General features: G+C 36.0%; 4 protein-coding genes across 7 annotated transcripts; 3 read left to right on the top strand and 1 right to left on the bottom strand.

Moving 5' to 3' along the window:
* Window positions 1–11,764: 11,764 nt before the first annotated feature.
* On the top strand, window positions 11,765–14,667 carry LOC126964664 (lipase 1-like). The gene has a single exon (XM_050807921.1). The coding sequence runs from the start codon at window positions 11,769–11,771 to the stop codon at window positions 12,957–12,959; it is 1,191 nt and encodes a 396-aa protein (XP_050663878.1). The 5' UTR covers window positions 11,765–11,768; the 3' UTR covers window positions 12,960–14,667.
* A 5,267-nt stretch (window positions 14,668–19,934) lies between these two features.
* On the top strand, window positions 19,935–23,601 carry LOC126964680 (deoxynucleotidyltransferase terminal-interacting protein 2). The gene is made up of 4 exons (XM_050807945.1): window positions 19,935–20,155; window positions 20,248–20,609; window positions 22,309–22,473; window positions 23,314–23,601. The coding sequence occupies exons 1-4, from the start codon at window positions 20,071–20,073 to the stop codon at window positions 23,575–23,577; spliced, it is 876 nt and encodes a 291-aa protein (XP_050663902.1). The 5' UTR covers window positions 19,935–20,070; the 3' UTR covers window positions 23,578–23,601.
* A 3,733-nt stretch (window positions 23,602–27,334) lies between these two features.
* On the bottom strand, window positions 27,335–48,673 carry LOC126964686 (estradiol 17-beta-dehydrogenase 8). Of its 4 annotated transcripts, XM_050807956.1 has the most exons (8): window positions 39,709–40,065; window positions 39,478–39,615; window positions 37,207–37,400; window positions 36,424–36,529; window positions 35,951–36,035; window positions 34,066–34,181; window positions 29,146–29,232; window positions 27,335–27,754 (listed from the first exon to the last, which is right to left on the bottom strand). In XM_050807956.1, the coding sequence occupies exons 1-7, from the start codon at window positions 39,749–39,751 to the stop codon at window positions 29,147–29,149; spliced, it is 768 nt and encodes a 255-aa protein (XP_050663913.1). In that variant the 5' UTR covers window positions 39,752–40,065; the 3' UTR covers window positions 27,335–27,754; window position 29,146. The 4 variants fall into 4 exon arrangements, with proteins under 4 accessions (XP_050663913.1, XP_050663912.1, XP_050663911.1 ...); XM_050807955.1 differs by lacking the exons at window positions 27,335–27,754; window positions 39,478–39,615; window positions 39,709–40,065 and adding exons at window positions 47,826–47,963; window positions 48,529–48,673 and having other exon boundaries at window positions 27,859–29,232; XM_050807954.1 differs by lacking the exon at window positions 27,335–27,754 and having other exon boundaries at window positions 27,859–29,232; window positions 39,709–40,064.
* A 21,263-nt stretch (window positions 48,674–69,936) lies between these two features.
* LOC126964690 (uncharacterized) lies at window positions 69,937–71,691 on the top strand. Its single transcript, XM_050807968.1, has one exon. It carries the CDS (start codon window positions 70,308–70,310, stop codon window positions 70,923–70,925), a length of 618 nt encoding a protein of 205 aa, XP_050663925.1. The 5' UTR covers window positions 69,937–70,307; the 3' UTR covers window positions 70,926–71,691.
* The last annotated feature ends 398 nt before the right edge of the window (window positions 71,692–72,089 follow it).

Genomic DNA, 72,089 nt, shown 5'->3' with positions numbered 1-72,089 from the left:
AAACTTTCCGACTCATTATGTATGACTGAAATTTATCTTTGTAAGGTTTGATACAGTCACAATAATTGGCAAGGCCACTGACGGAGTGATATAATAATTCCTAATAAGTCACGCAATAAATTGAAATGGTGAAAGCCACATAATGTATGTCTACGCATACATTATTACAGAGATTTTCATAGTGGTAATAAATCAGAATTACAACTTAGTAAAATTAATTGGAATAAGCGTAAATTAAGGTTAAATTCAAAAGTTTTATTATTTTTTGTTAAAAGTTTTTAGTTACCTTGTTTACCTTTACCTTACCTTTTTACCTTTTTTATCGTTACAGGTTTGAAGTCGGTGTTTTTATGTATTTTGTATGAAATTGTGTCTATGTTTAATTTTAGAGTGCCTTGAAAAACCTTCTCGCAGAACAATTTTGGGGATCAATTCACCTGTGTCGCGATTATGCGAAATTATAAACGATTATAAATGCTTACACCCATTCAGAGATTCGTTGCCAAGGTTTCGCAAAAATGTAAATAAATAATTAATGTGTATTCTTGATTTGTTTATAATGATATAATGTTGCATACTCACACATGTGTGAGTATGTGAGTAACATAGTTTTCGTAAAATATTTTTCTTTTGTTATATAATATTTTTATAGACTTAAATAATTGTGATCCCTAGTTTTTGTTACTGTTTAATATTAATTGATATGGAAAATCGTGGCCTTCTCGCACATGTGTTCCTCACTTAATAGAAGGTCACATCCACTATTATGTCTGTACCATTTTTGTTACTGAAATAAATATTTTTCATTTTTCATATACTACAGCGTGTTAAAATAGTCAAACAGGCCTTTCAAAAATATTTCTGAAAATGCCTAAAACGCCTTTAAAATATAATTTATGTAAGCCACCATAAAGGGTCGAACAATAATCCCGGGTAGCCTTCAAAACTCCGTCATCAATCACCTGGGCGGGATTTTAATTAAATTATAACACAATAAAGGGTTACGCAAAGTTGATACTTTGTGTTTAATTTATATTAATTATGCAGCAATTTGATCAATAGGGAAATATTAGAATACATAGTTACTACCCTGACTTCACCTGGTATGATTTATAATGATGGAATTAATGAATATTCGTTATTGCACTAAACTAATAATATAATTTTATACAAAGTCATGGCAGTACAATTGGGCGACCTTATAACTAATCAGAGATCTAGCTATACTAAATCAAATCAACACAAAATCACTTTATTCATGTAGGTCACGGAAATGAAACTGATGAATGTCAAAAAAATATTTTTCTTATTGAATCTACCGCTACTTCGTAAAGGGTTGAGCTAATGAGAAGAAGTAGCAAGAAACTCATTGCCACTCTTTTATATCCAGATTTACATTTTCATCGATTTAAAAAATTCTATTACAATATAATATGTAAAATGATGCAACAAACATACTCAATAACTCATACAATATAATATAATATATACACACAAACACATATTATGTATATATACAACATGCATTTATTTTCTAAATATATCATATTCTAGATATAGAAGAGAGGGTTATCACTTTAAATGATAACAAATTGTTTAGATTTGAAAGAGCGACATCTCAAGTCAATTTCCTAATATGCAAATATTGGGGTTGAGCAGGTTATCAACTGTGAAGTAGATTGTGTAGATACAACCAAAATCTGAGAGTTGAACAAGACACAAGATTTTTCAACGATACGTCACTGGAACGGTTAGCTCAGTGGATGAAGCGCTTGAATGGAACACGAGAGATCGCGGATGCGAGTACCGCATCCTTCATATATTTTGTTTCAAATTCAATTTGCGTATTTATATTGTTAGATATACGTACCTACGCACAATAGAAGAGGAATTGTATTTATAAACAACAAATATATTAAGATGAATAATTATATGTAAGTTATAAATACTATTCCTATATACCTATATATTACACGGTCTAACATTAATAACACAGGATCATGCGAAAAGGAGATAAGGAGACGTATAGGAATGGCCAAAAATCCAATGCTATGTTGCTATGGGGAGACCGTAACTAACTAACCGTCACGCGAAAACTAAAACCAAATTGGTGACTTCACTAGTTTTCTCCATATTCAGTTATGGAGCGGAGACATGGACACTGAAAAAAGACCGACAGAGACCGAATAGACGGCTCTGAAATGTGGTGCTGGAGAAAAATGCTACAGTTTCCATGAACCGCCTTTCACACCAACGTGTCTATTCTAAGAGAGCTTAATGTCAAAACTAGACTTTCCACTGTATGCCTTCGTAGCGTGCTGGAATTCTTCGGACATATTGCTCGTGAAGAGGGTCACAATCTTGAACAGCTGATGGTGACAGACAAGGTAGATGGCAAGCGTACCAGAGGACGCAGTTCCACGAGATGATCGGACCAAATACAATCTTCTGTGAACATCAACTTTCCCAATGTTCTTCATGTAAGGATCGCAGCAGATAGCGGGAAATCGTACGGGAGAAACTTATGCAGCGAGGAAGTCACGACCCTCAGTAATGAGAAAACGAAGTGAGAAGGGTGGGGTAACGGTAGAACTACTTTTATACTACCTCCTAGAATACATTGACAGTCTGAGCTTTTCTTTAATAAATCAGTAGTGCATTCCGCAGTGTAACAGGCTGGACCACATACAAATTTGAAAAAACAACGCTAGTGTGATGAGGACTATGAAATGTAAGAAATACAAAATAAATGAAAGTAAATCTTGAGAACGTCATATAATAACTGAAGCCTTTGTAAATCGTTGGATAAACACACAAAATACTTTTTATTCATGACACGGTGACATTAAATGAACGCAGATAAAAAATATTGCGTACGAACAAAGTACACATGTCAGAAGTGAAACCTGCATTGTGTATGAACCTCTAAACTGCATATGATTTCCTGGTACATGTTGGTAGGATGACACATGATTTCAACCGCTATGAAAGACATTACTATCACCGCTACCATATTTATGTTTTCGTGTCTATGTAGTAATACGCCGTGCGCAATGTCAAAATATATTAAAGAATACTGGCACCATACATAAGACAATCTCTTCTTCAACTATGATCGCCTGGTACCTAAACACTGTTTTAATGCATATCTCATTTTCTCAAAAACTAAATCTTATTATCGATTTATGTATCTGTCTCTTTTTACTGTCGCCCTTTTTCGTTTCATCGACTTTCAAATCACAGAGATGCTTAACAAGTTTTCACTTCAAAAATTTAATACATAATTCACCTAAATAAGTAAATTTTGCATAATAACATCATCCATATATCCATTTCGTAACATCATTTAAGTAATCTTGTAGCCGCGCGCTAGCTTAGGCACTGACGCCTACTTATCCCACGCTGCGACGTAGCCGTTCATAACTCGTAGTTGAATAGCCTGACGTAGCGCCCACGTTGGTGATAAAATTATGATTATTAATTATATAATTTAATTGTTTGAAAATTTCAAATATTTATATTATTTTTTTTATAGACACGCTGTATAATATATTAAAATATTTTTTCTAAATAAAAATTAATCTATGGAACATTTAAGACATACATAATCTTTTATTAGTCCGTGCACTTGCAACAATCAAATTTAAATGTTTTTTTTTTAAATAAGATATGAAATCACTTAACAATGTCAAAACTACCACTCAGTCAAAAAGACCTGAGAAGAAAGGGCGCAAGAAAGTCAGTAACAATGTCAGTATTACAATGAAATATCATTCAATAAAATTTATTACATTGTACTATTTACGATGTTTGCTATTTCTGGTTGAGATTGTAAGCTATTGCTAGGTTAGATTGTTAGCTATTGCTGGATGACATTGTTAGCCATTGCTGGTTGAGATTGTAACCTATTGCTGGGTGAGATTGTTAGCTATTGCTGGTTGACATTGTAAGCTATTGCTAGATTAGATGTGACCTATTTCTGGTTGACATTGTTAGCTATTGCTGGTTGAGATTGTTAGCTATTGCTGGTTGAGATTGTTAGCTTTATCAGATTGAGATTTTTAGCTATTGCTGGTTGAGATTGTTAGCTATTGCTGGTTGAGATTGTTAGCTATTGCTGGTTGATATTGTAAGCTATTGCTGGATGACATTGTTAGCTATTGCTGGATGACATTGTTAGCTATTACTGGTTGAGATTGTTAGCTATTGCATGTTCACATTGTTGGCTATTGCTGGTTGAGATTGTTAGCTATTGCATGTTCACATTGTTGGCTATTGCTGGTTGAGATTGTTAGCAATTGCATGCTCACATTGTTGGCTATTGCTGGTTGAGATTGTTAGCTATTGCATGCTCACATTGTTGGCTATTGCTGGTTGAGATTGTTAGCTATTGCATGTTCATATTGTTAGCTATTGCATGTTAACATTGTTAGCTATTGCTGGATGACATTGTTAGCTACTGCTGGTTGAGATTGTTAGCTATTGCTGGTTGAGATTGTTAGCTATTGCTGGTTGACATTGTAAGCTATTGCTCGATGACATTGTTAGCTATTGCTGGATGACATTGTTAGCTATTACTGGTTGAGGCTGTTAGCTATTGCTGGTTGAGATTGTTAGCTATTGCATGCTCACATTGTTGGCTATTGCTGGTTGAGATTGTTAGCTATTGCATGTTCACATTGTTGGCTATTGCTGGTTGAGATTGTTAGCTATTGCATGTTCACATTGTTGGCTATTGCTGGTTGAGATTGTTAGCTATTGCTGGATGACATTGTTAGCTATTCCTGGTTGAGATTGTTAGCTTTTGCTGGTTGAGATTGTTAGCTATTGCTGGATAATATTGTTAGCTATTGCTGGTTTAGACGTTAGCTATTTCTGTAAAAATCTAGCGTTCGCTTGATTCCTAATATGTGTTATTATTAAGAAGGGCATTTATGTTATAGTTTTTACCTTGACCTAACAAACGCATCTTAAAAGGCATAAACAGCTTTTATTTTCTCATAATTTATTTCTTAAGGATTCTTTTTAATGTCATTTCTAATATACTAGATACTACTACTGCTTCGGAAACAAATTGCGCTCTCCCAGCACTCCTTTTTTTACGATATTGTACTGTCGTTGCTATTTCTATAAAGTAATCATAACCTATAATCTAGTCCCAGGCTGTCCGATCACTTAGATATTCACCTGTCGAGTAGTAGGATTTACGACAGAGCCAGTTTTTAATAAGACATTTAAATTTATTTTTAGATAATGCCTGAACACTGGCTGGCACTTTATTATAAAAGTGTATACATTTACCCGTAAAGCTATTATGTATCTTATGAAGCCTACTAGAATAAGTTACCAGCAATCCCTTATTTCTAGTATTATAATAACGTAAACAATAATTCTACTAAATATTATAAACAAAATCTACGTATGTGAACTTCTTGCTGCCGGCAGATCGTATAATAATATATTTTACAACTTTACAAGCATGAATAATAAAGTGAGCGAGAATACAATTCTGAGTAAAGCTTTCTCATAAAAATATGTTGTCTCCGAGGACAGTTTTATTTCACAATTTTGTTTTATAAAATGTTTTCAATGTCTGGATTATTTTTATGGTATCTTTACGACACTTATGTAAATACGATGAGTGCTCGTGTGAAATAAAAATTAAATTGTTTCTTAAAAGGTAGAAACTGCAGGAAAACTGTTTTGATCAACTTTAAAAGAGGATACGACTATGTCAGTTTTTGTTTGTATTTTTTATGAGAAAAGTGATGGGATGAACGAGTGAAGATCACACCACCAGCGCAGAGCAGCGCCCTCGAAGCAGGATCCTCCTTCATGACGACAATGCTTCAGCGCAAATCCGCAAAATGGACTGTTGAATACTTGACTATGGCAGGTATCGAGATAATGAGTCAACCGTCACACAGTCCTGACCTGGCTCCCTGCGACTTTTATTTATTCCCAAGAACTAAAGATAAAATTCGAGGTATTCGCTTTACGAGCCCTGAAGATGCGGTGAAAGCGTACGAAAATGCCATAGAAGAGACCTCTAAGGAAGAATGGGCCCACTGCTTTTCTCAGTGGTTCCATCGAATACGACGATGTGTAGAGAGGAACGGAGATTACTTAGAAAAACAATAATAGTGTTGGCACTTTCTTCATTAAGCTGTTTTTCATTTTCTAAACATTTTCAGTGTTACCTAGGTATCAATTCTTACGATTGTGAACAATTTTTCTTTTGTTAATTAACAGAGTTACTGTTGGTGTAGGCTAATTTAGCAATTGTACAAAACCTCAGTGGTTTTTATTGCTTTGAAACCTCCATGTAAAATTGTTTTTTATGATTTTATAAAAATAAAGTAAAAACTATAATTTAGCTTAGTATGAAATGTGCAGTGATTTGACATAAGTTTGAAATAGTAGTAATTACAGTATGGCGATTGGCGACGAAGTATAATCCGTAATAAGTTGAAAGCGAACAGTTGCTCAAAACGTAGTGGATTTCGCTTTTCCGGCTACCTCTGTTTTTTACAAGATTGTAGCCGTCATCTGTCAATCTATCAATGACTGCACGTTTCATACAATCGGGTGAATCGCTTTTTTCTTAGAGTGTTTCGCTAGGCTCCTGCTCCGACAAATTATCGTAATATAGAAAATTATTTTAGTTAGGTGACTTTTTTAAATATTTATTTAAAAAGAATTTTATTGTTAAATAATTCTACCCTTGTATTCATTTAATGCCGCCATTGTAGCACCACGCTATACATCTTTTTTTTTATGAAAAAGGAGGACAAACGAGCGTACGGGTCACCTGGTGATAAGTGATCAGCGTTGCCCATATTCTCTTGCAACACCAGAGGGGTCATAGGAGCGTTGCCGGCCACGACTAGACTCCCAAACGTCTATTAGAAGGTCGTGAAAAATGTCCGAGCAGCGTCGTATATACGTTTACATTGAGCAACAATAAAACATTCATTCAAATTAACACCTTAACTCTTCGCAGTAATTTACAAAGTATATAGTTTACGATCATTAGAAGCTCAGACGCGAACACGAGGCAAGAATATTTTGTTTTAACAATTGAAATGTAATTATTAAGCAAAATGATTAAAAACTTCAAGTTACTTACACAATTTTGTTGGTTAAATGTGGCACTTATCTGTGGACTTACGACACCCTATCCCTTTTAGATTTGGATATGCTGTTATTTGGACAGTTTTTCACTGAACACTTTGTCAATGCGTGGCGTTGTTTCAAAGCGCGGTCGAAACACAACTGAACGAAAACTCTGCCTAATAGACGCGTATGCAGAGTTTTGCTTCAGACAATTTTTGAGTGTAATTGTGAGTCTAGTTGTAGAATTGCAGAATTCAAACCATAACTTTAGAGTTTATAGATAATTTCTCAACAGTGTTTTTGAGGGAACACCATAATTTCCGCAATTCAATATTAAATTTAATCATTCGAACACCGTTAAAAATTTGTATTTGCTATTGAAATATTTTGAAACTGTAGATCTTCCAAAAAATCATCAAGCAATTACAGTGAAATCAAAATCATAGCTTAAGAACTCATTTGTACGAACTATGGGCGATTTTCAGAGACGCCGCTTATTAAAGTTTCATAAAATTAATTTTAAAAAAAACGCTAAAAATCTTAATTTAACATTTTTTACATTGTCACTTTATTGTACGTAACCAAACACTCATTCACTAGTAGGAGGCTTCTTTGCTGGGTATTATGGGTAGGTACTACTGCGCCTATTTCTGCCAGGAAGTAGTAATGTATAAGCATTATGGTGTTTCGGTCTGAAAGGCGCCGTAGCTAGTGAAATTACTGGGCAAATGAAATTATTATGTCTCAAGGCAACGAGCGCAATTGTAGTGCCGCTCAGAACTTTTGGGTTTTTCAAGGATCCTGAGCGGCACTGCACTGTAATGGGCAGGGCGTATCACCATTAACCATCAGCTGAACGTCCTCCTCATCTGATCCGTTTTTTCATAAAAAAAAAGAGAAAAAAAGCACTATTGAAGCGATAATAATATATTCGCTCGGAACAACTACTACGTCAAAGTATAAAGAGGTACGTTAACAGTTTAATAAATATTAATATATAAGTTGATTCTTTTAAGTATTTACACAAACATGAACATCAATTGGAATTTAATTATAAACATTTATTTTATCGTAATCACCCTTTCTATATTTCCTTAGTGGCACTTTTCCTAACCTTAACCCTGTTTCGCGTCGCTTTGCACTATTATGCCATTAGGAAACACACTCCGGAAATGGGTCAAAGCCGTGGCCTTGCAATCGATACTAAAAACAGCTACGTGTCTAATAAGTATATCTAGATACAATTCACTTATTTTCAAATTCAAATTCAATAAAATCTTTATTCACTGTAAATCCTTATAAGTTATTTAGTGCAAGTTAGGATGAAATACAAAAGTTATTGTAGCATTCATATGAGTATGAGAGAACAATATTCATTAACAATAGATTTAGGAACATTAATTCCAACTATATTTATCATTCAAGTAATCTTTCACATTATAATAGGCCTTAGATGTTAATTTATTTTTACGATACATTTAAATTTTTTAATGTGTAATATTTTAATATCATTTGGACTTTAATTATAAAATATAACACAGTCCACTTTGAAAGATTTACCAATTTTACGGAGCCTAGTAGATAGAAAGGCGAGTTTATGTTTGTTTCTTTTTAAATTGGCTAATATGTTTATAAGCATACAGGAGATTCTCTTAAATGTACTGGCAGTGTAGGTACTGTCATAATATTAGTCCGACTAAACTTTTCTCCCAATTCATTGGGAAAAAACCCTTGAACGCATATTATAGACTGCTCGAATTGCCCTTTTCTCCGGCACAAATATGTTGTCAATATCTGCGGCGCTACCCCACAATATAATAACACTATTTCTGATTCTAATATGACACAAGTATTTTTTACTTTACATTATACAGTTATGGCACGGGTTATGGCCCGAAGATTAGGGCAGAAGCATCAAGTAGTAAAACTTCTTTATGAAATTTTGCCTCACATTTTTTATATATTTATACGTCACTTGATGGTTTGTGCATCGCGTGACCATTATCAAGAGATAATGGTCACACCAGTGTGACTACGAGTAATTTTTATTCCTCGTGGTCACACCAAGGGTTTTACTACACCCTGGTGGCAATTGATATAAGTGATGTGTCAATTTCAATTCTCATGATATCGACATTCTCGATAGTTTAGATAACGAATGATTAAGGATAGAAATTGTTTTTTCCTCGTCTTCACACCACCGTTTTAACTACACTATTTTATTAAGATATAAAATTAGTTAAAACGTTAGTGGTGTAATAAGTACCATGTGTCGAAATAGGCAAAGATGTTTAACTTTTGTACATAGGTATATAATTAACGAAGTATTTCCATAAAATGGCCTAAAGAAATATTATTATTAATGAGTTTTGTTTGGGTGTTAATGATCAAATTATCTTTCTCAATTTGTCTCTTTTTCCTTGGGCTTTTTTCAATGACTATTTCCATATCCTCTTTTAAGACAATTAGTAACGTAGTAGTTGGTATAAATGGAAAGTTACACAGACGAATTGTTGGTTTATGCACATGTATTGATATGATTATATAAAAAATGAAGCCAAAGATTTGGGTGCCTCAGTTGTCAAAGTAAAAGACTTTTTAGAGTACATGAAGAAATACTGGCTCAAACATGAAAGTTTCATTGGAGAATGGAACGTTTACGGTCACACGAAACGACACAGAACAAATAATGTTTGCCAAAGTTGGCACTCTTCACTTAACAAAATAATTAACAAAAATTATGAGACAGTTAATAAATTATTAACTGTCTTAAAAGAGGATATGGAAATAGTCATTCAAAAAAGCCCAAGGAAAAAGAGACAAATTGAGAAAGATAATTTGATCATTAACACCCAAACAAAACTCATTAATAATAATATTTCTTTAGGCCATTTTATGGAAATACTTCGTTAATTATATACCTATGTACAAAAGTTAAATATCTTTGCCTATTTCGACTAATGGTACTTATTACACCACTAACGTTTTAACTAATTTTATATCTTAATAAAATAGTGTAGTTAAAACCATGGTGTGAAGACGAGGAAAAAACAATTTCTATCCTTAATCATTCGTTATCTAAACTATCGAGAATGTCGATATCATGAGAATTGAAATTGACACATCACTTATATCAATTACCAACAGGGTGTAGTAAAACCCTTGGTGTGACCACGAGGAATAAAAATTACTGGTAGTCACACCCTTGGTGTGACCACGAGGAATAAAAATTACTGGTAATCACACTGGTGTGACCACAAGTCGTGAATGCATATTTTATTCGTCAGAAAATATGTGACGTCTGGTGACCCTAGGATCTTGAACTATTATGTTGTGTTGGAATTGGGGATCCTAATTTCAATTCTAAAATTTCTGAGTGGGTGTCCCTTTCATGAACTCCTATTTTTAATTTGTTAATTTAACTATGTATATATGTTTTGTGTTGTCATGAATAAATGCATACTTAACTATATGTATAATTATGTTATTGGAGTAATAATTATTGTATTAGTGTAGTGTATTATAGTAATTATTTAAAATATAGTATCAGCTATAATGATTGTCCTTATAACATGAAATAAGAATATAATCAAATATCAATCACAGGATAGGATAATCACTATACAGGTTGTTCCAAAAAATAGTGTGAAGAGGTTATTATGGTTTGTTCAACTTCGAATGATTCCAGTGCTTGACTATTGTATAAAATCCACTTTTAATTATACAATATTGTGACGCGAATCGACTTTTACCGTTGCAGTCAATTCATCATTATTTACTTTAGTGGCTTCCCGGGATTTATTCTTAAAGTCCCCTCTACAGAAACTGATTCTGATGCGTTAGTTCCACGCTGTAACTTGAATTCAACTTTTTTTAAATTATCTATTAATACGGCATTACTCATGCTTTTGACGGTGTTGGTACCAACTAGTTTCGGATCATTCGGACTCAACTTTTTTTATCATAATACGGGACGTGACGAGCAGGACGTTCAACTGATGATTGATATGCCCTGCCCATTTCAATGCAGAGCCGCGCAGAATTCTTGAAAAACCCAAAAATTCTGAGCGACACTACAATTATTGCGCTTGTCACCTTGAGACATAGGATGTTAACTCTTATTTACCCAGTAATTTCACTAGCTATGGCGCCCTTCAGACCGAACACAATATTGCTTACACATTACTGTTTCAGTAGAAAAGGCGCCGTTGTAGTACCTATAATCTAACCGGCATCTTGTGCAAAAAGAAGCCTCCCACCATGTTTAAATTATCTTTGCCTCTCACTGGTAATGTATGTTGCCTGTCATGTAAAAGAATGTTTCTCTCAGATATTTGACACCAAGTAGGTATTTTTCTAATCCAAATAAGCCAGTATGCCAAAGCGGCAAAATCATTACAACAAAACTTACTTTAAAGATATAATAAAGAAAGAACTGGCACCATAATATAATCTGTGACAGCACATAGCGAAAAGGAAGAAACAGCAATTTACATGTTAATTCAGATCATTTGCTAAGACGTATAATAATAAATTTTAGCATTGAGACTAACCAAAGTATTTCCTGTAGTATTAAACTTATTATCAGTTGAATAAATATCCTATTCTAGTCAACCATTGTTTCATTCTTATTTCAGTGTAAGAACAACAAAATGTTGACAGGACTGTATTTTATTAGAACTAGATTAATTTTCGGAATAATATTAATAACGTTTGCTTTCGTTGATGAAAGGCAGTGTCTTTTTATAAATAATTCATCAAATTTCTTTAGTCTGGCCCAAAAATATGGTTACAAGCCTGTGAAGTATGAAGTTACAACGGACGACGGTTATATGCTTAGCCTTTTTCGTATCCCTGGAAACGGAACACCGATCCTTTTTTTACATGGATTAGAAGACAGCTCCGATTCTTGGATTCTCAGAGGAAAAGGCTCGTTGGGCATTAAATTGACCAGCAAAGGCTACGATTGCTGGTTTGCCAATTTTCGAGGCAACAGATATTCACGTAAACATGTCACCATAAATCCAGACCAGGAGCGTTTTTGGGACTTCAGTTTCGAAGAGTTTGGTATCTACGACATACCAGCCTTGATTGACACAATACTGAACTCCACTCATGCATCCAAAGTAAATGTGATTGCACATTCCCAGGGTACCACATCAATGTTTGTCCTATTGTCGTCCAGAGAAGAATATAATGATAAAGTCAATCTCGTCATTAACTTAGCCCCAATGTGCTTTATGGAAAATATACCACCACCTGTTTTATCTATGGCTCAGTATACAAACGAGATCAACGACATCTTCAAAAATTTTAGTGTAAACGAGGTTTTAGGTTTTTACAGTGCAGAATCAAAAGCTCTTCGTTCGTTGTGTGCATTGCCCTTGTTTGGTTACAGATTGTGCCTTATTGGGATTTTATCTACAATTGGTGGTAATGATGCAGCTGAAATAGAATCAGATTTCTTTCGCTATCACATTAATAATCATTTTCCAGCGGGCACTTCTACAAAATCATTTGCCCATTATGGACAGATATTGCAACATAAGTCGTTCCAACGATATGATTATGGTGATTTAGAAAACATGAATAAATACGCATCCTCAAAGCCACCGGAATATGATCTTGGCAAAATAAGGACAAAAACCGCTTTGTTAGTTGCACAAAACGATAATTTCTCGAGAATTTCTGATGTGGAGCGTTTAAAAAAACAGTTAGTTAATATGGTCAACTATACGATACTGCCCCGGAAGCAAATGAATCACTACGATTTTTTATGGGGAGCAAATACAAAAGACTATTTAGATCCAACTGTTTTTGAAGTGCTACGACAATTTGGTTAAATACACTTAATACTCAAGAGGTTCCATTGCTTTGTTGCTGAAATGCAACGTAGGCGACAGTTTTCATATTTATTTATATTTCGTGTACCTACGATAAAAAAGAAGTTCATTAATCTAACATTTCACAGTTGTATGTACAGTGCTGCGACCACGCCTGATTCTGCCACAGCATAGCGGTGAACTTGTAGTGTTGTGTTGGTTTACAAGGTGTGGATTTCTGACACATCAGACATCTAAGTAACAGGTTGACACGTGCAATGAGATATTGTTCATAAGGTTCATGTCATCAATGCCGTACGCTATGTTACAGTTTTTTGTAACTGATGCCATTACAACATGGCAGCATCATTGACATACTCATAGATAATAACACTTTAAACCAGAGAAGTTCCATTGATGTTTTATTTTGTAAAATCAGTGTACCCAGGCTAAGAGATGGCGCTGCGTTACTTTTACGCCCGTAGCGTACCGTCGCTAGATGTCGCCCATTATGTTAATATCTACTATTATTGTAGCTCAAGAAAGTTAGCCCCCAGATTTTTTTTTTTTTTAATACATCGTTAGTTCGCCATTTGTTCTTGATTGTTCTCTATAAACATTTGTTTGTTCTCGATTTTTTTTTAATTTGCAATTCAATAAAATTGGTTAGGTAGGTTATGTTAGACCAGTTAAAACAACGCACGAGCCGAGCGTAGCGTGCCGCGGCAGCGGCCGGCGAGTGCCAGAACCAAATAGTAGGCGTTTCCCCCCATTTTTAATTAATTGTTTTTAAATAAACAACAAAAGAACAAACAATTATTTACAGCGAACAATTAAGAACAAACTACGAACTAACGATATGCGATATTGAAAATTCAAAAATAGAAAAAAATTTTTTTTTGGGGTGCTAAGTTTGATGAGCCTATTATTGTAAACCTTATTGATTGCATATTGATTATTATTGTAGTTTGTTATTTATTTGTGGATGGATATTCTTATTCGTGTGTAATGTTCGAAGGTTACCTTTAAAGTAAGACTAGGCGTGCTATGGTTACAACACGATAGCAAAGAATTTGTAATAGTACAAGAAACGATAGTCAAATATTGTTTTAGTAACTTAAGTATTTTCCTTTTACTACTAGCTTCACCTATCCAGCATGTATGTAAAATGATCGCCATTGTAATGAAGTTGCAGCGTACCAAATAAAATAGATGGCAGCACTTTCAATGCAATTTTTTTTTTATGTGCCAATATAAGGTAGCTGCAGCCTCCTGGACACACTGGTGTGTCTACAGGTGTAGGCCAGCCTAGCGGAACTCTAAGAAAAAAGCGATTGTATAAGACGTGCAGTTGGTAATTACGTTGATAGATTGACAGATGACAGCTATAATCTTGTAAAAAACGGAGATAGCCGAAATCTGCTACGTTTTAGGAGACTGTTCACTTTCAAACTTAGCCGGATTATACTTCGTCAACATAATATTGTACCTACTATTTCAAACTTATCAAATCACTGTACGTTTCATACTAAACTATATTTCAATTTTTACTTAGGAAGTCCCTCCCGCCTTTTATTATGTAGTATTTACAACCTCTTTGCTGTAAGCGGTATATTTTGAAACATCCGATGACATCGATTTGAAGTTGTCAGGCATCCATTCACCACATAATACAATGTCATTCTAACACTATATAAATGTCGTTGACTTAATATATAAATACAATAAATACTGTATGTTTTGAATTCTAGTCTTCTCTGTTTAACGTGATGTTGCTTGTGAGACTTAGTACAAGAAAAAATTGAAAGCGAAAACGAATGAACTTCTTTAGACGGCTCAATTATTAAAATCGATTTAAAGTTCGTAGCAACGATTTTTAATATGTGCAAATTTATAAAAATGTAGTCCAAATATTATAACAATAATAATCAAATCAGTTTAATTTGGAACTAAAAAGTTTCCTTGTAGAACCACCTCTAAAAATTTTTTCAAGTTTTTATCTAAGAAATGTCTGTGTAACATGAAATGAACTACAATACAAATAATTTATACATAGTCTTATAACTTGTTACAATATCTTTTAGATACTTTAACTCAAATTACCCTAATTATAACATTTTCTTGCTACATGTAAAATAGTACGCATAGACTACACGACAGAGGCGGCTGATTCGCAGCGGTGAATATCTGGGTTGGATGATATAACTCCAACATTTTTTTAAAGCCACTGTTACTTCCATTTACAAACCACTGCTTATTTTATTCAGTATGTGTCTTAAACAAGGTATAGTTCCAGAAGAATGGAAAATAGCTCGCATAGTATCTGTACATCAAGGTGGATCCAAAACAACATAGAAAATTACCGACCGATCTCTATCTTGCCTGTCCTTTCCAAGCTCTTAAAGCAGCTTGTACACGATTCCATTTATCCACTGCTACATAGGATTATAATTCCACAACAACATAGGTTCGTGCAAAAACGCTCAACAGTAACTAATCTATTGTTTTTGCTTCACAGTTATCTGAAGATTTAGATAACAATCAAACAAACACACTACATTTATACAGACTTCCAAAAAGCTTTAGATAGGGTTGATCGTACATAGACGCTTATTAGAAAATTTATAACTAAAATAACAACCGACGTCTTAAATACTTTTCCAAAACAATAGATATAATATGCACTAAAAACTATAAAAATTATTGCGTATTTTATACAATCTAATTAGTTAATCTAATTCTAGTTACGATTATTGTTATTTTTGGAATCGGTGTCCTTCCGCCGCGACCCGCTCTCGCCTCTCGCCTCTCGCCTCTTCGCGACTCAAGCACATCTCACCTATAATTATGTATGTAGTTACAAACCTACCTTGGCTGACACCGACTCCAAAAATTACAACTAACTGGTAACTAGAATTAGATTAATTAATTAGATTGTATAAGAATACGCAATTATTTTTATACTTTTTAGTGCATATTATATCTATTGTTTTGGAATAGTGTTTTTGAAGTCGGTTGTTATTTTGGAGTGATTAAGGAGTTCCATTGATTATTACATTCAACTATGACAATTACTTGATCATGAATACCTTACGGTAGGTGATTTAAATATCCTAATAGCATATAAAGATTCGGCCGAGTATCGTTAATTTGCTCCTAAGAATTGAAGATTTCCGTTACTTTGTCATAGATTCCATAATCAGAACCAAACTTCCACCAAACAATTTGGATTGCAATTCAACATGAAAAATAAAAGATAATAAAATGCTGTTCGTTGTAAAAGGTAAAATATTTTTTTTTACTGGACATATTATGATGAGTTACTACAGTATTTGCAAATAAATTTTACATGCTCCATGCAAATAGGCTTGGCACAAGCATTGCAGGCATGCTTGATTTTTGTGTATTTACAATCCTGTCCTCTGATATTTTGTCCTGGTACATTCTCATGTGCAAGTGATGGTTCAACTAGCTGTTTCTTAATTTGCTGGCAGAGGTGTGTGGGTTTTTTTTTAATTTCTTGATTGGAAGTGTTCGTTAATCAGTGTAAGCCCAAATTATTATTTTCTCTTCTTTCTTCTCTTCTTTATTCTGAATTCTGTTCTCTTGGTCGTAATGTTTTATTTGCTCGATAAGTAACGCAAGCAATTATAGCTGCCGTGTTCAAGAGACCATAGAAAAGAGTCACAGGCCATTGTTTACTGCTGCAACTTTGTAATTGGCATTCAACTCATTAACCACATCAACGCCAGCTTTGGTACAATCATAATTCGCTTCGTGCTCGCTGGGTTTCATCTTCTGAACTGGACTCATCAGAATAATCACTTAATTCCTCCTCTAACAAGGCACGAATTCACTCTTGTTGTCTTTCAATATACATTTTGATCAAAAACTGTAAATAATAATAAAAACTCAACGGAAGACAACCAATATAGCAAATCATAAAAAACTACAATGGTTTATTAACATAAAAAACTAATAAAAGTTAAGTTCTTGGCCAATACAGAAGAAATTCATACATTCTTATGAAATAGGTACCATGAAAACCTCAAGGGTTTATCTGGGTACCTAGGGCCATTCAATTTATTTTTAATTTTCAAATTTCAATCTTTTTTTTTTCAAATCCTATTCTTTTTTCAGGAAGTATCTTTTAAGGCGAGTTTTGATTTTCGTGGTATTTATGTACATTTCTTGCAGCTCTTTGGGCAGTTCGTTAATGTAATCTGGTATTACGTAATTGAGCGTTCTCTTCCCATATTTATTTTTGGTAAAATGTATTTGTGATTTATATCAAGTTGTCGTAAACCTAAGGGTCTATTTTTTTCCATAAACAGGGTAGGATTATTAATTTCGGTTAAAATAGAAAATTTTGCTTTATGATACACATTCATGACACAACAATGACCAAAGAGCTGATCATAATTTCCCTTATTTTTATTTAGTACATGTTTTGGTACAATTGTTTTGAGTAATCTTAACTGCAGGCTATAAATATCTTTCAGATTTGTTTTGCAGGATCTATTATAACTACTAATACCATAACCAGTGACAGTGTCAGCTAGGGCCATGTACAGAAGTCGTAATGTCTCATATTATGGTAATTTGAATTTGAGTATGCTTAGTTTGCTCAAGATTGATCGTAATTTTGTGCAAACATGCGTTATATGTGGACCCCAAGTAAATCTGTCATCGATTATTAGGCCTATGTACATTTGAGATTGCACTTGTTCAATTTTATTAACCGACTTCAAAAAGGAGGAGGTTATCAATTCGACCGGTATTTTTTTTATGTATGTACACCGATTACTCTGAGATTTATGATACGATTTACGTAATTGTTCGATGTGAAATAGTTGCTATTTGGTCCCATAAAAATTTTACATAGTTTACCCTAGTAGTTTTCATTTTATGAGTATTTTTATGAAAATTTTTGTCTATCTGGATGACATATTTGTTTTCTGTGTACGGCTTTTTTTGGAGTTTTCATTCAGGTTGATTATATATTATTATTAACTAACACTAAAACTTAAAAAATAAAAAATATACTACGTTTAAAAAACCGATTTCAAAAACTGAAAAGTATCAATTAACTAAAAATTTAATTTAGTACACCTTTAATATTAATAAAATACTATTATTTGTATGTGCTACATATTGATAGCTTTGAAGTCGGTGCCAAGCCAAATGTAATAAAGGTGCCTACACTCGCCACGCGTGACTTTGAGCGGGATAGCTTCGTCTAGAACAAAACAACCCAAGCGGACAGACACGCATGTATGTATAATTTGAACTGCAGGAGGAGTGTAAGCAAGAATGGTTGTGGGCGACGATAGTTGGTGTGATGTCTGGCTTTTGTGGGACGAGTGGATGTGTATATACTTGGTTTTTGAGTATTTATTGTCAGACTTACATCGTGTGCCCATTTACAAAGTTGATTAAAATCATATGTCAAAATGTACTGGGCTTGCTTAATAGATTTTTGAGCTACTAGTAGACAAGTATCATCTGCAAATTGATACGCAGTGCCCTCGTTTATTATGTTAAGCACATCATTTACATATAACAGGTACTGAGTCGGGCCAATGATAGAGCCCTGCGCTGTGCCCTGTGTAGTTGATATTAGGTCACTTCTTTGTTTGGCTAGACTTACAGTGGTTTTTCTATTAAGATGATAATTTTTTATCAGCTCTAATAAAGGACCCTGTATAACTGAGACAGTTTGTTAAATAGGGTATCATAATTTAATACATCAAAGGCCTTACTGAAATCATTTAGTAGAACAAGCACGTGAAGTTTATTGTCTAGTTTGTTCTCTTTCAAATATTACTGTATTAGATTAGGCCTTTAGAATAAATAGAGTAAAGATGGTAATAATAATAAATAATATATTTTTTTATAACTACACTAATATTAATATACATGTAACTTTTGTAATTAAGGAATAATAAATAATATTATGTGGTTGACGTAGTCGGTAACATGTATAGTATTACTGTATTAAATTATTACTGTTTTTTTCTAAGCACTGCGTGCTACTGTTTGTTGATCCGAATAAATAAATAATAGTGATGGTACTAGGTTTTCATAGAAGGACTTAGAAAATGAAGAATCGAGTGTAAAGCATTGGTCGACACTAATAATTAACCTCGTCACAACTCACAATGTACCTGTATTCTTAACTGATGAAGCACATTTTCACATCTCAAAGAGTTTTACTAAGCATATTGTGTTATCGGAGTGACACCAGCCAAAGAGACCACCTAAACTTTCACTCAGACCAAGTAAAAATTTCTCATAGTAAAAAATAATATCAAGAATGTTGTGTTTGATCCTTTTTTCAGTGTCTGAAGAGTGGTGAAATTGATAAATAAATTTTTCCTCCGGCTCTTGAAAATATTATGGATCGATAGAGTTTTTATTTATAATAAAAAGGTGCAAAATCTAACAGCGGTAATTTATTTGGCTGTACGCGAAACATTTTCCGGGTGTTAAAGTAGTTTACAATGTGATCTTTATTTATTTACTTATTTTTTTATGGGAGAGGAGAATCAACGAGCGTACGGGTTACCTGATCTTACGTGAACACCGCCGCCCATATTATCTTGCAACACCAGAGGAATCACAGGAGCGTTGCAGGCCGTTAATTGGACAGCGCTCTCCAGATTTGGAATTCTTGTAGGGGTTTCAAAGTTGACATATTCTTTTGGCGCCATGCGCTTTCTGGCATAGGCCGCCCAACGGACGGTGTATGGATTATCCGAGGAAAACAAAAACGACATGCGATAGGAAATGTACCGTATACCCAAAGAGAATTTAAACACTTATACCTACCAATAAAAACTCGAAAATACAATATAGAATTATTATTTTGTACCTACTTAGTTATTGCCAAATTCGTAGGTACCTGGGTTATAAAGTTTTGGAGCTGTCATTGAAGCTGAACCTGATTGTCAAAGTCAATGTCATATCTTACTTTGTTTTGTAATTTACGCATACCATACAGCTGCACACATGTTATTTTCATTTCAGATTCAGAGATTATTTATAGTTATTTATTATTAATAATTAATGCTCGTAATATGTACGCAATATATATAGTGATTTAAAGTCTGTTCTATAAAGTAAATGTAAAATGGACTTCATAATAGATACTGCTGGTGATTCAGAGTTGCATTCTAAAGAAGAATTACTCTTCGAGAACGAAAAACTTTTTGTAGGTTAGTACATAATATTGTGATTTGAAATTTAATAATAATAATCTATGTAGCTTCCTATATCAAGGTACTCTTATTTCTTGCTTGCTTTCCAGATAAAAATGAGAAAATTCATAAAATTCTAGAGTTGTTTGATAAAAAGAAACGTGAATTAGATGAACAGGTATCTTCGGAGGAAGCTATACAAGAAAAGTTAAAAAATTTGAAAATAGATAAACTGTATGATGACTTCTTCAGCGATATGCAGTGGACAAACTCTTTACTCAGTGTTAAGAAAAAGCCTATATTATTTCAATTTGATCAGCTAGATAAAGAAACAGGAAAGTTAAAGTCTAACATTGGTAGTGTTAATATTGAAAAAGAAATGGAGAAATCAGTACTGAAACCAGGCATTGAAAAGGAACATGCATTGCCGAAGTACAATGTTAGTGAAAAGAAGTTACGAAAATTAAGAAAGGTTGGTTTTTGTTGTTTAAGGTTTCCTAGTGCTTATTTCGTATCCATCAAATTCAAATATTTTTAATCGATGTGACATCACTTATTCAAAACTTCCACCCATTCCACAACAAATGCCTCAGACCTGAGAAGAATGGGCGCAACAAAAGGATTTTTTTATCAAAAAAAATGTTTACAAAGTAATATTGTACAATTAAACTTATTATTTAATAGCCTGAGGGTGGTTGCTCCATTCCCAATTTGTGGTATCATTAAGAAAGTCATTTACTTTATAGTAACCATCATTTAAAGTAGTTGAATTCTTTGCTATATTACTGTTTAATTTCCTGTTGTTTTATTACTTTAATGATTATTGATAAATAATAAAAATAATCTTTATTACAATAAGAAATCAACCATGTTACAGTTAATTAATGCAATATAACTAACAAATGTCCTTCATTAAACTGATTCACCTTATCCTTTTGTAGTAGTAAATACTGTATCACAAAAGATAGTATTTGTCATTTGAATGAATTTGAAGACTAGTGATACTGCATACAGATGAAGTTAGCAAAACTTATACAAAAACTGTAGGTATTAAATAGTGCTCAAATTCAATGAAGTGTATCATATTTAAGTTATGAATGATATTGTGTATTGGTATATTGAGTGTGTGAGAATGAATGGGTGTGTTTTATTTATGTACCAGAGGGGAAGTATTGTGTTAGTGTCCACCGGTCACATAAGATTTTAGCCCAATGATTTTAGATATTTTTCAATTGCTATTCTGCTTGATCTTAGATAATTTTTGGGTTTCAATGTATGTAGTTAGTAGAACAGTGATATAATATATGATAAACAGTCTACATTCAAACCCTTTTTTATGAAACTTCAAAAAAACCAATATTTGCACAGAAATTCAAAGGTTGTTAAAGTTGACAAACTGGCACTGGTCTCAAAGAGGCTTTTGAAGCTTGGCCAGGCGATCTTTCTCCCTATCATGTAATTCTGTACTGACAAAGTTAAGGATAAATAAAAAAAATAAAAAGTTTTAAATTTGGAGTAACTTTGCTCCATGTTTATTCTATATAACACAGTATATGTTTTCTCCTAAAGTATAGTACATGTGCAGTTGCAGAAAATTGCACTATACAAGTATAAGCTATGTCACCCATTCTCGAATCTGAGTATTACTGAGCTATTTTGAAAAAATCCATGTCATCAGCCTGGTAACAAAGTTTGATTTAGTATAAAGCTAAAAGCAACTTTATATTATACACCAAATTTTTTTTTGGATAGCATATTGGAATCCAGCCACTCTATTAATGTACCACCTAATTTTTCCTAGGTAATCTTTGATCACATTTGTAATTAATAAGATGGTCATGGGATGCCTGGGAAATGTTTGAAATATCTGTGTTTTTGGTTGCTTTGTGTTGAAATAAATATTGGTAAGGTACATGTTATCTGTAGTTGATTTTTTGTAGGTATTAGTATGTAATTATTGTACTTGTAGCCAATTGTTACTTTCTATAGATATTAATAATTGTATGTAGGTATAGAATTTAATGTTAAGATTATATTTATTTTGTAAATAACTAAAATATGGCATAAACTAAGATAATGCATTGAGGTCACACCTCTGTGGTTTTTACAATGTATCTTATTTGTTCATATTTTGTAAAATATGTATTTCAATAAAAAAAAATTGATTTCAGGCTGAAAGGAAGAAGGACAAAGGTCCAAATTGGTTTAACATGAAAGCACCTCAAATGACTCCCGAGTTAAGAAATGACCTTAAATTATTAAAAATGAGATCTGCACTTGACCCCAAGCATTTCTACAAAAAGAATGACATGGAAGTGTTACCAAAATACTTTCAGGTAAGTTCAGGAATCAATTAATATAGAAAGTGTATGTCGGGGCCTTTCTGCCCTTGCTGCCTCAGATAACTCTTCAACTATATTGGCGAAGAAGTCACTAAAATACCTTTTTTTAATGAAAATAAGGGACAAGACGAGCAGGACGTTCAGCTCAGATGGTAATTGATACACCCTACCCATAACAATGCAATGCCACTCATGATTCTTGAAAATCCCAAATATTCTGAGTGGCACTACAATTGCGCTCGTCACCTTGAGACATAAAATGTTAAGTCTCATTTGCACAGTAATTTCGCTAGCTACAGTACCCTTCGACCGAAACACAGTAATGTTTACACATTACTGCTTCATGGCAGAAATAGGCGCCGTTGTGGTACCCATAATCTAGCCGGCTTCCTGTGCAAAGGAGCCTCCCACTCTCAAACCTCCTTAGTTTTACTAAATACAATTCAAATTTTAATAGCTAATATTGTATATGAATGCTTCAAATGGTACAGACCTACTGGTCTCTCGACCTCTGGTACCATTTGAAGCATTCAAGTGCTATTCGATTGTGAAATTATGAGAATAAACAAGATGAGTTTCCTTCGAATAATCGAGTATCAAATTTTTTTACAAGTGTGACTTTTTTTTTACAGCAAGAGAATTGTATTCCTGGTATTACATAAAATTACAAATATAATAACCAAAACTTAGTAACAAAATGTGGCTTATTCAGATAATAAAAATTTAATAGTGCATATCAACTTCTCATAATTATTTTTAACTGCAAAAAAGAAACTCTACAATATCTCTCTTCACCATGATTAAGTCGCTGATCTATTATTTTATTCATTCCAGGTGGGTCGTATTATGGATTCTGCTCTTGATCATACAAACGAAAGACTAACCAGGAAGCAAAGGAAACGAACAATGGTTGATGAACTTTTAGCTGATGCGGAACTTCAGAAGTATAACAAGAAAAAATACAAAGAAATAATAGATGAAAATAGGAAAACACAGTACAAAACATTCATGAAGGATAAGCGCAAGGCAAACAAAGCTGCTTTGAAGATGAATAGAGCAACAGAACAGAAACAAAAGAAAACTAAAAAACAAAAATAAAAATAAAAGTTTTCCTTTATTTAATATGTTTTTTTCTTTATTTTAGCTATCTTGTTTTTTCTTATAATTTTAATAGAGTTATTGCCAAAAGATGATGTTCCTTACTAACAACTTTTTTTTAATTTCTGGTTCTGGCAGACGAATATTTTCCTCCATTACATTTGAAGCTTAAGGCATAGGCTTAGATATGTCATTTGATTCAGAAGTCACTCTTAAAAACTAAACAACAAAGGCGAAATTTTACCTGACTATAAGAATAACCGTCTATCGATAGGATAGTTACAAAAAAAAACTTCATAGATAAATTGACTTGTTAGATAAAATTGTATTGCAAAAGGAACCGAGGAAATAGATAAAATAATTATTTCATTTTCACATTATATGCTGTCACAACTATGAAATCATATCCATTTTAGGTTACATCAAGGAAAGCTATCTGTCAATATGACTGACAGCGATGAGCGAATGATCAATGAGTATCTATCCCGGTTACCTATGCCTAATACTAATAATACATATCAATTATTTGTTAGTTGTTTGAGCTTTCTTTATATTAATAAGTAGTTTCTATTTTACCTGGCTTGGTTTTGGACTTGAATAATATCTTTCTCTCGTTTTAAACTCTGAACCTCATTTTGAACTACTTCTGCTCTCCATTACCGGACCATGATATGCCCACGATTTGGTCTAACGTACGCTGTTTATATAACAATAAACAAAATAAAATATTTTGCTTGTTCAATGTACTGCTACCTACTTCTACAAAATAGGAACTTGGATTGAGAAAAAGACAATAGGAAACTAGGTACTTATTTTACCAGTTTTTTAAGATTATAAAAATGGAAGTACTTAGTTTAAAAGTCGACCCGAGCCTTAAACTCGGGCGTAGGTTAGGTACACTTTAGAAGTACCTACCTACGACTATGGATTGCGCATTTGACTTCCCTCTTATAAAATTACTTATAAAGCTATGTACAACCAACTCTGGTTTGTTGAAAATAAACTGTTTTTACCATTGCATCAAGTAACAAGTTTCCATTTTATCATAATATAATACTCAGAGTTGTTGACCGTAGACAGTTTAGTAATTAGGTATTAATTAACTATTTGCCTATGGTTACTAGTTCCTATCCCTAAAGATTTTTGGAATTCGTGTCATTCAGTGTTATTGTTGTTGGAACATGTTAGTTAGAATATAATAGATAAGTATACTATAGTTAGAACGCTAAAGTAATAAACAGAAAACCTTACCTAAAAATTCAAACAAAATAATCATTTATTTCTCCATTATCCCGGTTCTAAATTAAAAATGAATTATGTCAGTAGATGCAGAAAATTATAGAGAATTAAGTAGTACACGTCAGTTCTTGAGACGCTACCATTCAATTTCAAATATTTTGTAGTATGAAACTTCGCCATTGTTCTTTGTTACCAAGATTTATGAAAAATGCGGGACATGAAACGTGCAGCTATTTGACATAAGTTTGAAATAGTTACAGTATGGCGATTGGCGACGAAGTATAAAGAAGAGTTTGAAAGCGAACAGTTTTTTTTTTAAAGCTAAACTCCAGCAGCATTAGCGGTTTTATGGAATAGGAGGACAAACGAGCGTACAGGTCACCTAGTGTTAAGTGATCACCGCCGCCCACTTTCTCTTGCAACACCAGAGGAATCACAAGAGCGTTGCCGGCCTTTAAGGAAGGTGTACGCGCTTTTTTAAAGGTCGTCGTATCGTCCCGCATACACCGCACAAGGAAGCTCATTCCACAGCTTTGTAGCACGTGGGAGAAAGCTCCTTGAAAACCGCACTGTGGAGGACCGCCACACATCCAGATGGTGGGGATATCCTAACTTGTGGCGTGTCGTGCGAAGGTGGAATTCGGCGGCAGGAATCAGGTTAAACAGCTCTTCGGAACACTCCCCTGATAAATGTGGTAGAAGACACACAATGAAGCGACATCTCTACGCAACACCAAGTGATCCAGCCGTTCACAGCAGCTGAGGGTCCACTTGCTCAGTTGCATAAAGCGTAGTGGATTTTGGCTATTTCCGTCATCTGTCAATCTATCAATGATTTCGCTTTTTTCTTAGAGCAAACAGAATTTAAACTCTTAAGTAGAGTTTCGGTTCTGCGTAGGTGCTTGATCCAAAGAATATTGCCTGCATATTTTTTGTGGCAAACATATCTGGAGGTTTTTGGAGATGTGTTAGGAGACGTTCAATACGTAGAAATTGAATTGTAGTCCACGGATGCCTCAGGTGTTTGTTAACGATAATTCGGGTTGTAATGTAAGAGACATGTTTAGATTCGGAAGAATGCGAGACTTGTAAGTATTGATAGCTCCATGATACTTACGGCGAATGTCTGAGGTAAATTACAGCCAAATAGTGTTTAGTTTTAGCCCAAATAGTAACTTATATAATGACAGATCTTCATTCGGAAGCAGGTCCTCAACATTAGCTCTGGTATGCACAGTGCTAGTAGGTACCTACAGTCTGGTGAATAAATTCAATTTATCATTTATAAACAAGTTTACATACATCCAGCCTGAATCAGACCTGCCTATGCACGAATATTTCGGCACGCTATTAGTTATTATAAAAATAATATATAATTTAATATAATATTGACACATTTACACAAATTATCTTGCCCCCAACTAGGCATAGGTTTTTCCGCAGGTAACTCATATGGGGCCATCTATAAGTCTCGTCAGGGGGAGGAAGGGCGGTCAACTAAATGTGACATTGTGTCATAAGGGGGCGAGGAGGGGTCCCAAATATTATGACATCACATTTTTTCAAAATATATCTAATATATTACCTACTTAATTTAAACTACAGTGGGAGGCTCCTTTGCACAGGATGCCGGCTAGATTATCGGTACCACAACGGCGCCTATTTCTGCCGCCATAGCTAGTGAAACTACTGGGCATATGAGACTTCTTATGTCTCAAGGTGACGAGCGCAATTGTAGTGCCGCTCAGAATTTTTGCGCTTTTCAAGAATCCTGAGCGGCACTGCATTGTAATGGGCAGGGCGTATAAATTACCATCAGCTGAACGTCCTGCTCGTCTCGTCCCGTATTTTCATAAAAAAAAGTGTGTGTGTCAGCTCCGACGCACGACTGGAGTTTACTCCTCCAGAACGATTGTCTTTGAACAGGTACTAAACAAAATCAAGTCCAATGGAGTCGGTTACATACAGCAGAAGCTAATAAGAGCCTATTAATTGTATTATAGATATTAATAGATTTTGAAATTAAAAATAACTTCAAAGTTAATAGTGATTTTTCTTAGGGTCATGTACCTAATTACTAAAATCTGTGATCAGCGCCATCTATCGAAAACCGTTATGTTTTCGTATTACTCGATAGATTCAGTGTTCGATTTGGAAATACGAAATAGTTTATGAAGGTGACACTAGATGACGTTTAATCTAGTATTATTTGTTTTTAATTTGAACTTAGATATGGAGTGTCTGTGGATCAACGCCATCTAATAAAGTTTAGGAAACTAACGTACATTAGACACAACACTTCTAATTGCAAAATAATTTTCAGAAGTAACGCTAGGTGGCCGACAGGAAAATACAATGCTAATTGTTGCTTTTTGTGTAAACTAAGTCTGTTTTAAAATAAATGAGAAAAACGTTACTATCCCATTTGATGATTTGGTTGCACTCTCCATATTTTTCTCATACCGGGCGCCTTATATGAAAATCGATTGAAGTAAACTCCAAAAAAACATACATACTAAACTTGCAAAGATTTTTATTTTTTGTCAATTTTAACTCCTTTTTTTGGTTTAAAGTTATGTTATTCAAATAAAATTTAAATGTGTATTTACAATAATTTCGGAACACTGCTGCTTGATTAATTTCATACATTTCTCAATGTAAAATTACGAAATATGTGACATCACACTAGGGCCCTCGCCGTCAAATATGACAATATGCTGTGACACGGAGGGGTCATTAAGTCGTGAAATTGGTGTGACGTAATTTATGGATGGCCCTTATGTTTAAATTCTATTTGCCTTTTGGTATACAATCATTGGTAGAGCTAAACTCCAGCAGCATTAGGTACTAGTCACCAACACAATTAAATTTTCCTTCTCATCTCATGATTCTGTAGAGATATAGATCTTTTGAACAGTATGACTCTTCCAGATTTTGGCTGTAAATAGAATACGCTTTCATCAGTATTTAAAAATATTTCAGACTACTATAACTACTTTCATTTTCATAGTGAACTGTGGAGAGGACAATAAAACCCAAGAACAAAGATAACAGTATATTTATAAAACCATTTTAGCACCATGTCTGTAAAAATAATTTTTAATATAATACACATGACAACAAGGATATAAACAATTTTTACAAAAACAGTATAAAACTATAATCAACTTTAGTGTTAATCCCTAATTATTCACAACCTAACTGCATTGAGTTAATCTTTGATTTAAATCTGATTTACTCTTAACTACACTGAAAAGAACCTTGTATTAATCCTTATTATGCTTTGACATTCTTGACTTAGATACTAATTACCTTCCACAGTTGATTGACAAATTTAGTTTTAACATTGTTGCTACAAAGTAAAGCTTAACAATAAACATTGATATAGGAAAAAAATACTATCTTTTCTTACCAACACCATATTAATTGATCATATATTATATACAGTAACAGTTGTTATTTCTGAAGTTCAAATAAAGTTATCCCAGTTAAGTTTTTAGGTGTAATGATTCTGCAATCCCACCAGGGATACAATTAAATAAGGCAATAATATGTAATAGAGAAACAAAATACATATAAGGAATCTACACTATGTAATATCTACAATAAAAGCACCCTTATCCTTTTGCTTAAAAATATTAATTCAATAAATATCTAGGATTAAAAACTGGTCCCTTTTAAAGTTTTTTATAATATTAATATATTGATACAGTACACAAACCTTGTGCTATGGATTGAAGGCAAAAATATAGTTAATACGATATACCTACTTCATACTTACACATATATAATATATATACAAACAAACATCCATGGCTCGGGAAGAAACATTCATCATAAAAAATATTGTGTTTGAAATGGGGTTTGAATCCGGGACCTCTAGCTTAGAAGGTAGGGTCCCTAACCACTGGGATATATGTGTCGTTATATTTATGATATATCTGTAAGTACCGACATATTTTTATTAATATGATATAATATTACGTTAATATTAGTAAGTGAACAAAACAGTTATCACTTGCCACTTTTGAGTATAGTAAGGCCAACGAAACAAGATAAAGAATGTAAACAAAGTTTCAGGGCTTCAAAACGTTTTTATTTGAATAAATTATATACAAATTATGGATTCTCTATTCTAATGAGACAAAGATTTTTCGTCAAGAGTCCGTATCATCAGTATTTATGACATAATATCTCAGTATAATATAACTCAGTCAACGGTCTATTTGTACCTATACATTTTTTATCTTGTCTTGTTGGCCTTAGTATAGGTTGTATGTTAGTTTGCTTATTTAGTTCGTAATAATATGCAGTAATGTAAAGATTTACTCTAGAAGCCTCCAGTAACGTCAATTGCAGCACCAGTAATAAAAGAGCTTTTGTCTGAACTTAGGAACATTATGACTTCAGCGACCTCTGAAAAAAAAATTCAATACCGTTATTAATGCCACCAGATAGTCATCAAGCACATAGACCCTTAGATCATTTACACGTCTAGGTAGACTATGACAGCTTTGAAAACGTCGAAAAAAATTGAGGATGGCAATTAACCTCTATCTTGAGCAATGCACACACACTAACACAAAGTGACATACAAATCACGAGTGCAAGACGTAGCTTGTCACGCAAACTACAGTAATAAACCTGACGCATTTACATCGGTTGTCTAACAGCAAGAGGCTCTATGTAAACGTATAAATTATTTAAGCATAGACTCCATAGAGCTATCAATAAAAAAGCAAGAGAAATAACACATTGAAAAGAGATAATAAAATAGGCCTATTTTGCTAGGAACAGATGTTTTTGTGCAATAGAATGACAACCAAGGGTTCGGGTCACCTGATGTTAAGTGATAACTGCTCACATTTTAGTGCAATGCCGTAGAAATCACAGAAGCGTTGCGTTTTTTGAAGGTGTAAATGTCATATCGTCTTAGAAACACCGCACAAGGAATCTTATTTCATATTTTGCTTAATTGCCAAGACTATCATAATTAATCACCAGTGGGTGGCTCCTTTGCACAGGCTGAAGAGCGCCGGAGCTAGTGTAATTACTGGGCAAATGAGACTTAACATCTTATGTCACGAGCGTTATTGTGTTGCCGCTCAGAATTTTTGTTGTTTTCAAGAATCCTGAGTGGCACAGCATTGTAATGGGCAGGGCGTAACAAATACCATCAACTGAACGTCCTGCTCGTCTCGTTCCATACTTTCATAACAAAATAATCAATTGATAGAATTCATTTACATTTTAAATAATGTACCGAGAGTTTTTTTAACACCCCACATAAAAGTAGTTTTAAGTAGACATTCACATCTAGCACTATTCGCACTAGAAAATTATAGGCAAAGTACTTCGAACCCGTGGCCCCTTGTAAGTAGAACGTATTCTCTACAGCTAGGGTTTTGTTGTGGTTGTTTAGAGGGAGACGCGTGAATAGTGTCTACATTGAAAGGAAACAAATCTTCCATCGATATTTTTTTGTAGTAGATTTCAATCAGTTTTCTCCGTTTGAAATCCGAGGTGGTTCTTATAAATCTAATAGAAATTGTTTTTTTTTTAATTTATGGTTATTGCATCAAATACTGAGGATATTAAAAGCCCTTCTACTTCTGAGCACAGGTTTATTGCGATTCCGAAAATTATTGAGTCCAGCAAAAGTCAACAGTAGGTTGGGAAAATAATGATAAAGGTTAACACAGATTCGATTGGGTCAGCTTGTGAACTGTAAAGGTGCAATAGAATGTTTTTAAGGGTGACAGCACAGTTGTCTATGGATATAGTCTATTATTAAAGTAGAACTAAATATAGTTGTCTATTTAATGTGTGTTATGCGATGCCTTGAACGGAGTAATTAAAAACAAACTTCCAAACTATGACTTTTGAATTCTATTTTAAAGTCGTGACGGAGAGTGAAAGACAACCCATGAACATACGGAGCCAAACCAGCGTTCAAAACATGCATTGTCAGCATTAGAAGTAAGAGGAGAGAGTTTCCTAATTCTAAAAATCCCTTGTATAGTTTGGGAATACAGTAAGCAACCTGCAGATGTTGCGACAAAGTGACTGCAAGGCAAATCAGACATCTATGTAGAAGGGAATTTCCTCATTTTGTCACTTGATATCCTGATACTTCACTGCCGGAAATGACGAGGACAATTCATGGGGCGTGCTTTAATCTTGTCTGGATAGCTGCATACGAGTTTACTCACACAAAAATTTTATATATTAATTTTGGTCAAATAAATGACACAAAAAATTAATTATATCCGTTTTATTATTTATCACCACGAAAATGTTGAGCTTTACTGACATGTGCTAAGAACTCTATGTCACGAATTTAAATTAAAATCCAAAACTTAAACATGAACTTACTAAATTAATCACAAAAACGTAAAATAAATAAAATAAAAAGAGTTATTGCTACCAAAACTGGCACAATAATTGGTAAATCTAAACTGAAACAATTTTGGTATGCTATATACACTGGCCTTCAAAAGTAAGTATCACACTTTTAAAATTGGGATAACGTTTTAAGTTCACAAGATGTACTTTCGAAATAAAAAGAACTCCAAAGAGAATTTAATTTTGTACATAAAAACTTTATAGTCGGAAACCTTCTTTTAAGAATTGGCTGAAAAAAACCATTTATTTATCATGCCTCTTTCAGTTGAAGAATGTGCTAGGATCATGGCTTTTCTGGAACTGGGCATCAGTATGCGTCCCACTGCAAGAATGGTGGGTACGAACGGTCCAGAAGGTAAAGCGAAGGTACGAAGAGACTGGACACCATCTGAGGAGACCTTGTAATGGCAGTACCAGTGCCCGAGAAGATGAAAATGAAATGAAAATGAATTTATTTCGGAAGAAAAACTGACAAATTCACACAAAAAAGTTAAAGAGAACAAAATATATGCTTAATCTAATACTTAACTTAATACAAAAGAAACAAAAGCAAAACTTTATGTGGCGGTGGTCTTCCAAAACTGGAGTCCACTCAGTTATAGTTGTGTCCATACACTATGAGCACAACACTGATTTTCAGTGACCCCATTGTGTGAAGTTTGGAGTTGAACTGACATATTTTTAAAAGTAAAATATAATTAATTGTGGCACTTAAATAATTATTATGAGAAAAAAAATCGTTATATTATTTCCACTGTGTTAAGAAATCGCCACCAAAATGCAGTTGAAGTCCAGCAACAGCTACTTCAGACCCGGAGGGACTACATTATTGACAGTACAGTGAGAAGAAGACTTGCTGAAGCAAATTTGAAACCCCGAAGACAAGCGAGTGGCCCAAAACTCGAGAGACAGCATCGAGTAGCGAGACTGCGATACGCCCGTGAACACATGCAGTGGGATGAAGAAGAATGGTCAAGAATTTTGTTTGCAGATGAGTCTCGATTCTCCCTTTACACTTCTGATGAAAGGCGAAGTGTTTACAGGCGACCTGGTGAGCGATACCTTCAAGCCTGCATCTCAGAAAGAGTCCAATACGGTGGAGGCATTGTACATGTATGGGCTGGCATATCTTCAGAAGGTCGCACAGAGCTACTAGCCATAGAAAATGGCACCCTCACTGGGCAAAGATATGCTCAAGAGATTCTCAATGAGTATGCAGGGCCGTATTTAGCAAATATGGGTGATGGATCGATGCTGATGCATGATAATGCCCGGCCACACACGGCTCATATCGTACAAGAGTATATTCAGGAGGTCGGTATCAGCGTGATGGCTTGGCCATCAAGAAGTCCTGATCTCAACCCGATTGAACACGCCTGGGATGAGCTTGGGAGGCTAGTCAGAAATCGCAGACCACCACCTACTACCCTTAGGGCACTAAAGCAGGCCCTGGTAGAAGAATGGGAGAATATTCCCCAACATCGGCTCTGAAACCTAGTGTTCAGTATGCCAAACCGGCTCGAAGCTGTAATCACAGCTCGAGTAGGCAATACCAGTTATTAAAAATTAAATAACATGTAATACATTTTAGTTGAATTTTTTTACACTAAACTAAAAATGTCTATTTTCATTGTTTTATCTTTTTTAAGTTAAAAATGTTACTAATGTATAATTTTAGTTTCTAAGAATTAAAGCCTATCAAATTTGCAACAAAACGTTTTTAATCTTAAATCTCTACCTTCTATAGTTAAGAAAAAAATTTAATTTGAAAAGTGTGATACTTTTGCAGGCCAGTGTATATTATAATGCATAGTACATAATATACAGCATATCAAACTGTTTTCAGTGGGATCATAGCTCCCAAACTAATGGAACACTTGTAAAACAATTTTTTTATTTTTTTGAACATTGATTGATGTACCTACTGGAGATAGACTTTAGCTATCAGAAATAATTAACTAATAAGAACTAACATTCTAGTATATTAATTGTTAGAATTTAATTTCAAATAACTTAATTATGATTGCTTGCATTGAAAACTTGTGTTTCATTATTACTCGATGGTTTTGTGTATATTTTTAGAATAAACGCCACCTATCGGAGCTTTCATGTTTCGTGTGCGTCGAATAAATTATATCGCAATCTGTGTGTTTATATGTTCAACTGCAGGCATTGCTTCCACCGCCAGTTTATTTCCATTACTTAGCGGCCGGTGGTGGGGCTAACACTTGGGAAAGGTAGGCCTTTAAGTCGAGACTCACTTTGGCTCCGAATTTTGAAAATTGTCAGTAGAAGCTTTTTTTTAATTATGACAATTAGGAACGAGACGAGCAGGCCGTTCAGCTGATGGTAATTGACACGCCCTGCCCATTACAATGCAGTGTCACACAGTGGTACTACAAGTGCGCTTGTCACCTGGAGACATAAGATGTTAAGTTTCAATTGCCCAGTAATTTCACAGCGGCGCCCTTCAGACCGAAACACAATGATGTTTACACATTACTGCTTCACGGCAGAAAAAGGTACTGTTGTGGCGTGTTTTCTAAAAACTGCAATTAATTTCTTTAAGTAGCTTCAATTCAGTATCTCAAAATTATAGTGTGATTATCTTGTTAAGCTTGCTGCTCAATACTAAATATACTAAAATAATAATTTGTATGTCTGGTTAGCTTTCTTTTTCTTAGTATTAATTTAAGCTCACTTATTCAATATCTATCCTAGATTATTATGCTTTAATTACATTAGCCGAGTAAAAGTAAGTAGGTACCGCCATTGTAAAGTAAGTTAGTAACTGCTGTTGTGTTAATTTTATTATTTCTTATTTTAGACAATATATGCACTCACCAGTGGGTGAACCAAGACGTCCTAGGGGCACCATTTTGAGCATTGATTCCTTCACCTTGTCTGGCACAGTCTTGATCATTTGGGTGTCAATCACCCCAGGCAGTATTGCGTTTACTCTGAAAAAGTAAAAACAGATTTAACATGGTTTAAAATTTCCATAATAAATAAAGAAGAATTCGTAAATTGGTATATTTCGATAAATATAATTAATTTTATTATTTGGTTAGCCAAGATATCATGCTTGGTGTGCTTTAGAATATACTATGCACAACCCTATAATGTGTGATCAATTATCATTTGTCAATGTGGGTGTTAGCAAATGGTTAGCTAGTTTAAAATTCAAAATACTAAATCTAATAATCAGCCAAACAAAACTCTTTAAGTAAAAAGTGATTCACGCAATTGTATGCAACATACAGATTGCTGTATATAGGTAATTGTACCTACACTACGTTCTAAGCATCTGATCGCTTCCAAACTTAGCCGCATTCGTCGCCAATCGCCATACCTACTGTAATTACTACAATGCAGGGGTGGGACAGACGCATTAAAGTGACGCCTTCAGAAGACTGTAGTGCCATCTGTTAGTTGGCCCGAAAATTAAAGCTTTGTCAGCTGTCGCTCGCTTCGAAACCTTTCAACTTTTCTATAGATTGTGTCACTGCCCACTGGTAATAAAATGGCGGCTAATTCTAGCGTTTGCGCATGTATGTAGCTCTCGTGTTATATTTTTCATATTTGCACTACTAAATCTATCCTTTATGTTCTATGTTGTGACAAAATTAAATAACTAACTCTACACGCAATTTCAACATGGTAAAAAATTGCAATATCTACATTAAAAAGTGGAGTTAGTTATTTCATTGCGTCACAACATTTAAAATGAATTTTATAATTTGGAGCTTATAATAGTTATTTTCGGGGCCAATCTCCAGATGGCGCTAGTTTTCAAATAGACAGCTCATAATGCGTCGAGAGGGCTCTCTTTTCGCTATATATTATAATACTCTTTGCTACTTTGTCAAACTTATGTCAAATCACTGCATGTTTTATATTTAACTAAATTTCAATATTTATTTTGGCATCTCTTATTATGTAGTATTTACATCCTCTTTGTACTAAATAGTTAATTCCAACAATAGCTGACTGTTTACAAATTTAAAAGTTTAAAAACAGATTTAACATGGTTAAAAAAATTCACAACTTTATGCCTGCCTTTAAAGTGATATCACTTACTTCTGGGATTAAATAAACAAATTAATTTGTAACCAAAATTTATGAACGATGCGATCGAACCCGCGAGCCCGAGCCCTCTTACCAACTTTTTTTTTTATGGAATAGGAGGACAAACGAGCTTACTGGTCACCTGGTGTTAAGTGATCACTGCCGCCCACATTCTCTTGCAGCACCAGAGGAATCACAAGAGCGTTGTCGGCCTTTAAGGAAGGTGTACGCGCTTTTTTTGAAGGTACCCATGTCGTATCGTCCCGGAAACACCGCACAAGGAAGTGAGCCAGCCGTACGAGTCACTCGACTTGGCGACATGGATCGCAAATCTTGTTATATTTTGTTCATCTCTCAGGTTGTGGCTCCATCTACCGGATCTACTTTACAGTTGATAACCTATTCAACCGCAGTAATTACATATTAGGAAATTGACTTGAGATGTCGCTCCTTAAAATTTTAACCAATTGTTATTTTAAAGTAATATCCCTCACTTCTGGGATTAATAAAACAATTAAATTTGTAATTTTGATTCATTTTTTGTTCATAAATTTTGATTACTTTAATTTGTTTAAAACAACGAATTTTTATTTAATTTACAGTGTTCATAACACTGTTTAAAAGGATTTCAGGGAAACTCATAAAATTTAAGAAATATTACCTTATATTAAATTTGCCCAATTCTTTGGCTGCAGATTTGGTCATTGCCACAACACCAGCTTTACTTGCTGCATAGTTTGCTTGTCCTAGAAATATAAAAACAAAGTTAGCTATTTATTTATTATAATATATTTCTTGGAATGTTAAAAGGTAGATTTGAAGCTATTGATCATATTCTTATTTTATAATTTGTATAAAATAAGTGTTCAACTTTATCAATTTTTCTTTATCTTGGACAGTTAATTAGAATGAAAAAATTTATCAATGGTAAAAAATACATGTAAACAAAATCAATATTCCAAGTTGATGCTTGTGTTAAAAGTTTACCAATGTATCAGATCAGTAATGAGAAACAGAGATATGACATATGTTGATATGATGTCAAGGAAGAAAGCTGGATTTCTTGATTTGAGAGTTTCTCAATTCATATATATATATATATGATTTGAGTAACTCTTTCTATATATGTATTACCTATGTTTCCATATTTTCCTATAATGCTAGAAATATTGATAATGGATCCGGAAACAGCAGCTTCAGACATCATCCTTGCAAATGACTGCATCACTAAGAATGATCCCTGAAAAAGATCTCATGATAAATACAATAAAGACAGAAATTTCAAAATTTCAGCATCATCATCACATCATAATGAAACCTATGTCTGAAAATTTATTAATTTAGTGAGGAAAAATTATAATACTTTGAAAGAATTTTTGGTTAACAAGAGTAATATTCTGAGAATCTGGAGCCTCTACAGCACAAAAATAACTTTTTTTTCTGACAATAAAGGACGAGACAAGCTGGACGTTCAGCTAATGGTAATCGATTCATGCTGCACACAATGCAATGCCGCTCTGGGTTTTTAAAAAACTCAAAAATCCTGAGCAGCACCACAATTGTGCTCGTGACCTTGAGACATACGATGTTAAGTCTCATTTTCCCAGTTATTTCACTAGCTATGGAGCCCTTCAGACCGAAACAGAGTAATGTTTACATATTACTGCTTGACAGCAGAAATAGGCGCGGTTGTGGTATCATTATTCTCTAGCAGGCATTCTGTGCAAAGGAGCTCTTGGTCTTATTATTTTAATGGAATAATAGTTATTTTTGTAACCGACAGAATTAATAATTAATTATATATCCTCTGAACAGAAATACCTTACTGCCTGGTGATGCTAAGCATAGGGCCCATGAAAGTGAATACCACACACCCTCGACATGTAATAAAAATATTTAGTTTATAATTGACACTACCTTCAGATTTACATTAAGTACATGGTCATAGTCTTCTTCAGACATCTTCAACATCCAGTTATCTCTTGTAACACCAGCAGAGTTGACTATAATTCGGGGCGGTTCTTTATATTGTTCCTGTATTTTTTGTAAAAGTGATTTAATTGATTTAGAGTCTGATACATCTAATTCTACAGCACAGTGGTCACCTTTGTCTGAAATTAATGTTTTAGACTTATATTTAACATTATATGAATATAAATATTTAATTACTTTAAGGACAGTCCTTAAGAGTCAAAACAAAAATTTACTAAATCTTACAGCATGTTGGACAACTTAATATTTCCAAGATAAAGATTTTCAACCACTTTATGGTAGAGAAGTCAAAGTCAAATAAACTTTATTCAATTTGGCTTAAACTAAGCACTTTTACTCGTAACTACAAATATTTCTTTTAAATTACTGAATTTACCATATGTTTGTAAACACTTGAGCTTGTGAGAAGAACATATAAGAAAGTCACCCGCCACTCTTTTTCAATCAAATAGAGTATTTTACAATGGCTGTAAATATGGCATATATTGGTCATGTTTAAATAATATAAACTATTTCATAAGAAGTAATAATGAATTAACTGTATAATTATAAAAATTACGATACATTAGATGATCACCTTAAGAGCTTCAACCCATTGTTTGTGTAAGGATACTTCGTTAACATGATGGTCATGATTACTGTCATAAATAGTAATTGCATCCAATAAATACAATGATTTACTAACTATAACAGCCCGACCTGCCACCACAAGCAGCACCGGTTCGTGAGTTGACACATGGACCAGCCATCGTTCCCCTCACACATATTTGAGGAAAGGAGACGACCCGGCACTCGGCGCCGTCGCAAGCAATGCCATTCGGTGAACATGATAAACCATATTATAGTCTACCTATGTTACCTAAATTATATAATATATTAGTTAATAAAAATAAAACAAAAGAAATTCGTAAATTGGTTTATTTAGATGAAAAAAAAATTTTTACTATTTGTTTAGCCAAGATGTCATGATTGGTGTACTTTATTACTAAATCAGCCTAGCAAAACTCTCTAAGAAAAAAGTAATTCACTTGATTATATGAAATATAGTCACTGATAGATTGACAGATGACAGTTATAATCTAGCTAAATAAAAAACGGAGATAGCGGAAATCCACTATGTTTTACGCAACTGTTTGCTTTCAAACTTAGCCGGATTATACTTCGTCGTCTATAGCCATACTGATATTACTACTATTTCAAACCTATGTCAAATCACTGCATTCCAGTCCATTCAGTCCTGCCTCTTATTACATAGTATTTACATCCTCTTCATACTAAATAGCTAATTCCAACAAATTGTCAATAAAATCCAGTTACAGCTTCAATAGATTTGCTTTACTTTTCTATCTCTGTTTAGTAATATTCTTATCTCTTGCACATTTTGTCCGTCTATACACTAGTAAAATATAGGTTATTAATGTATATCCAACATTGCTTATAACACACCTAACATGTCTCACACCATACATACATATAATCACAACTCTTTCCCATAGAGGTAGGCAGAGACCACTTCTTTCCACTTGCTACAATCCTTACATACATGTTTCGCTTCATCCACTTTCATTATTGCCTGCATACATGTTTTTCGGATTAGTGTACTCTTGGATTTGGTCTCGAAACATCCGCCATGGCCTACCTCTTCCAAAACTTTCATTCATACTCGCCTTGTACACTTTTTTCATCAAACATTCTTCATTCATTCTCTCAACATGGCCAAAGCATCTCAGCATGCCTTTCTCAATGTTTGTTACAACATCTTCTTTCAGAATACAACATTTCCTTATCACTATTTCTTATTGTGTCATTCATTTTAACTCCTATCATACTTTTTAACACTCTCATCTCAACTGGATTTATTCTGCTTTCATGTTTCTTCTGCCGGGTAACTTTCATTTCCGAAACACACCCCCTCATGCACAGCCAAATGAGCCTTGTTAGACACCTTCCGACCAACTGTAAAAAGCTCCATTCACCATGTTTCCACTCTCACACTTTCCTTCTCTTGTAAACTATGAACCCAGATACACAAACTCATCTCAAACCATACCACTGTGATATTAATTTTTCAGGGTTAACATGGATTTTGAGGATGAAATGCAACTGTGGGTCTCTTACCAAATGATCCAGGGCAGTGTCCTATGAAACAACTGAGGATAATATAACTCATCGAAATTAAAAACCTATTTTACCAACCGTTGGAGCCACAAGCTAACGCAGTGTGAGTTTTGATAGTTTCAAGTGCCGCATCATAATTTCTATCAGCAGCTATAACAGTTGCCCCTTCTCTTGACAAAACTTGACATGCGGCGCGGCCAATACCAGCACCCGCCCCTTTAAAACCATAGTTATAAAATAAAATCCTAATAATTTCGTATTAAAATGTTATTGCAAGAAAAAATATAGCGACTGTGTACGTCTACATACCTGTAACCAGGGCAAGTCGCCCCGAAACGAGACCAGCCACCATTTTTTATAACTGAATATAAACTAACTGATACAATTATTGTAAAAGAACTTTGCACTTCACATTTACGTAATACGTTACTACGTTATCACTATCTGTTTATAACAATTATCAGTATATAACATAAATTACATGAACACACATAAATGACCAACAGGAGAGTGTCGACTTCATAAATTGTCTATTACTTGGTATTAAATAATTCCTTTGCTGGCCAATGATAATTTTTTTAATACTATAAAATAATTTTGTAATTAAAAATATAAAATAATTCCTACTAAAAAAGAAAACGTTTTACACTTTGTAGGTTTGTATGTAAAATGTAAACAATAAACATGTCAGTTCTCAGTTGTCACTGTCATAACTCATAAATCTGTAAAACGGAGTAACTTGTACTGTAACTGTAACTTTTTATATTTTGGAACAAGGCTATCAGATTAACCTTTCGCAGTTATGAACGAGTGAATTCTCAAACAAATTTCGATCCGTTACGATTCAAGGCCACCAATATTCGACGTCATAGCTTTACGGACAAAGCACTTATGTGTCCACTTGTTCCCGGCCGGCGCAGCGAGCGGTCGTTATCAAGACTTTACACGAAGATCGTTCTTTGTGGAGATTTAAGCTTTATTTTATAATTAACATATACTATTCATTACAAAAACATAAAAGGAAATAAATAAAACAAGTAATTAACAATAATAACAATATTTATTTTAAAATATACCTATTTTTACACTTTTTTTCGAATGAAAAGTCTGTGTGAAAAAAAAAAGAAAGACAATATGAATAATTTATACATGGTCTTATAGCATGTTTCAATAGCTTTCAGTGACAGTCACTCATATCACCCTAGTTATAAGCATTTTATAACTACACGTAAAATAATACACACGGGGAAAATGCCGCGAAATTGCCGGAAGCTTGCCGATCAATAGTGTACAGCGAGATCCGGAGCGCGCCGATCCGGAAAGGTTAAACAAAAAGAGATGTTAAAACCTAATCATTTAAACCTTTCTGTACTCACGTCAAATAATGGAACATGGACACGCGCACGATCTCGTAAAACGAAACCTTAAAATCTGAAATTTTATCTGCCAGGTAAACCTTTTACGAACGTTTGTTTTCATTTTTAAAGTTGGAGATGTGTTTTTTTTAATAACACGACATTATAATTAAATTGTGGGTAAATATAAATTGTTGTATAGTTTTCGGAAGCAGCTGTTGACAAGAAATTAATTATTCTTATATACTGTGACGAAGTGAATCAAAAATTTCCAGATTAAAACAAATAGATCTTCTGATACCTTTGACATAACAGTACTAGGTAGGTTCAAATAGCAAACTTAGTCATTAACAAGAGCAAAACAAAACCGCTTTTTCCAAATAAAATTATTTCTTGCTAGAAATTCAGATATACCTAACACGTTTTAAGTATTTTTCTCGGGGTTCAAAATCTACAACTTGGCTTAGGTTTTAGTGATACCTCCTGACGAAGTGTGAAGTTCCCACATTTTAACACACCTTTGTCATATAATTGTAATGATGTTGATGATTGTGTAAGGAGATTTCAAAATATTCTTGAAAATATTTCATTGGCGATTAAATTTTATTTCTTTATATCACACAATCTTTAAAAAATTTTAATTATGGAGCCTACTAGACATTGCGAAATCACATCAACCTGTCTAGTATAGTATCAAGTGAGATTTTATATATTTTTCAAAGAATGATATAATGTTATATTTTGATATGATTATTCAGCAGAAAATAAACACTTACACTTTTTACAGCTCAAGTCATTATCAGGTTCTTGATTTTCATTTTATTCTTATTTATTGATGTTAGAGTAAAATCTTTCTGGGGTTCCACCATTTTATTTGACTGATTATAATTTTCATTTTATATTCTACTAGCAGCCCGCTCCTGCTTCTCACGAATATAAAATATATAGCCTATGTCATTTACTGAAAAAATGATTAAAATGTATCCACTAATTTTGATTTATTCATAACTGCCCGTAACTTACTTATAATTACTGATACATTGCCGCGCTGAAAAGCACGTTTTTATTAAATATTGATATTTTCCTCGCTAGAGAGCTCCGATAATAAACGCGTCCGATCGCTGCTAAATTCAAAGTGCTATAGGGGGAACCAACCACAGCCTCCGACGCGCTATTTATAGGCACGCTCCCGCCGATACGGCCGGCCGGAACCGCCGCAAACGCTACGTCCCGCAATTTTTAAATCTGTAATATCTTCGAAAATATTCATTTAAATCATATGCTGTAAAGAGCCATATAGATCTATATTAAATCAACAATGTATTTAAGGTATTTATTTAGAGGATTAATGCTGTATTGGTTAAAATCGCTTCGAAAATTAGCCATTATTTGTCGTAAAAAGTAAATGACAAAAAAATGTTATTGTGGGATAACCATAAGAGATAGACATATACCATAGCGGAGTTTTCTGTAGACCTTTTCAATGTGTACAATACTTAGTGCATTATTTTGATAAATCTCGTAGGGTTCAGCCTGCGTTTGCAATGTAAGCGGAAAAAATGTAATTATTTACGACAACACATTAGAAACCTCAAAAATAACAGTATTTCTCCACAATTAAATATATGTTATTATACATATAAACCTTCCTCTTCAATCACTCTATCTATTAAACTGCATCAGAATCCGTTGCGTAGTTTTAAAGATTTAAGCATACATAGGGATATAGGGACAGAGAAAGCGACTTTGTTTTATACTATGTAGTGATTTATAATTAATTAATACCATTCGCACCTTTTTTAATTTTCACTCAGTAAATATGATAATTGATAATAAGAAACGAAAGGTTATATTATTATTAGCACATATACAGCAGTATGACGTTACTATTGATTAGAATCGTTTATATTAACAAATATGGCTGTATGTGGCTGTATGGACTTGCCTGTCCTAATAATGGGCGAAGAAACCAAAAGCAATGTCGCGAATGTCAGACTGAAAACTTATTTATTATTTACATTATTTATTACAAAAGTAATAATATGCTCGTAGTGTTTAAATTCTAATAAATATTCTTAATAAATAAACAAATTATACACTTGAAGACTTAAAGAAAATATTACTGAGCAATTTTTTTTTAAATATAAAAATATAACTGTTGAATATCAAGCTCCAGTTGTGGCTTCTGGTGGTCTTGAATTAAAACACCTTTGTTTCACAAAAGGACTGTATTAAGTAATTAATGTATATAACCACGGACGAGTAAAAAAAGAAGGACTCCGCCCCGTGATATGAGCAATTGAAGCACCGTTATGCTAGTGTGTGTGCGGTAACGGGGGATACTACACTGGCCTTCAAAAGTAAGTATCACACTTTTAAAATTGGGATAACGTTTTAAGTTCACAAGATATACTTTCGAAATAAAAAGGACTCCAAAGAGAATTTAATTTTGTACATAAAAACTTTATAGACGGTAACCTTCTTTTAAGAATTGGCTGAAAAAAAACTTCAAAAACAAAACCATTCCTTTTTCAAAGTGGACGTTTCCGAATTACAATTTACATTTTTCTTTCTGTTTTAAATTTTTTTCAAGATCGATGGGTCTTGTTTTAAAAATTTATGCTAAAAAGCACATAACATTTATTTATCATGCCTCTTTCAGTTGAAGAATGTGCTAGGATCATGGCTTTTCTGGAACTAGGCATCAGTATGCGTCGCACTGCAAGAATGGTGGGTGTGACGGTACGAACGGTCCAGAAGGTAAAGCGAAGGTACGAAGAGACTGGACACCATCTGAGGAGACCTTGTAATGTCAGACCCAGGTGTTCCAGTGCCCGAGAAGAACGTTATATTATTTCCACTGTGTTGAGAAATCGCCACCAAAATGCAGTTGCAGTCCAGCAACAGCTACTTCAGACCCGGAGGGACTACATTAGTGACAGTACAGTTAGAAGAAGACTTGCTGAAGCAAATTTGAAACCCCGAAGACCAGCGAGTGGCCCAAAACTCGAGAGACAGCATCGAGTAGCGAGACTGCGATACGCCTGTGAACACATGCAGTGGGATAAAGAAGAATGGTCAAGAATTTTGTTTGCTTATGAGTTCTCCCTTTACACTTCTGATGGAAGGTGAAGTGTTTACAGGTGATCTGGTGAGCGATACCTTCAAGCCCGCATCTCAGAAAGAGTCCAATATGGTGGAGGCAGTGTACATGTATGGGCTGGCATATCTTCAGAAGGTCGCACAGAGCTAGTAGCCATAGAAAATGGCACTCTCACTGGGCAAAGATATGCTCAAGAGATTCTCAATGAGTATGCAGGGCCGTATTTAGCAAATATGGGTGAAGGATCGATGCTGATGTATGATAATGCCCGGCTCACACACATGGCTCATATCGTACAAGAGTATATTCAGGAGGTCGGTATCAGCGTGAAAAAAATTTAATTTGAAAAGTGTGATACTTACTTTTGCAGGCCAGTGTAGTTACACAATTTTTTCTCCCTTAAATAATCATATATGGCCACAAATACTTATATAGTATCGTTTTTACACTTTTCACAACGCACTACGGCATTTTTAAAATATTTTATTGAGACGCAAACTGATCTGTGACAGACGATTTAGGTTTAAATAACTTTATTCTCATTAAGACCTATTGTCACTTACATGAGAAATTAATATTTTTCAAATTAAAGTAGGTACTTAACAACAATGATTATGGTGGGTACAGAATGCAATTCAATGTTAGGCAAACAGATAAGACATAAAACAACCTACATATGTTATTGAAACATTTCATAATTATTGACTTAGTGCCTTTGAAGGCTCGCTTTAAAAGAAGTCAATGTTTTGACATTTCTTATTTCTGAGGGCAGGTTGTTATATATCTGAACTCCCTCAAAGGTTATTGTCTATTTTCCATAATTACTTCTCACCATTGGCAGCTCAATATGACTAGCTCTTCGTATAACAGTTCTGGTTAAATTCCTTTTTTTAAAGAAGGATGTGTAAGTGTGAATTTTTTTATTTAAAACCTTGTAAATGAGTAAGCATGTAGTGTGTGTGTATAATTGTCTGATTGTCATAATTTTTGTTTTTGTATAAATTCTTTCAGTTGAAGTTAAGTAGGGATAATGAAACGGTAGCTTTACTAGTTTATTTTGTGTTGTCTGTAGTTTAACTAATTTCGACTTTGCAGTACAACCCCATATTTCTATGAGATACAATAGGTGTGGTTTAACTAGTGAGTTGTAAATTGTAAATCGGACACGGCGTGGAATAAATCTGACAATGTTTCGCAACATACCAATTAGAGATGATAATTTTGTTCTTACTTTATCGATATGTGGAATCCATGCCATATCACTGTCCAAAATTATTACGATTACAATTCTCATAATGGCCGCCTATCGGCCTGTATTAGTGTAAGCGTGGGGCTATGTATTTACACGTTAATCGGCTTGTTTTGGTGCTATACTGTTATGTAAGGTGACACGGAGTCCTTATTTTTTACTAGTCCGTGTATATAACATGTAAGTAATTATAACGCTAGCGTTAAAACGTGTGCGCGCGGGTCAAATTCTTAAAGCGACTGGTTCCACCAGGGATCGGACAGACGGCTCATCAAACTTAGCCCCCCAAAAAAAATTTTTTTTCTATTTTTAAATTTTCAATATCGCATATCGTTAGTTCGTAGTTTGTTCTTAAATGTTCGCTATAAATAATTGTTTGTTCTTTTGTTGTTTATTTAAAAACAATTAATTAAAAATGGGGGTAAACGCCTACTATTTGGTTCTGGCACTCACCGGCCGCTGCTACGGCACGCTACGCTCGGCTCGTGCGTTGTTTTAACTGTTCTAACATAACCTAACCTAACCAATTTTAATGAATTGCAAATTAAAAAAAAAAAAACGAAAACAAACAAATGTTTATAGAGAACAATCAAGAACAAATGACGAACTAACGATGTGATAAAAAAAAATAAAAAAAAAAAAATCTGGGGGGCTAACTTTCTTGAGCTCGGACAGACGCCTTAAAGTGGCGTTTTCAGAAGACTTTAGTGCCATCTGTTAGTTGGCCCGAAAATGAAAGCTTTGGTAGCTGTCACTCGCTTTGAAACCTTTCAACTTTTACTGCCCACTGGTCATAAAATGGCGGCTACGTCTAGCGTTTGCGCATGTATGTAGCTCTCGTGTTCCATTTTGCATATTTACACTACTAAATCTATTATTTATGTTCTATGTTGTGACAAAATTAGATAACTAACTCTACGCTACATTACTCTACATTAAAAAGTAGAGTTAGTTATTCAATTGCGTCAGAACATTTAAAATGAATTTTATAATTTCAAGCTTATATATATATATATATATATATATATATATTTTCGGGGCCAATCTCCAAATGGCGCTAGTTTTAAAATATACAGCACATAATGCGTAGAGAGGGCTCTTTTTTCCCTTTATATTATTATACTCTTTGGGTTCCGCCGTCGGCCTCGGCGTGAGCTCCGGTACGCCACGAACGCAATACCCACTCTCGGCGATGAGACGACAGGAACGATAACGGTTTAAAATTTCAATTGACTTTTTCAGTGAGCGTTACTTCTGTCAGAAGTATTATTTTGATTATATCGATTATCTTTACCAAAAAAAGGAAACTGCGAAACTCGTTTACTACAGGTGTAAATTTTTTTAATTCCTTTTTACATTAACTAAAACATGCCAATTGCCCACAATGATCTGAAACTAACTTTTGTACACTTAAACACTTTTAGAGTTTGGAACTAGATAAGTCAAGACCAATTTGGCGTGGCGGACAAAATAATAGTTTTATAAATAATAGTTGCCAACGGCGCCTCTATCGTCTCGCTTTTTCTTTTTATCGGGTTTCAAATCACAACGATTCTAAAGTTTCACTTCAAAAATACGCCATTGATGAATGAAAGTTACAAACATAATATATGTATGTAAGTCTAATACAGACCTAAATGCATTAGTAGGTACCTAATGATGAACATGAAGGTGGTAAAAGAGAAGTGTAGAACGAAAATAATTAAAATTGTAAGCCGAATCATTCAATTTTAACATTTCCTATCCAGTGAAGAATACAAATAAATGTTTAATTGAACATTACTATCGTACGCTCACCGTGTTATCGCGTTATACTGAAGTTGCGATTCCAAGTTATTTTTTTTTATTTCAATAAGTTCCGAGTCCATTCCGTTCCAAAAGAAACGAGTAATTATTTATGGCCAAGCACGAGAAATGTAAATAGGATTTAATAATTATTAGGTTAAAATGGTAAACTTAAAGCATTGTTTAAATGTATCGACACACTCATGATATTTATTATGATCATCCAATGACGACAATGTCATCTAAAAGACTAACAAAATATTAAATTAATTGCAGGGAAATTAAAATTTTAATTAAGTGTCGATTTGTTTAAAGACTAATATTGCCGGAATTAACACTAAAGAAAACTCAAATCATTTGAATAATTATGGATTTCCGCAAAGTAACGCCTATTTCAATAAGAAACTTAGTAACCAATTTACTGAATTATTTTATGTCAATAAAAATAATATATTAGAGCGTTTGTTTCTCTCATTATAGGTTACCTTAATTTATTCGATCCAAATCCATTTGGAGCGTTATGGAGTAATAAATATACACTCAACCCAATAAATAAAGACACAAACTCTCGCCTTTATAATATGAGTGTGATTTTTATATATATAAAAAACCTCCAACTGAACAGATTTTGATCAGAAAATAGGGATAACTGCTACTCCACTGATGTCACTGTCCAAATCGAGTCCATTGCTGCCAGTAATATTCTAAACAACTGGAGTAAACGCAGAAAATTATAGTGAGAGTAGAAGCTTATTATGGTGTAATTTGTAGCATGTGCCATATTTCGGCTTAGGTGTTGTATGACGTAAATTGTCTATATTATGTATAGAACGTCATTATGATTATCAATTATAATTAGGTCACAGAACGATCGCATTCCAGAACTCTGCATTTAACTCACGCGTTATCTGTTATTGTGACATGATTTACCTACCGTGAGAACCAGATGGCAAGGCCGTAATTATTTTGACAGTTTCCACGAGTTTATCATAAGTTCTACCAGCTGCTATAACAGTTGCCCCTTCTCTGGAGAGAATTTCACAAGCAGCACGCCCAATTCCCGAACCTGCGCCTGTTAGATCATAAAAAAATTCAGTATTAATATAACTGTTTAATATTCAAATTCAAAATAGGATTCAAAATCACTTATTGAACGTCAAAAACTACCACCCATTCAAATAGGCTGCCACAGACCTGAGAAGAACAGGCGCAAGAAACTCAGCGGGCTTTTTTATAAAAATATGGATTATAATGTGATATCGTACAATAAATATTTATGATTAAAAAAGATTAAAGTTCGCTTCATTCCCAGTCTGTGATGTCATTAAAAAAACGTTTATGCTATAGTAACCTTTGCCACACAAACGTTTTTTAACAATTCTTTTAAATTTCGTAACACATTTGATTTGTACATTTTCTGCGATCATATTGTAGAATCGTATACATCGCACAATAAAAGACTTACTAACTCGACCCAACCGAGTAGTAGGCATAACAAGTTTATGTTTGTTCCTCGTGTTAACATTATGAATATCACAGTTTCTAACAAATTCCTCAATGTACTTATGAACATATAGGACATTATCAAGAATAAATTATTAAAAAGCAACAGTCATAAAAAATCAGTATCCACAAACCTGTAACTAGTGCAAGCTTTCCTGAAACTAGACCGGCCACCATTTTAAAATATGAAGGTACTGTGCTAAAATTCAAATTAATGTTTTTTAAATATACTACGTGGTATCAAACCAGCGGTGAAATTATTACTAATACTAGGTAACAATTGAAAGAATCACCGTATTTTAATCGTAAAAAATGAGATCGTCTAAAGTGTGAAGCCACCTGAAACAACATCAATTAACAAAGCAAATAAAACTGATGCCGTACATTTACATAATATGTAATTATTATGTTGGTTAAATTTTCTGTCCACTGACAAGGTCCATTTATATATTATGCCTATACAGCACACGTCGATGTAATAGGTCGGGGAAAAGTCTTTTCGCTTACAGTACCTATGTATAAACTTGTAAGAAAATTACTGTACTACTTGTATCTACAATTTGATGACATTAAAAAGGTGACATCCAAAGAAAGAAACAATTTGTTTCTCTTTCCGTCAGAATGAGCGAATCCAAAGATGAAATTCGATAAATTTTAAAACATTGGAAAAAATACAACGTAAGATGGGAAAAAATGGGATTTTTTTAGAACCAATGCAGTGGCAGTAAGAAAAGCACAAAGTTAATGCTATCGTTTTCAGTCCGAACATTTTGGCGTCAAAGTTGCACTTCGCTCTCGCATTCTGGCACAAAGCAGTGCAGTGAAGATTTGTGGAATACGTCAAATAGCACTGCTCTGCAACTACACGACTCAAACGACAAGCGTAGCAGTTCAGATGCAGTTATTTAACAGAATTGCCTTGCTGGTTAGGGTATTACGCAGTTTTGGATAAAATGGACACTATTTTAGAAAAGATCGTCATCTCAGTAGTTGCCGCATAGTTGAAGAACTGGTTATTGACCACAAAACAGTTCGGACTCAATTGAAAAAAGCTGGAGACACAAAAAAGCTCGACATTTGGGTGCAGATGTTGTTTTGTGTATGGTGGGATACGAAGGGCATTGTTCATTATGAGCTTTTACTGCTTGGCAGGATCTTCGATTCAGATCTCTAATGCTTACAACTGATGAGATTAAAGCAAGAACTTGAGAAAAAACGCCTGGAGTTGATTAGTAAAAAGTGCGCCCTTCATCACGATAACACTATAACATTAGCCCCTCAGCAAATATAGCAGCCATATACTCCTGACCTGCACCTTCAGATTTCCATCTGTTTCACACTTATCAGAAATTTAAGCAGTAACAAATAAAATATTTGAGTGAGTTTTTGCATTTTAAAATTGTCAGTATGGCAGCTCTATTAACTTCTGCAAGAAGTTTCGGCGCAAGCGACCCCAGCGCGGATTAAGGAGCAGTATCTTCTTGACTCGAGTATTGCTAATATCGTTTTTGATTCCAACCACAGTAAGGTGTGTTTAGGCAACAGTGTATTGTCGGTATTCAAATTAGTATGCATAGGTTTTTTAGGTTCAATGATAAGGCTTTATTCGCATTCCAGCTGTTGAACGCCTTAATCTGGGTTTCGGACAATATGGTACTGCTCTGGCTCCAACTCTTGCTAGTTCATCAGTGAATTCCGGTATGACCTAGGACCATCTGAGGATCACTTTGTTCTTGAGGTCTAATATCCTTAGGTTTAACTCGATCGGGAAACTTTACGAAAGATTAATTCTCGCGCGTCTTAATCATTACATCGCGGCGTCAACCTGATACCCGACATACAGTTCGGATTCAGAACCGCTCACTCGTGTCCCCAGCAGGCTCACCGACTCACCGAGTACATTCTCGTACGGCGTCAACTTCACGCTACCACGGCAGCCGTGTTTTTCGATGTCGCGAAGGCATTCGACAAGGTATGGCACAACGGCTTAGTATTCAAGCTGTATCAACTGGGAGTGCCAGACAGGCTCGTGCGCATCATACGAGCCTACCTTACTGATCGCTCCTTCCGATATCGAGTAGAGGGCACCCTATCCTCACCCAGACCCATCAGGTCTGGCGTGCCACAGGGTTCAGTCCTCTCTCCCACTCTTTTCTCGCTCTTGACGAGCGACATTCCCAAGTTTCCGAGTGTCCAGCTCGCTCAGTACGCTGACGATACGGCACTCTACTTTGGCTCCGCTCTATTGAACCGCTCAGCCTTGAGCAGGAACATTAAAGTGCTTCAAGCCGCCGTCGATGAACTAGGCAACTGGTTCAGAAAATGGCGGATTGAAGTGAACCCCACCAAGAGTGCAGCGGTACTCTTCGGTAACGCGAATAGCATCCGCGCTAAAAAACGACCGACCGGCGTCATTAAATTGTATGAAACACCCATACCGTGGGTGAAGGATTACAAATACTTAGGAGTCACGTTCAACAGCAATATGAACTTCAAGAAACATATTGATACGGTATGCAATAGAGCCCAATTTGTCCTCAGTCGCCTTTATCCACTTGTGTGTGGGCGAAGCAAACTTCCGCTCAAACACAAAGTGACGCTGTACAAAACCATCGTACGGCCCATACTGTCATACGCAAGCGTCGTTTTCGCGCACACCCGACCGAGCTACTTACGTCGTTTGCAAGTAGTTCAAAATAAATTCACGCGCATGGCAACCGGAGCCCCGTGGTTCATCCGAAAAGTTGACCTTCACCGCGACCTAGAGCTTCCGACGATAGCTCAACACTTTAAAGAGATCTCGCGACGCTTCTTTGACAAGGCGCCTAACCATCCCAACATCTTGGTTAGGAAGGCATGCGGGTACACCCCCCTTCACCATAGTCTCAACCCAATAAGACGTCCCAGACACGTAACAGTAGACCCGGATGACGACATCACCATCGCGAACGCGACACCCACACAAACACCGACACAGACACGCACACACCGCCTTCGCAGGCGTAGGCGCGGTCAACCACCGCAAACCACTGGCACTCGTCGCTCTGACGATGGCCAGCGGCCCGCACCCTAGATACACCACACATTGTTTTGATACCCGACGAGACGTTAGTCCTCGTCCTGTAATCGCTTCACTACACTCACTCACACACGGACTGACTGCCGGACTGACATACACCACTTACACAATCACAAACACACTCCACAAACAGACACAAACACAAACATACATGCACACAAACATTTACACTACGTACATACATACAAACACACATACATACAATCATAAACACATACATACACACTTACATACATTACACAAAACATCTCCACACTCGCCGGCGAGTGTGTTCTTATCACCTTTTCATCTTCATTTCATCTTCATTTTCATTCTCTCTCCTTCCATTGCCATTGAATAATGGCGTATGCCTCTATCTGGATTTATAAATTTGTGCTAGTTATAGATTTGGGCGTTTTCCATAGAAACTTCATTTATATAATAGGGTCAAAATCACGAACTAGCAGAGCCCCGCTAACTGATTAAAGTGCATAAATAACACTTAAATGTACCCAGGTATTGAAGGTACACCGTTAAAATTGGAAATCTCCCCAGACACACAGACCTCGCGGAGCACCAATCCCACTAGTGGATAGAGCTGGATATGGATGGATGTGGAGCTATCATTACATTTATCATTTTTTTAGATATCACTTTTTAATAGGGTTTATATATGTTGAACCCTAATTTCTTTTGTATAATAAATAGTTACTTCTTATTTTAGTTATCAGTCAGTGAAGCTGCTAAGCTGTTTCAGAGATCAGGCGGTAGAAACTGCAAGACTAATTACTATTAGTCAATATTAATCACTATATTCAGGAATATGCTCCGTGTTAATCAATAACATTAATCTATAATGTTTGTACGTTGGAAGTATATTGGTATTCTTCGTACTATCTAATTATATTCATAATATTGACACGGGAGTGGGTCAGGGATTGGAAATAATACTCCGCTTATAGGAACGAGTCTTTATTTGCGTTCACTTTTTCTAAACTTGCACTTCGCCGGTCTGCCGCTGTTCCTCTTGTGGGCGGCGGTACCTTCAACGCATCACACTGCACCGAACACTACTTCTCTTCTGTCTTCTTCTTCTTAGAACACTTCCACTTTTCACTACTTCTTCTTTTCTTCTTCTTCTTCTTTACACTTTCGAGTCAGAACTAGAACTGCCGTAGGCCACGCTTAGTACGGCTTATATACCCCCGGATCCGTTCTATTTTCAAAATGATTCTCCCATTCCATCTTTAAATTTAAATTGTACTAGAAAATTTTTTTAACTATTTTTATCCTGCTTACACATTTTCCATCCCTTTTTTTCTGTTCGATTTGATCCTGAACTTACTAGAAATTTCCTTTAACTTTACAAAACCCAAAAAAATCCATACACTGGTAGGTGTATCGAACCCGGGTCTACAGCGTCTAAAGTAAACACTTTTCCGCTGAGCTACGAGTATTGCTGACGGAGCTGTTGAAATTAACAATGTCTTGAAGTTTGACAACTCTCGTCATATACTTCGAAGGGTTGCTACGCAACACTGCCCCCTCCCAAGACATGATCGTCCCGATTTTCGGGGGACTTCGAGGGGTACGCTGAATCCTGAGAGTCACATCATTTATCCTTGTGATTACTTTATATGGTCCCTCCCAACTTGGTTGGAGCTTCGGAAACTTCCCCTTTCGCCTTACAGGAATGTGTAACCAAATCAGGGTTCCCTCTTCAAAACTAGGAATATTAGCTCTTCGATCGTAGCGGGTCTTCATCCGTTCCCTTGCCTTAAGCCCAGTTGTTCTAATTTCCTCGTAGATGTCAACCATCTTTTTCCGTAACTCATCCACATATTCGGTTATACTTTTCGGAGTATCCGGTGTGGACAGCCTGAGAGTAAATCAGCTGGCAATTTCAATTCCCTTCCAAAATTGGCGTACGCAGGAGTCACCGTTGTTGTCTCGTGTATTGCGCTTCTATACGACATAAGAAACAGTGGAATGTACTCATCCCAGTTATCCTGATGACTGTCCACTACTTTTGCCAGATGTCGCTCCAATGTTTGGTTAAACCTCTCCACCATCCCGTCCGACTGTGGATGATATGGCGTAGTTCTGGTCTTATGGATTCCCAAGATCTTGCAAACTTCTTGAAATACTTGTGACTCGAAGTTCCGCCCTTGGTCACTGTGCAACTCCAAAGGCACACCGAATCTGCAGAAAACTTCATTCACCAGCTTCGTCGCAACGGTAACTGCTTCTTGATTAGGTAGAGCAAATGCTTCCGGCCACTTCGTCAAATAATCCATCACCACCATTATGTAACGGCTTCCAGCTTTGGTGACTGGAAACGGTCCGGCTATATCCAGAGCTACTCTTTCCCACGGAGCCCCAACATTATGCAGCTTCATAGCTCCTCTGCTCCGGGTTTGAGGTCCTTTGACAGCTGCACAACTCTTGCATTTACGGCACCAGTCTTCCACATCATCACGGCAATGCAACCAGTAAAATCGTTCTTTAATTTTTATGAGAGTTCTTCTTATTCCCAAATGTCCACCTGAAGAACCATCGTGATAAGCTCTCAGGATCTCGTTCACCTTCTCCCTGGGAACGACCAGTTGCAGATGGCAATCCTTTCCTTGCGGGGTTTTCCATTTCCGGCAGAGCAACCCGTCATGCATCACCAAACATTCCATTGTGCCCAGAGACTCTTGGTAGCCGTACTGTGTCTAGCCACTTCAGACCATTTTGGTTTAAGTGATCCACTTGCTAGCCAATGTAAAAGTGGTTGAAGATCCTTATCATTTTCCTGAGCTCTCCTCATTGCATCGTTGCTCCAGTTCCCATCGATCGAATCTGTTCTGATCAGTCGGATTATTGGATTTTCTTTCTCCTCCTGACGAATGCAATGTTTGCATTTCGTCGGACAAGGTCTTCTAGATAAAGCATCTGCGTTTCCATGAGTTTTCCCTCCTCGATGTTCGATTTCAAAGTCATACTCTTGAAGTTGCTCAATCCATCTGGCCACTTGTCCTTGTCCGGATTCTTGAATTCTATTAACCACTTCAAGGCGGCATGATCAGTCCTTACGAGGAATTTGCGACCCAACAAGTACTTTTTAAAATGTTGTAATGTCTTCACCACGGCAAGTAACTCCCTACGAGTTACACAGTAGTTTCTCTCCGGCTTCGATAAAGATTTGCTAAAGTATGCAATTACAACTTCTTGATCTCCCCTCTTCTGAGATAATACTCCACCAATTCCAGAATTGCTAGCATCAGTATCTACTATGAATCTTCCCTCCGTGTCAGGATATCCGAGGAGAGGTGATTCACATAGTCGTTTCTTCAACTCTAAGAAAGCTTGTTCGCAGTCTTCATCCCAGGAAAAGGTTCTTTTCTACTCCGTCAGTCGATGTAAGGGCTTAGCAACATCGGAAAACCCTTGCACAAAGCGTCGATAATAAGAGCATAGTCCAAGGAATGCTCTCACATGTGTCTTTTCTGTCGATGTCGGCCAGTCCTTGACAGCACTTATCTTGGCAGGATCCGTCGCAACGCCTTGCTCCGAGATAACGTGCCCCAAGTAATTCACCTGACGTTGAAAGAAGGAACATTTCTTTGGACTCAACTTCAAGTTGGCACCCTGCAGTTTTGCGAAGACTTTTTCGAGCTTCTTAAGATGATCTTCAAAACTTCGTCCCATAATGATTATGTCATCCAAGTAGACAAGGCAGGTTTCTCCCAACATACCTGCCAGCACATACTCCATCAACCTTTCGAAAGTAGCTGGGGCGTTGAATAATCCGAAGGGCATTGTTTTGAACTGCCATAATCCTTTTCCGGTTGAAAAAGCCGTCTTCTCCTTGTCTTTAGGGTCCAGATCAACTTGCCAGTAGCCACTTTTCAAATCCAGAGTAGAGAACCACGTCATGCCACAAAGTGAATCTAAGGTGTCATCGATTCTTGGCAATGGATAACAGCTGTCCTTCTTAGTAACATCATTCAGACGCCGATAGTCCACACAAAATCTAGTTGATCCATCCTTCTTCTTCACCAGAACCACTGGAGAACACCATGGACTCGACGACGGTTCTATCACACCATTTTCTTTCATTTCCCGAATCATGTCTTCCACTTCTTGTTCGCGTGCAAACGGAATACGTCTTGGTCTTTGCCGTATCGGAACAGTGTCTCCTGTGTCGATCTTGTGTTTCACCAAACCAGTTCTTCCGATATCCCCGTCGTTCTTTGAGAAAGTCCCGGAGTAGCGTAGCAGGAAATTTCTCGCTTTTATTAACTGTAGCTTGGTAAGATTGTCCTTACAGCCATCCAGAAGTTTCTGTATGTTCACATCCTGGTTTGCAGCTTCGGTCTTCCTCCCTTCTTCACACTTTCTTAACCAAGCTATCTCCTCACAAGCTCCGATCACTGTTCCCTTCCTAATGATTTGCTTGTCCTCATGAGGATCAAACACGGGAACCATCGCAATCTGGGAGTTACCCACAACAGTCTTGGCTGGGATCCATGTCGTGTCCGATGTCTCTCTTTCTATTATAAGCATTTAAAAGGTCTTCCTCTGTCATCCCTTGGCAGGACTACCGGGACTAAGGTCTGCGATCTCGGATTTAAAGTAGTGTCTTTTAAGCATAACACTTTCCCAACAGTTCCGCCTTTTATTGGAATTTCTTCACTTCCATGCTTCAGTACACCATGTTTCATGTCAACGGTACACTGATGATTTCGAAGAAAATCCAACCCAATGATGCAGTCATCTGTGATATCCGCGATTACCACTTTTTTCCAGTACAACGTATCCCCGATTTTCATGGCCACGACCTTCTCTCCCTGGACTGGTATGCGCTGGCCGGTAGCTGTTGTGAGTGTTAAGTTTACATTTTCTCGCATATGTCGTCTTCCGATGCTCTCTAGTCTTCTTTGGCTAACGACTGTACGTGAGGCTCCCGTATCCAAAGTGAAACGGCAAGATTTTCCATTTATCATTCCTTCTATAACTAAAGTGTTTCCGTCACATGTCTGCTTAACGAAGATCCTTGGGGCTTTGCTTCTACCGGCCAGCGCCCACCCCACTGCCCTAGCCTTTTCTAGTTTTCCTGCTGCTCCAGCGGTGATGTTGAGACCGCCGCATCCTTCCTACGTTGCGTTATGCTCTCACGCCTGGGGCAAGTGCTTCTAATGTGTCCTCGCTCCCCACAACCATAGCATACTGGGTTATATGCTTGCCTTCGGCTGGAATCTGCTGGTACAATTTTGCGGAGTCTCAACGCCCGAGAATCGTGGCGAACCGCTTCCACTTCCAACGCATGTGCCATCGCTTTCTGCAAGCTGGTATGATGACTCAATCGTACGGCTGCTCTAACTTCGGCGTCCCGTATTCCATCGATGAAAACTTGGAGCAACATTTCTTCTATTGCAGCTGGCGACGACTGATATGCTTTACGCACTAGTTTCTCGGCTTCCACGGACCACTGCTGTAAGGTTTCGCTGGCCCTTTGACTGCGGTCCTTAAGTTGCGCCCGGTACACATGTTCGAGGTGTTTATCACCATAGCGTGCCTCCAACGCGTCAATAAGGTCTGTGTAGGTCACTTCCTCCTTCCCAGCGCCGAGTGCTTCCAATACGGAGAGTGCTTCGTCACGGAGCGCTAGTGTGAGAGCAGAGTGCGCTTCTTGGTCACTCCAACCGCAGGCTCTTCTGACTGTCTCCAATTGTAGCTTGAAGGCAGACCAGGAAGACTTGCCGTCGTAGGGAGGTACTTTTAAATTTCTGCTCGTTGTGGTTCCACACGAAACTCCTGTGTTGGCTGAAGGACACACGACCCTCCCACTGAGCTGATTAATGGTAACTTCCATCTCTCCCATCTTCCGTTGAAAGTTCTCTTCAACTTTGTCCATCTTCTTTTCCACACTGTCAATCCGGGCGATCTCTTTTTCACAGCGTCAATACGGGTGGAGTTTTTCTGCACAACGGATAAAATGTCTATGGAGAGGCCTTCATGCAGGCCTCGCAGCTGCACCTCCTGTCGGCGTGCTTGTTCCTCCTGTTGGCTCGCTTGCTCCTCTTTCAAGCCCCGCAACTGCTCCTCTTGTCGGCGCGCTTGCTCCTCCTGTCGGCGCGCTTGTTCCTCTTGAAAGCCCCGCAGCTGCTCCTCCTGAACTTGCACTTCGCCGGTCTGCCGCTGTTCCTCTTGTGGGCGGCGGTACCTTCAACGCGTCACACTGCACCGAACACTATTTCTCTTCTGTCTTCTTCTTCTTAGAACACTTCCACTTTTCACTACTTCTTCTTTTCTTCTTCTTCTTCTTTACACTTTCGAGTCAGAACTAGAACTGCCGTAGGCCACGCTTAGTACGGCTTATATACCCCCGGATCCGTTCTATTTTCAAAATGATTCTCCCATTCCATCTTTAAATTTAAATTGTACTAGAAAATTCTTTTAGCTATTTTATCCTGCTTACACATTTTCCATCCCTTTTTTTCTGTTTGATTTGATCCTGAACTTAATAGAAATTTCCTTTCACTTTACAAAACCCAAAAAAATCCATACACTGGTAGGTGTATCGAACCCGGGTCTACAGCGTCTAAAGTAAACACTTTTCCGCTGAGCTACTAGTATTGCTGACGGAGCTGTTGAAATTAACAATGTCTTGAAGTTTGACAACTCTCGTCATATACTTCGAAGGGTTGCTACGCAACAATATGCACCAGTAAATTATAATAATATGGTTTAATATGACTGTCAATAGCCGTACGGTTTTATTAAATGAGTAAATATTCGGCCACCTGAATAAACACAAATTACTGAACGTTGTTGAAGTTAAGATGCATAATGCGGGGAAGCAGTCGTTGTGGCAACAGTGGGTACGTGGGCATATTATGTTAGTACCCTAGATCGTCACCATAATATTTGGAATCAAATTAGGGCAAAAGATGAATCAGCAATGTCACCAACATAGCCCAAATGATTGCGAAACTGAAGTGGCAGTGAGCAGGGCACATAACTCGACGGATGGTTGTTAGCGCAGCAAAGTCCTCGAATGGGGACCACGTACCGGAAGACACAGTATAGGTAGCCCCCCCCCCACGATAGACCAATGATCTGGTCAAGATCGCCAGAATAGGTTACTTAAGATGCCAATCAGATTCATTTTAAATTGGATTCAGTTCGTATTGCGTTGATTACACTTATTAATCAGTCGACAAAAGAAAGAAACACCTACTTACATTGCCTAATTAGGTAGCTAGGTGTAATGAAAACGTTTATTAACCGATTTCAAAAAAGGAGGAGGTTCTCAATTCGTCGGTATGTTTTTTCTTTCTTCTCCACAAAACTTTCCACTGGATGAATCGATGTTGATAATTCTTTTTTTATTTGAAAGCTGGTGCTTCCCGTGTGGTCCCATTGTAATTTGGTCTAGATCTGACACTGGCATCCATGAGAAAACCATAAAAGTCTTAAATTTGCTATACATGTATAGCAAGCTGGATGATAAAATTACGAATAACTTAATATGGCGCCAGCTTTAATGATTCTTTTTTTAATTGGAAAGAATATACTTTAAAGATAGTTTGGTTAGGTTCAGATTACGGAATCCATGATAAAGTAACGGAGCTCTTCAATTCTTAGGAGCAAATTAACGATACTCGGCCGAATCTTTTTTATGCTATATTTAAGTCATCTACCATAACATAGTTATGAATAATAGTAATAGTAGTTAGTTATTAATTTTCGTAGTCGAATATGATGATCAATGGGACTTCTTAAGGACTTACAGTTAGGGTGCGATCTGTGGCAGAATTTCTAACTGTCTGTAATCAAATTGCAAAGCACTTACGTTCATTGCTGCATTGAAAAATTTAGTATATCTATTACACAAATTGTTAGTTAGTGTACTTCAAATTCACTAAAAATCATAAAATAAAAAAAAAATAACAAAAAAACAATTGACTTCAAAAATACTATTCCAAAACAATAGATATAATGTGCACTGAAAAGTATAAAACTAATTGTATATATAATTGTATAATAATTAATTAATTTTATTCTAGTTACGATTATTGTAATTTTTGGAGTCGGTGTCATGCAAGATAGGTTTGTTACTACATACATAGATATAGGTGAGATGTGTTTGAGTCGGGAGGAGGCGAGAGGCGAGAGCGGGTAGCGGCGGAAGGACACCGATTCCTAAAATAACAATAATCGTAACTAGAATTAGATAAATTAATTAGATTGTATAAAAATACGCAATTATTTTTATACATTTCAGTGCACATTATATCTATTGTTTTGGAATAGTGTTTTTGAAGACGGTTGTTTTTATTGTTAATTTTTTTTTGTATAGGTAACTAGTTTTGCTGTAATTGTGCTTCTCTGTAATTGACTGGACCTTAAGAAGACAAATAAGACCATAGAAAATATAGTACCTATGATGCACCCTCTTATCTGTCTCTAAGATCGTAAGCCCGAAGGATTGTTTTATTATAAAAATCTACCTAATTATGGTAGGTTAGGAGATTTAGAGAAGTAGGTCCAAAGTTGATATTGCTAGAACTTCTTTAATAAATTAGGCCCATACAGACATTAGGTTTTCTTTTATGAAACAGAAGGATAAATGAGCGTACGGGTCACATGATGTTAAGTGATCACCAGAGGGAACATAGAGGTGTTGCCAGCCTTTTAGAAAGGTGTACTCGGTATTTCTGAGAGTACCCATGCCGTATCGACCTGAAAACACCGCACAAAAAAGTTCATTCGATAGCTTGGGTGTACGTAGAAGAAAGTTCATTGAAAACCGCACTGTGGAGAAATGCCACACTGCACACACCCAGATGGTGGGGATGATATCCCTAATTTGTGGCGTGTCGAAGGTGGCATTCGGCGGCAGGAATCTGGTCAAACTGCTCTTATATAATACAACAATATAATATATTATATATATACCGAAGAGTTCTGATAAATCTGATATTGAAAGTTATCGACCCATAGCAATTCTATCATCACCAGCTAAAATATTTGAAAATGTCTGTCTCTCTCCAAAGACTTATTTATTGACAAGTATATAAACTGCTTTTTTTTACCCTTATCATACAATCCTTTTTTTTTGTGGTTTAGTTCTTTAAAAGCCTTGTTGATTCCACCAGCTCTCTCAATGTGTTTCTTTAATGTACTTAGCCTCTTTTTTTCTTGTCTTTTTCTAATAGTAACATTAAATTTTTTACTGATTTCTGATATTTTGAAACGGTTAATTTTCTTCTGATTATTCTGTAATAGCTCTTTTCTTTCTTGTAGAAGACGTTGTGTTTCAACAGACATTGCTTTTTTGCTCTTAGCATTTACTTTATTAGTTTCTGTTTTCAATAGGTTAATAAATTGTTCATATTTAACCTGAATTGGCATGTTTATGATTTCAGTATTTTCTTTTCATTTATGTAGATTATTAAAAAGGTGGTCGCTGTTTCCGGTACAAACTATGGCTCCGTTATCGTTATTGAATCTTCTGCCTCTTTTTACAGGTGTGCTTGTTAACTTAGCACGAACCATTTTATGATCGGAGTGAAAATTTAAGCTATGTACGATTGATACATCTTGAAAAATGTTCGTATTGTTAGACATGATGAAATCAATTTCATTCTTGTGTAGTCCATTTGGGGAAATCCAAGTCCACCTTTTTGTTTTCTTTTTCTGATAAAAACTGTTCAAAATTCTCAGTTTATTTTCTATACCAAATGTGACTAATCTGTTACCATTTTCACTTCTTTTACCTGTTCCGAATTTCCCTACAGTGTACTCTTCTCCATTATTACGCTTTCCAATTTTTCCATTAAAGTCGTCCATTACGATAACATTTTTGTGGGAATTTGGAACAGCTTTTCGTAGATCGTCATAATATCTTTAAATTTTTAGTGTTTCTTCTTTTTTATTTGATTCAATTGGCGAGTATGCTTGAATGATAGACCATTTCTCATTGTTCTTTATTGGCATCTTTATGTTCAAGACTACTATTCTTTCCGATATACCATTAAATTGTTCGATGTTATTAGCGAGTCTCTTTTTGATTAAAAACCCTACACCGTACAGACCTGGTGTCTCGCCTTTGTGGTATAAAATGTAGTTCCCATGGTCTTCTATGCCTTCCCCAAATATTCTCATTTCGCTGATGCCTATTATATCCCATTTTATTTCTGTTAGAGCGAATTCGAGTTCAAGGCGCTTTTCAGCAGTTCGTAATGATCTTACATTGTATGTAGCAATGTGTATATCTGAGGTTATATTCGAGGATTTTTTTTTCTCTTTCTTTAGAGTGTTGTGGTCTTCTTCCCCCACGATGACCAGTCGGCTTGGGGGAGTTGTTTCTGTTGTTTTCTTTATGTGTATTATACTTAGTTTTTGTTTGCTGTCGCCGGTATTTTGTTGCTATTGTTTATTTGTAATCTGGTTCGTTGAGAGAGAATTTGATCGCACTCTCATGATGTCGTATACATTTGATCGGTGGTTTTTGGATGAGGTTAATGTCGGTTTTTTTGTTGACTGTAGATCAGTTTGTGGAGAGGTGTGTGGTTCTCTTTTTCGTTTATTTTTAGCATAAATGCTTTCCCTGATAATGAGCTTGTCGTGTACTATGTAGGCGAAATTCCCCTTTTTCCGTTCTGCGTTACAACCCAAGCTAGAAGCTTTTTTCTCCTTTCTAAAGTCTCTTTAGAGTAATCTTCAGTAAGATATCATTCCTTTAATTTCTTTTTATTCTTTATTATTTCCCTCTTTTTCAACCCACTTACTAGGGAGATCAGGATGGTTCTTGGTTTATCGCCTTTTTTGGAATGTCCAGTACGATGAATTTTATTTATCTCCACGGTCTCTGTCCTAATATGTAACTCATCCAGTATACGTGTCTTTACATTTTTGAGTAACTGCAATTTAGACGTTTCTTCCTCATGTAGCCCATGTATTATTATATTATTGCTTTTCTTGTCCCTTTCTAAAAGTTCTACTTTATTTTCCAAGTTTTTAATTTTTAGTTTCAAAATATTATTTTCTTCGACAATAGGCTTCAATTTTTCCTCTATTTTATCCATAATTGTATTGGTTAATTCCGCTGTTTGCTTCTGCATTTCAATTTTCATTCTATCAAATAATAGCTGAAATTGGGCTTCCATAGTTTTACGTGATAAAATAATTCAAATAGAATAAATATATATTTGAGTAAAAAAGGATGGAAACTATACAAATAAAAGGTCAGTAATTCTCAGTAAGTAACGGAATAGACTCTGAACCTATACCGAAAATACTAGAGGCGGAAACAATAAGAGCAATTAATAGTCAAAGAGCAATGCACCGGGGAATGATCAAGTAACAAATGAAATACTTAAATCTACTATATCGGTAAGTGCTCCTATATTAACGAACTTATTTAATGAAATTATAGAGACTGGAATAATTCCCAAAGACTAGATGAAATCAACAATAATATACTAAGCTGCTACATAAGAAGGGAGATAAAGGTGAAATAGAGAACTATAGACCAATTAACTTGATGTCTAATATATTATATAAAGTTTTTTTTTAAATAATTCTATTCAGAATTACCTCTACACTTGACCAAAATCAACCGAAAAAGCAGGCAGGCTTCGGAAGTAAGTATTCAACCGTAGATCACATCCATGTTCTGAGACAAGTTTTACAAAAATATAATGAATACAACAAGACATACAATCTGGGATTTGTTGATTATAATAAAGCGTTTGACTCCTTGGAGCACGGATATATCTGGCAAGCACTACATAGACAGGGAATACAAGAGAAGTATATACAAATATTTATTCAAAAAGTACAGCTCAAGTTAGGCTCGAAACAATTGGTGAAGAGTTTCCTATAGAGAGAGGCGTCCGCCAGGGTGACCCAATTTCACCGAAGTTGTTCTCAGCGGCCCTAGAAATGATCTTCAGAAACCTAGAATGGGATATGAATGGAATCAACATCAATGGAGAAAAGCTAACTCACCTTCGTTTCGCAGATGATTTAGTCTTATTTTCTGAATGTCCAAAAACCCTGGAGCAAATGTTACAACAACTGTCAGATAAAAGTGCCATTGCAGGACTTTCGATGAATACAACTAAAACCAAAATTTTGACCAATGGTTCGCAAACCTATAACATCACAGTAAATTCGAAAAAAAATGAATAAGTAAAGGAGTATATTTATCTAGGTCAGCCGCAACTGACACCATGCCTAAAGAAATTGACAGAAGGATAGCCAACACCTGGAAATGATTTTGGTCCCTTAGCGAGATTATGAAAAAATATGCAGATATGCCAATTAAAGAAAAAAGAAAAGAATATAATACCTGCATTTTGCCATGTCTAACGTATGGTTGCCATACATGGGCATTAACAGAAAAGTTGTTGAAAAAAATCGAAATCTGCCAAAACGGAATCGAAGACGTGTTATTGGAATTAAAAGAAGAGATAAAATAAAACTAACAAAAATTAAGAGAACAACTAAATTCAAAGATGTGAAAACTGTGTGCAAAACATTAAAGTGCAAATGGACGGGACCATATGCTACGAGACAAAAGCGAAAAATGGACAAAAACTATAACAGAGTGGTATCCACGAGAATGCAAAAGAAGAAAAGGGCGACAAATAAAACGAAGGGAGGATGACCTTAAGAGAGTGGCTGGCCCAGAATGGATGAGAATGTTGAGAGAGAGAGAAAGATGAAAGTCTTTGGAGGAGGCCTATGTCGAAGGACAAACTGTTACAAAATTGTAAGCAATTAGTTAAGAATATATATTTTATAAAAAAAATGTTATTATGAGTAATAGCAATTAAAGGCTTATTTTATTTTATTTTTATTTTATATAAACTGCTTAATAATGTTCAGCATGGTTTTAGATGATGAAAGTCAGTAAATTCAAATTTATTCACAATAATTTATTAGTATCATACACTATACACATACACAATAAATGTATTAGTAACACACAATTAGATATGTGATTACAAGTAGACGAGCTTTACTTTGATTTCCATAAGGCCTTCGACAGGGTAAATAACGACATCCTGCTTGTTAAACTTAGTGCTATAAGGCTTCTGTGCAAAGCTTCTTAATCACTTGTCTGACTATCTCCATTACAAGGAGCAGTTCATTAGACTTGGAATTTATGAAATGAAACCTTAGTATATCCGCTCTGGGATGAGTCAAAGTTCAATTTTAAGACCTTTATTATTTTTAGTAATGGTTAATGACTTACCTGAGATTTCCAAAATATGTGAAATGTTTCCTCTACGTGGAGGACCTGAAATAGTATGCGAGCATCCTAAACCAGGCACAATTTGAGGTTAATCAGGCTAATCAAAATTGAATCCTTTAGAGTTCTTTTCGATTTCATTTCTACTATACTAGTTTAGTAACTAGTAGTCTACCGCTTCGAAAACAAATGGCACTCTGAGAGAGAAGAAGCGGTGCAAGAAACTCTCCCAGCATCCTTTTTTTTGCGCTCTTTTTAATAAAAATATACAATATTGTACTGTCATTGCTATTGCTATAAAATAATCATAATATAGTCCCAGGCTGTCCGATCACTTAGATATTCAGCTGTGGAGTAAAAGGATTTACGACTGAGACATTTTTTTAATAAAACATTTAAATTTATTAATAGATAATGCTTGAACAGTGGCTGGATCTTTATTTTATATCTACACTTAAAGCTATGATGTATCTTATGAAGCCTATTAGAATTAGCTACAAGATGCTGTTTATCAATGGGGAGTGAATAATAAAATGGAATGTTATCCCACAAAATGCTTTATATTCACTTTTTGTTAAACGCGACATACAATTACTTATCAATATCATTTTTTTTTATGGAATAGGAGGACAAACGAGCGTACGGGTCGCCTGGTGTTAAGTGATCACCGCCGCCCACACTCTCTTGCAACGCCAGAGGAATCACAAGAGCGTTGCCGGCCTTTAAGGAAGGTATACGTCCCCGACAATTCGAGCTGCTCTGCGTTGCACGCGGTCAAATGGATCGAGCTGATACTGGGGTGCGCCAGACCAGAGATGACAGCAATACTCCACGTGTGGCCGGACCTGCGCTTTGTAGAGCGCTAGAATGTGGGCCGGCTTGAAGTATTGCCATGCTCTATTGATGACGCCCAGTTGCAGGTACCCATGTCGTATCGTCCCGGAAACACCGCACAAGGAAGCTCATTCCACAGCTTTGTAGTACGTGGAAGAAAGCTCCTTGAAAACCGCACTGTGGAGGAGCGCCACACATCCAGATGGTGAGGATGATATCCTAACTTGTGGCGTGTCGTGCGAAGGTGGAATGCGGCGGCAGGAATCAGGTTAAATAGCTCTTCGGAACACTCCCCGTGATAAATGTAGAAGACACACAATCAAGCGACTTCTCTACGCAACGCCAAGTGATCCAGCCGTTCACAGAGCACTGGGTTCTGACAAGACAATTCGAGCTGCTCTACGTTGCACGCGGTCAAATGGATCGAGCTGATACTGGGGTGCGCCAGACCAGAGATGACAGCAATACTCCATGTGTGGCCGGACCTGCGCTTTGTAGAGCGCTAATATGTGGGCCGGTTTGAAGTATTGCCGTGCTCTATTAATGACGCCCAGTTTCTTTGAAGCCAATTTGGCTTTGCCCTCCAGGTGGCCACGGAATTGGCAATCGCTCGAGATTTCGAGACCCAGTATGCTGATACTAGGTGAGGCTTTAAGGGAAGTGTTCTCGAAGAGCGGTGATACATGTACAGGTGGCAAATGAGGTTTTTTTAGTAGTAAACGCGCAAACTTGAGTCTTCTGGGGATTAAATTGGATGAGATTCAACTTACCCCATTCCGCGACCATCTCGAGAGAGGACTCGATAGAAGACACAAGTTTCTCCCAGCTCTGGTCGACGTTTTCCCGAGAGAGACCTGCATGGCCCGTGTATACGGCATCACCAGTGCTGTCGTCTGCATAGCAATGCAGGTTGGCGGTGTCCAACATATCATTGATATGCAGAAGAAACAGCGTGGCAGATAGCACACAGCCTTGGGGCACTCCAGCGTTCACGGGCTTAGGATTCGTGCAATAACCGTCGACAACGACCTGTATGCTGCGCCCAGTGAGAAAGCTGGAGGTCCACTTGCATAAGCTCTCGGGAAGCCCAAATGATGGAAGTTTTGCAAGGAGTGCCTTGTGCCATACACGATCAAAGGCCTTCGCTATATCCAGGCTAACTGCCAGCCCTTCCCCCTTGCTTTCAATAAACACCGCCCATCTATGTGTTAGGTATACCAGAAGATCGCCAGTTGACCGACCATGGCGAAAGCCGTACTGCCAGTCGTTGATCAACTGGCGACCCTCAAGGTATACCAAGAGCTGGCGGTTAATTATGCTCTCCATGATTTTGGAGAGTAGGGAGGTAATAGCAATAGGCCTGTAGTTTGCCGGATCCGAACTGTCTCCTTTTTTTGGGATCGGATGGACAAGGGCTGACCTCCATGAATCAGGGACTACGCCTTTTGAATAAGAGTGCCGGAATAAACGCGTTAGCACTGGCGTCAACTCAGAGGCACACGTTCTAAGCACGATTGGAGAAATGCAGAATGGAGAAAGGCCGAATGCGGCCCACTCGACTTCCTGACGTCCAACGAAAACAGAGCTCGCCTAACAGTTTTCTGTCAGAACTGTACTTCAGGCATGGAGCTCTGACACCGCGGGATGGTCAGCGGTGTTTTTCCGTTGTCGTCAAGAGTCGAGTTGGAGGCAAAAAGAGTACACAGGAGATCGGCTTTCTCTTCTGCCACATGGGCCAGGGTGTCATTCCTCATGTGCAACGGTGGCATGGACGGCTGGTTGAAGTTACCGAGAGCAGCTTTCGACAGCAACCAGAACTTGCGTGTTTCGGTCGGGTAACTGGAAAGCTGCTCGCCAATTTTGACGACGTGCTTCGATTTCGCACGGGCGATTTTGCCGCTTAAAAAATCTGGAGGCACGGTTATATTTCGTCTTCAGAACTTTGCAGTTCGGAGCACTTGAGCCCAGCGCCGTAACCCAAGTTTGATACGCCTGTTTTTTGCAGTCAGATGCTGCTTTAACTGGCGCATCGAACCAGGGCTGTGATCTGCCATCGATCGGTACTACAGAGCTTGGTATAAAAATATCCATGCCCTGCAGTATACATCCGCTACTGCAACGGCGCAGGCACTAGGATCATCCGAAGGGAAACAAACCCTGCCCCAAGGGTAGGATCAAAAAAAGGATCCCAATCTGTTGACTTGTAGTGCCAAACGCAGCGGGTCGCTGGTGGTCTGCGACGTTGGCGTTGGATAGGCACTACACTCCTGACCAGGCAAGAGGGGCGTCGACAGAGATCTGGTAACCATCGGGATGTGTAGTTAGCAGAAGATCTAATAAGGACGGCATGTGGCTATCCACATCCGGGAGCCGCGTTGGCGACTCAACCAATTGGGACAGACCATGCGCCAATGCAAAATTATGCACAGATCGCCCTGCGTAAGCGTTTGAAGTGATCCGTTTCTGCGTAACCACTATGGGACCTGTAGACACACGCATAGATGCGGACGCGGTCCTCTAAATCTACGCGTAGCCAGAGAGTAGACAGGTCCCTACCCTCAAAATTGCCGAGACGGCGACAGCAGATATCCTCCCTAACGTACACACATACCCCGGCATGAGGCATGAAATTATGCTCAATAGGTTAGTGTCGAGGACCGGAGCCCATCCCTTCCCCCTCCCCCTCCCCATTACCCCCCAACAAAAATCTTTTGATTTTGAAAACAATAAAAATATTTTTACTTTTGACTGTTTTTTAGAGCACTAGAATGTGGGCCGGGTGACGCCCGATGCCGACGGACAGGTTCTTCGAACTCAATTTGGCTTTGCCTTCCAGATAACCACGAAATTATTAAAATAATTACGATATTTGAAAATGGAACACTCCAAGATTAAGTTATATTTTAGTAAACTAAATAAGTAAACTACATATCTGATGTGATTGCTGTTTTTAAAATTGTGTGATGGTTTTGTAAATTGTGGGTCACTTAGGCTTTTATTGATTCTTTGTTTGAAAGGGGCAATTTTTTCGTAAAAAATTGCCGTGCTGCGGCTTATGATTGATACTATGACGACTCTTAACATATTCTCAAATGATAAAATGGGTAAAATAGCACAGCGCTGTCGGCTTCATAGTTCATGTTATAATTTCAGTACTATCCTTTAGCTTTTCTAGATAATATTATTACTTATACCTACTTGATATATACTTATATATAAATTCACTTACCACTTCTTTTGCCGGTTTTTTCGGGCTGTAACTTGTTTTGATTACAATAACATAAGGCCGGTCGAACGGTAATTTTTCACCAACACAAATATTTCAAAAATGCTTGAACATTACTCGTAAAAGTACCGGTCTTTTAAACGAAAAAATTTTTTTTTATTTATTATTGAAACCAGTACATGTATCATAATCGGCACACTAATTTAATTTCTCTTTTACTTATTACTATTTTAAACACAAATCACACATCAAATTTTTATCACAGTAAAACTTAAGACGGGTCACGGGTGACGGAATGAACTATAATAAAAACAAAATACTAATTTTTAATCAATGAATATACCTATTTTCTCTAATGATACTCATGAAGGCAAAACACTGAAATAGCCATAAACTCCTAATATGGAGGGAGTGAGACAGATGTGGGTAATCGGTTTATCTCGCTACTTAATATTTTATTTCTTTATTATATTGAGTAACTGTATTTATTTATTTTATTTAATACTGTAGGCAATGCCTAAAGGCATATATGGAATGCACGCCCCTGTCCAAACCTATAGAAAACCATCATATACAGATATTACTATTCCTGCCTCATCTTGCCATCCCTTACAACATAAACAAACAGCCTTCCGCTGCTTTGTTAATATCAGTCCACAGATTAATATCAGTACCACTGTCCCGTGACAACTTCGCAAAAGAACTTAAAATAATTAATTAATTAATTATAACGGCTATACTAAACATTAGTGAATAAATCCAGGTTGATTTATTTCCCACACATTAGATTTCAAACATGTTACACCTAAGACACAATAGTAGCAATGTGGCTGGCTAAGGCATTAAAGTTCTGTATGCACTTAATATAACACTCTATCACGTAGGTATAATAGTTAGTTTAGGTATAATAGTTAGTTAGCATTGCATACTAAAATTAAGGTATCAGCAATAATAGTAGGCTTTGACTGAGTGATCTCGAAATAATAATAATTATAATATTCTCTGTTTGTGGTAAAGCATAAAAAAATAATTAATAATAAGACTGTGGCACGGGATGCAAGTCAATAGGCCAAAGACTTAATGGTATTAGTTGATTTAATTAAAAAAAAATCTCGTGTCTTAATCTTTGACTGTTTGTCGTTTGACGTTTGTGGCTTTGACAAAATTTTGCACTTTAACGCGGTAAATAAATATTATTACAATTAGTAGGAATTAGCATTGAACTTAAATAGTTCTAGATGTAAGATTATATATAGATAATAGATTCGCAATGTAGATAGATAAATTAAGCGTAAAACACATATTATAAGTATATTCTAAGAATTAACTTTTCCTAGGTAGTTTTTCTAACTAAAGTGCATGTTATAAACATAGAGAACAATTGTTATTTAAAAGGTGCTTTGATGATTGACTTGAACATAAAAGACTCACACATCAGAATTAAATAGGCACCTACCTAAGATATTCAAAAATGGTTCCCTGAAAATTTCCACCAAGACTTCTCGTTACAGTCTTTTTCCAAGTGTGAAATATTATTACTATGGTTTGGTTAAAAGTGATTATATTTAATGTCATGCTACTTTTAGCTTCTCATGCTACCTATAAGTACTACTGTAGAAGGAAAAAAGTAGTAAAGAAAGAAATTAATGATGTTATTATGTTTTCTCACCACAACAATGAGTTAAGAAAAAGCAAAAATGGCAAATATCTGACTTCAGTGAGTGTGATAAATTTACTCAATTATGTGAAAGCTTCTAGACAATCTTTGGACATTTGTATGTATATTATAACGAATACAGATGTTACAAATACCATAATAAAGCAGCATTTGCGAGGTGTTAAGGTGAGAATAATTATTGATGCTGATATGGCTTTTAGTACGGGATCAACCATTCGAAAATTGGAAAAGCATGGCATTGATGTTCGTTGGATGAAGTCTACTAACTTAATGCATCATAAGTTCTGTCTCATTGACAGTTTGCAGAATAACCAAGTGACTCCTTTTGTTATTATTGGTTCATTGAATTGGACAAATCAAGCATTACATGGAAATTGGGAAAATGTAACTGTGACTTCGCAAAGTGAAATTGTTGAAAAGTATAAAATTGAATTTGAAAGACTTTGGGTAGAATTTAAGCCTATAGTTAGTGTAAGGTAATATTGTATATTGTGATATTTGTGTGAACTAGAAGTATTTAGAATATAAGAATTTCTTATTACTACATTCATTCCATATTTGATTGCTAAATTACAGTAAATGTAAAAAAAGGATGGATGTCTAATATAAAGCATAAGCCACAAAAAACTTAAGATGACCACTCAAACATCCTTTGACAGTCTGCCTTCACCTATGCTTCCCTATGTTTCTGTTAACCTTGTCTCTTTTGCTGCTACTTTACTTGGAGATTGTAAAACAGCCCCTAAAGTATAGTACCTAAGCATTAAAAAGAATTTTTACAGGTTTTATACCTTAATTATTTGTATAATTAATAAATTTCATACAAGAATTTATATTTTGTGTAGTGCATAGCTTCTCAACTTTATTTTGCTCACCGACCACTTTGAGAATATGTTTTTTTCTAGAGTATTTTCGTGTATTTTTTCGCCTTTTTAAACTTTATTTTTTAATCTACCCACGCCCCATCTGCGCCATCTCAATGCCCCCTAATTTTCTACTGCCCCCGAAAGTCTCAAATGCCCACGTTGAGAACCTATGGTTTAGTGTTAATGAATAGTTTATAAGTATTTTGTTGTTATTATTTCATGATTCAAAAATGTTTTTATTGAAGAAGTGAGACTTCTTAAAAATTTAGTTCGACTTTAGTTTTTCTACCATTAATTGTATTGTAGAATTATAATTGTGGCAGTAATTGCATAGCAAGTATGCTAAGAATAAGCACAAATTATAATTTTTACTCTTTCTATTTGTTTATTTTATTAATGGCCAAGATCACCAAAATAGGTTGGTTGGTGGCAACGCAGGTTGCCATGGCAATGTTTTGAGGAGGCCATTGTGCAGCAGTGGATGTCTTCCAGCTGAAATGATGACAACCAGCCAAACATAGTATCTTGCTTATTTTGCTCTGTATAACAGTGGGAGGCTCCTTTGCACAGGAAGCCGGCTAGATTATGAGTACCACAACAGCGCCTATTTCTGCTGTGAAGCAGTAATGTGTACACATTGCTCTGTTTCGGTATGAAGGGTGCCGTAGCTAGTGAAATTACTGGGCAAATGAGACTCAACATCTTATGTCTCAGAATCCTGATCGACAGTGCATTGTAATGGGTAGGGCGTATCAATTACCATCAGCTGAACGTCCTG

The sequence above is a fragment of the Leptidea sinapis genome, chromosome 5, assembly GCF_905404315.1.
Source record: "Leptidea sinapis chromosome 5, ilLepSina1.1, whole genome shotgun sequence".
Lineage (NCBI taxonomy): Eukaryota > Metazoa > Arthropoda > Insecta > Lepidoptera > Pieridae > Leptidea > Leptidea sinapis.
This window is presented reverse-complemented; position numbering and strand designations above follow the sequence as displayed.

Coding starts and splice junctions, on each gene's coding strand:
- LOC126964686 (XM_050807955.1), bottom strand. CDS start 48,571: ATGGTGGCCGGTCTAGTTTCAGGAAAGCTTGCACTAGTTACAG. Junction 37,401..47,825: donor CTTGCCATCTGGTTCTCACG/GTAGGTAAATCA, acceptor CATTAATTTCAG/ACAAAGGTGACCACTGTGCT. Junction 29,233..34,065: donor ACGTCTTGGTTCACCCACTG/GTGAGTGCATAT, acceptor TTTTTTTTTCAG/AGGTCGCTGAAGTCATAATG.
- LOC126964664 (XM_050807921.1), top strand. CDS start 11,769: ATGTTGACAGGACTGTATTTTATTAGAACTAGATTAATTTTCGGAATA.
- LOC126964690 (XM_050807968.1), top strand. CDS start 70,308: ATGGTTTGGTTAAAAGTGATTATATTTAATGTCATGCTACTTTTAGCT.
- LOC126964680 (XM_050807945.1), top strand. CDS start 20,071: ATGGACTTCATAATAGATACTGCTGGTGATTCAGAGTTGCATTCTAAA. Junction 20,156..20,247: donor GAACGAAAAACTTTTTGTAG/GTTAGTACATAA, acceptor CTTGCTTTCCAG/ATAAAAATGAGAAAATTCAT. Junction 22,474..23,313: donor TGTTACCAAAATACTTTCAG/GTAAGTTCAGGA, acceptor TATTCATTCCAG/GTGGGTCGTATTATGGATTC.